The following is a 72089-nucleotide window of genomic DNA, read 5'->3' as shown; positions in this document are numbered from 1 at the left end:
CACCGCTGATGTCGCCTCGAGCTTGAGCGGCACCCACGTCTATGGCCACCCCCGCCCACACTTTTCACCAACCGCGCCGGGCGGTGTGGTCAAATAACCCCCCGACGAGGCCACATCCAGCAGTGGGGTTGACAACGAGGCGATTACTACGGCACGTTTATTCGTTTGGTACTAAAATGTTTTATTTCCTGGCCAAATGAAACGACGGGGGGGGGGGGGGGGGAAACCCCTCTCGCTCGCTCGCTCGCTGCTAACTACGTGCAGTCGTTGACCCAACTTTAAACGTGTGATGCTAAGTTGGGTCCTGTGATCGACAACCGGACCCCTTATTATCGGTCACGCGCGCCCAAAGGTCAGCAACAGGAAACCTGCTTTCCTGCCGAATGCAGATAATCGAATGAGGCAATCGCCGATGTGCAAACGGCACAGCGCGTGCGATTCTGATCGGCCAGCGACGTGCGATTCTGATCGGCCAGCGACGTGCGATTCTGATCGGCCAGCGACGTGCGATTCTGATCGGCCAGCGACGTGCGATTCTGATTGGCAGCAGCAGCAGCCCTGATGACAATAAAAGTGTATAAGGTAAGGGAGCGCGTAAAGGCGCAGCCCTGCAATATCTTGCTCGCTGGTGGAAGGGCCCTCCACTAGAGCGAACTCTCGTGGGTACACTGTTCAAACTATTCAAGATGTCCTCGAACCGATCGGCGTACCCACACTTTACCCCACCACACACACAAAACCTGCCAATGCACTAAGTCTGGCGAACCCATTCATACTGCTGGATGGACAGAGACAAGGAGGATATTCGGGTAGCTTTCTCCATTGGCTTAACGGATTATCTGGTAGGTTAGTTTGAACAATTCTGGATTTGCAGGCCCAATGTACTGCTCGCCATCACTCCGCATATGAGATGGCAGATGATGATGATGATGATATTCACAATATTTCACGGACATACGCGGACGGTGACTCTGAGGCACGGAGATCGTGACCGATTCTGTAAACGTGTTCAGACTTTGCGTTCGTCCGCAGAAGAAGAGAGTGTACTCCGGCGAAACTCCAGTCATCCGTCCTCCACAAATCAGTGCATCCTAGAAAAACAAGCGTTGCCCCTGCGGTTCCTGGGGAAAAAAAATCGCGTAATCCTGTGCCACTAATTCTACTCTCGTGTATGGCAGCAGTTAAAATATGTTCAGGAGCTTGATGCCAGTGTCTGCTGCTGGCCACGACGAGAGGGTTTCCGCATAGGGAGAGAGATGGTCCGTGTTAGATTTGCATTTCCTCCTCCGTTGAAGGAGCGCAGACCACGTGGTTTACTGCACGGTCCGTAGTCCGGGCCGCATGGCCACAGTGGCACCTCACTCTGGCTCGTGTCTTTCATTTTCCATTCGTGAACGAAGTGCGCCCATTGCTCTGTGTTGTATCTATGTAGTCTAACACGTAGTAGTAGTAGTAGGCGTAGGGCTTTCGCGACCAATATTATCGACAATAGAGGTTTTTTGGGGGGTAACATCGCGTAAATATGAAAGTGTTGTTAAACCGGCCACCACCCGACACAGCCAATTAGTAAAGTTTGTCACGTAAACAACGCGTTCAGATTCGTTACCAGTTCAGCACACCGGTGTGTGGGAGAGTAAGCCGCCAACATTTATAATCCGAGTACAATATTTCGCCGGTAATTGCAACAAGCATCATCAGGCGGCAGCCAGAGTTGTGGAGGAATCCTCCTCCTGTTTCCGTCTTAAAGTGGCTGTCCTTGATGGCCTCGGTCAGGGATTTGAACCCCACGGCCCTTCCCGCGACGCCGCCCAACATTAAAATCCTCATGAGTGAGACAGCGCATTTTGGAGCCAGACTCGAAAGTGGTCAAAATGTTGAAGATCTTTCACCTGTGTCCATCAGAGTGTGTGGCGACGTCTCGCCCCTCCGTGAAGCCCGCGGTGCAACCAGGTGTTTTTGTGGTTCACGGGGTTTATGGCGCCTTGTGCTGAATTGCACTTTGAGACTCTGCGGCATACCACGACATTCTTTCAGGTGAAGAGAGCCGCGTGTGTGGTATTGCAAGGGAGTGGCGGCACAGTGGGTGCGCGCACTGAGTTTTGACGAAGGCGACCCGAGTTAAGGGTCTCGGTTTACTTTGTAAGCTGGGTCCTGAGTTCCGCCTTTCACCAACCCGTACTGACCAGCGTGGTGAAGTATGGTCAAACGTCCCCCACCGTGCAGGGAAGCCTTCATCAAGGACAAATGGGGCTGTGGTTTTAAGCGTGCGGCATACAGTGCAAGGGCGATACATCCCAGATGGAGCGATTATATTTAATTAAACAATTATATTTATTAGCTTATCTTATCTACATTTATATTTTACCAGGTAAGGCCCACTGAGATATATAGCTATTTTTATAAGCTAACCTGGCTATCACAAATTACAGCTCAACGAATTGGATTGTAGCGTGGACATTCGTAGCAACCAAATACTCGAAACGCAAGTTGATTCTCAATGTGGAGGGAAAATCCAGAGGACCCGGAGAAAAATCCACGCGACCACGGGGAGAGAGAGACACGCGCACTCCAAATATACAGCAGGCGTCAGGGTCGGAATCGAACCCACGACCTCCTGTATATCCGTCAAGGTAGTTAACATCTCCTAGCCACCACGGCAAGGCGAAGGGAGAGCGGCGATTCGGACGCCAGTCAGCGTATCGGACCAACGCGGTGAACGGACAGCAACCACCGCTCACATGGCCACGCGAGCGAACAGGCGCGCTGCCGACTTGGCGATTCATCTCGGAACAACGCGATTCGTAAGCGTCGCGCGGCGGGCCTAAACAGCGGCGACTCGTGCTCGCTCCACCCGTTGCCCAGGAGTGATCGTCCATGGGTTGGACACCCGGTGCCAGTGTGCGGACTTCTACCGTAAACCGCTGCGGCTGAAGTCCATCAGGGGGTTGGTGGACCACCGCTTCACCAGCAGCTGCCACCGCGATGTCATGTAAGGCACCACGCCGCGTGACACACCACCAACACGTCACGTAGGCACCAGGCCACGTGATACACCACCACCACGACGTCATAGAGGCACCACGCCACGCGCTACACCACCAACGCAACGTCACGTAGGCACCAGGCCACGTGATACACCACCACCGCGACGTCACGTGAGGCCCACGCCGCGTGACACACCGCCATTACCGGCGGCCATCGCTCGGGATTCAGTACACTGCACAGCAACGATGTTTTTGACACACACCCACACACCGCTTCCCGCCATCGAAGTTCGAATTTTTTGGTTTGCTCAAATGAGCCAGGGGGCGGTTGCTCGTCTTCTGGTTCACCGCTCCCGAGCTATTGGTGGAATTTCCTCGTTCCTCTGTCGGGATCGAGCCTCTCCAATGAACAGACACTTGTCATGTCCCGCCCAAACCTGACACCTTTATTAATTTATTTATAGTAATTTTTTTAAGATTTAATTTTTTTAAATTATATGCACCCGCGATTGTTAATGTGAGCGGCAAAGCGAACCCAAATCTAGAAGTCAAACTCCGCCGATGAGAGCGGTGCTCATTTGATCGACCCCCTGATGGCTGATGGGCTGAGTTGAACCCCCACAACGTGGATTTGAACTCGCGACCTGCCGACTGCGAGCAGCTGTGACTCGAGCGCTGAGCCATGTGGCGTAGAGGCATCCCTCACAGGGGAACACCACAGGGGAACACCCCAGCGGAACACCACAGGGGAACAGCACAGGGGAACACAACAGGGGAACACCACAGGGGAACAGCACAGGGGAACACAACAGGGGAACATCACAGGGGAACAGCACAAGGGAACATCACAGGTGAACAGCACAAGGGAACAGCACAGAGGAACACCACAAGGGAACAGCACAGGGGAACACAACAGGGGAACACCACAGGGGAACAGCACAGGGGAACACAACAGGGGAACACCACAGGGGAACAGCACAGGGGAACACAACAGGGGAACATCACAGGGGAACAGCACAAGGGAACATCACAGGTGAACAGCACAAGGGAACAGCACAGAGGAACACCACAAGGGAACAGCACAGGGGAACACAACAGGGGAACACCACAGGGGAACAGCACAGGGGAACACAACAGGGGAACATCACAGGGGAACAGCACAAGGGAACATCACAGGGGAACAGCACAAGGGAACAGCACAGGGGAACACAACAGGGGAACACCACAGGGGAACACCACAAGGGAACACCACAGGGGAACACCACAGGGGAACACCACAAGGGAACACCACAGGGGAACATCACAAGAGAACAGCACAAGGGAACACCACAGGGGAACATCACAAGGGAACAGCACAGGGAAACACCACAGGGGAACATCACAGGGGAACAGCACAAGGGAACACCACAGGGGAACACCACAGGGAGACACCACAGGGGAACAGCACAGGGGAACACCACAGGGGAACACCACAGGGGAACATCACAGGGGAACATCACAGGGGAACAGCACAGGGAGACACCACAGGGGAACACCACAGGGGAACACCACAGGGGAACAGCACAGGGGAACATCACAGGGGAACAGCACAGGGGAACACCACAGGGGAACAGCACAGGGAGACACCACAAGGGAACACCACAGGGGAACATCACAGAGGAACACCACAAGGGAACAGCACAGGGGAACACCACAGGGGAACACCACAGGGGAACACCACAAGGGAACACCACAGGGGAACATCACAGGGGAACAGCACAGGGAGACACCACAGGGGAACACCACAGGGGAACACCACAGGGGAACAGCACAGGGAGACACCACAGGGGAACACCACAAGGGAACAGCACAGGGGAACACCACAGGGGAACACCACAGGGGAACACCACAGGGGAACACCACAAGGGAACACCACAGGGGAACACCACAGGGGAACACCACAGGGGAACACCACAAGGGAACAGCACAGGGGAACATCACAGGGGAACAGCACAGGGAGACACCACAGGGGAACACCACAAGGGAACAGCACAGGGGAACACCACAGGGGAACACCACAGGGAAACACCACAGGGGAACATCACAAGGGAACATCACAGGGGAACACCACAGGTGAACACCACAGGGAAACATCACAAGGGAACACCACAAGGGAACAGCACAGGGGAACACCACAGGGGAACAGCACAGGGGAACACCACAGGGGAACAGCACAGGGCACGGCCCGAGGGCATCACCACAGGGCGTCGTCACCACGGGGAGCGACGCGAGGGCGCGTCCGTGCCGTTGCAGCGCGTCTCTGCCCAACGGGAGGAAGGTTTGCCTGGACCCCGACAAGGCCTGGGTGAAGCACATCCTGCGGCGCTTCAAGAAAGAGGTAAAATGAGGAGGTGCGGCTCTGGCGGTGGCGCGTTCGCCGCTTCTTGCAGAGGTTTCACGGCGCCGAATCAGCGAGGCTGCCGCCCACCCCCCGGCCGCTAGCGCGGGCGTCACAACACTACGTCACAACACTACGTCACAATACTACGTCACAATACTACGCGCGGCTTGCTTCACAGTGAACGTCAAAGACCCCCCCCCCCCCCCCCCCCCCATGATGCCATTCACAAGAGTTGCCCAATTCTGTGCTGGCGTCACTTTCAATATAAAACAAAAATACCAACAAATTACTTAATTGTGATGATACACACAGCAGCAGCAATAACCATCGCACCCCCCCCCCCTACTCACATACTCATGCCCCAGGTCATTCATGCACGCGAGACTATCCCGGATTTCTTAGCGTTCTCACCCGGTTCAACAAACATCAGCCGAAAACCGAACCACGGGAGGCGATTGTGAGACCTCTAATCCCCTGTGCCGTTGCAGTTTGGCCTCAACAGGAGCGGGTGACTCCCGCGGATCGCGAGCGACAAGACGGGGCAGCGGGGAGCGCAGCTTCAGCAGACACCCGCAGGCACGCACAGACAAGGCACAGTCAACTCACCCGGGCAGCAGGGCGCGACACGGGCAACACGTGGCACACACACACAACACGTGGCACACACACACAACACGTGGCACACACACACAACACGTGGCACACACACACAACACGTGGCACACACACACAACACGTGGCACACACACACAACACGTGGCACACACACACAACACGTGGCACACACACACAACACGTGGCACACACACACAACACGTGGCACACACACACAACACGTGGCACACATACACAACACGTGGCACACACACACAACGCGTGGCACACATACACAACACGTGGCACACATACACAACACGTGGCACACACACACAACGCGTGCACCCGGCACGGTGGTGCACGTGCCTCGCGGTGCACGTGCCCTGGCTCCGTGCGTGCGCGTGCCATGGACCAAGGCACACACGCACGGACCGCGGTATGGTGTATGTGTGTGCATGTGTGCGTATGTGTGCGCCGTGGTGTATACATACGTCACGTCCTGCATTGTGTAACTGCATAGGGCTTGGCACGTAGGTTAGGTGTGACGAAAAGGCAGCTAAATAGTGCATATCTTTACGTCAATAGACTTGCGTAACCTCGAAAGAGATCAGGGACTGGTCCCGCAAGGATGTCCAGCGTGGAGATGGAGCCATGAGATCGGCTCACGTCCAAGGAGTCAGAATTTGGCTTCGTGGGATGATGAGGAGTTGGCGACAGCCGGGGGGAGGATTTCATCCAGCAGTGGATAGACCACGGCTGAGAATGATAACGATGGCGATGAAACAAAATCTGTAGTCACGTAGGTAAGTAAAAAAATAAAATAAATCGCGACGTTTCGATCGCAACACAAGCGGTCGTCCTCAGGCGGAACAAATATAATCCATCAGTTCCACTGCTGGATTACATTTTGTGTTGTGATCGACACGTCGTGATTTATTTTACTTTCTACCCACGTGACTTTACCGAAAGAACCAAAGAGTATGGATTCCTGCAGTAACGAAAGCTTCAAATCAAGATTAGAATTTGTAGTCTTTACGTAGAATACTGCGCTCCCAGTCTATTTCAATCTGACAAGTTACTCCGCGGTGAATGGGATTCGCAATGGAACATTGGAACATTCGCGGAGTGATTTAGAACCTGAAGAACAATGGGCTTGCTCGCAATAGCAATGGGCTGCTTAATGGTTGTCGCTTTGTCTCTGTGGTGTTCTTAAGCTGCCGCGATCTGGCAACTTCAAGTGGCTGTCAGTTTAACACGTAGTAGGGAGTAGTACGCTTTCGCGACCAATATTATCCACAATAGAGGGTTTTTTGTGGGTTAGATCGCGTTAATATCAACGTGTCGCTAAATCTGTTGGGAGGTTTAAAGGGTTCCGAGTCAAAATATGACTTTCCACAATCGCATTGTGTTTGGGAATCTTATTTTTTTTTTAAAGGGGCAGCCGTACATTTTGAGACGCAATCACATCTGGACATTTGTGGAAGGGGGGGGGGGGAAGAGCTTCATAGCTCATCGGATTCCTCCCAGTCTAAAATAAAGATTTTGATCAAGATTCTGACGCCGCTGGCAAACCAAGAAAATCGACTCCTGTTGAGTAGCGACACGACTCCTTGCTCACCGAGGGATTTTCTTCCGGGTCCGGGTTGATAGATGATGGTTTAAAAAAATAAAATACATGTCCGAGAAGCGATCTGTTGACAATGAATAAAAATGGACGGCTCGCTTCCTCTTGCATCGCGTTTGCTGTCTCTCTCTCTCTCTCTCACTCTCTCCCACTCACTCACTCACTCGAGTGCAAATCCATTCCCCTCTCAAGCGCCCGTTCTGAGAATCGCCCTTCTGCAGGAGCGATTCTTGGAGGCGCCTTGGGCCGAACCCACTGCGAACTGCTGCCGCCTCTCGCTCGTCGACTCACTGCGCGCCCCAGCCTGGTCCCGGGAGCTCGGCGCAATGGAACTGCGAGATGCGCCGGAGACAGCGCGCGATGGCGCGCGGCGTAAACCGGGGGACCCTGAGACAGACACCGCATCCGACGTGGCTCTCTGTTCCGGCGAACATTTCGCCACCAAATATCTGCGCATTCGGCGACACGCACGCTGCAAAGGGTTGTTTACGCGCTAGCCAGTCAACGTCGCTATTGTGTACAACCGTTGGTATTACATCATAAATCATGCTCTTTGGTTATATTCGGTAAAGTCACTGTCGGTAGAAATAACATTAAAAAAAAATCACGATGTTTCGATCGCAACACAAGCAATCATCATCAGGTGGAACAACCACAGCAAGAACAAACTGCCGAAGTGGGCGAGAGAGCTGCCGTGGCACGAGGTTATATAGGTGAGAGAAAGGGGGGAGGGGCAAGGGGGGAGAGAGAGAGGGGGGGGGTAGGGGAAGGGGTGGGGCTACGTGAGCGCTAGGGGGAGAGAGGACGTGAGGCTGGGGGGGTGGCTAGAAGTGGGAAGCTGAGTGTGGGACACGGGGGGGGGGTTAAATGTACTCGTAAACGGCAGATATGAACCACAACCAGTTAAGACATTACCTGGTTTATAACGTCCTTACAATGATTGTTCAATTTGTATCCATCTTGTCGGTTTAAGCTATGTCTATGTTTATATATCTGGATGGCTTCATGAACAATCCTTTGATAGTTGCCCGAAGGTTTGCAGAGTACCTTTGTCTCGGAAAAAAAAAAACAATATCAAGCGAGCCCACAGCGTTATAAGAATAAGAATTAATCTTTGGATTAGGCCACGTTATGTGTTCGAGATCTGTTTCGTAAGACCCTCCACACTTGCCAAACAAAACAAAAAATATAAAAAATCGTCACTCGTCCAAGCGTTTAACGCGACAGTCCTCGCTGTTCCAGATCGCAGCGGCGAATCGAAGACCGCAACTCAGGGCCAAGAGTCATGGGCAGCGAGATGGACGACGTTTCGGCAGGCACACCGCTGGCTGCGAGCCTCGGGCTCTCACACAAACATTAAACTAATTTTCAATGGTATAGTATATTTTTCAAGTAGTGGTACCCCAAACTTTCGCAGCTCTCAAATTCCCTTTTCACACCATCAATAGGGAAACTCCCCCTACCCCCCGCGCCAACCGGCATGTTCACCCGCATGTACACCACCTCTACACCGTTCATCATGCTAATTCGGCCAATCAAATGCAAATTTTTATGCTAATTCCTTTGTCAAGGCACCTTGTTTCCTCGCACACAGCTTAAAGGTCGCGGTCTGAGCGTGGCTGTGTTCCACTCCAGCGCTGTCCTCGAGACAGCCTGGTCCCTTCACCTGATGAAGGCCGCTTGTGTTGTGGCCGAAACGTCGTGATTTTTGTTGTTTTATTTTTTTACCTACGTGACTTTACCGAGTAGAACCAAAGAGTATGGATCCTTGCAGTCACGAAAGCTTTAAATCTAGAATTCTCACACACAACACAGACGACGATAGCCCCGCCTCTCCCCGTGTCGCCTGAGTAGATTCTCGGAACAAGTTCTGTTAGCGAGCGCCCTTAAAGACCGGCACGGCACACGGGAGGTTGGGTGGCCAAGACAAACACACACAATCTCTAAACACACACACACACACCCCACAGCTAAATGTACGGAGTAGATATTAATAGACGCCTCCTGGCACAGCAGAAGTGAAACTCTGCTGGTACGGAAATCCCCAGATTTAGCTCCACGCCCGGTTACAGTTTCACGCACACATTGTTTGCATTGGGTTAACATCGTTTAGTGGTGGTTAACAACCACCACATTGGGTTAGCATTGTTTAGTGGTGATTAACAACCACCACTAAACGATAAATAACTATCGGGGCAAGTGCTGTAAACGAGTAACATCTTTGAAGCCCAGCACGGCACACGTGGGTGGCGGCCTTTGTCTCTCTTGTGGCGATATTTACACATCGCACCGGGTACGCTTCTTGAGGCTGAGTCCACCCGGAAGAGGCCCAGGACGGGTTCAAATATTCGCCACTAATGTTGGCCGTGAGCCAGACTCGAACCCAGGTTGCCGGGTTCGTAGCGCAGTGCGCTGACCACTTCGCCACTGCTCAGCCGCCGCCAGCACAAACATCACCACCGCAACCACCAGGGTCAACACCACCATCACCACCAACCACCGCCACTGGCACCATCATCGCGGCCACCACCACCACCGCCGCCGCTACAGTAGCAGCACCGCCACCACCAGCACGAGCAGCAGTAACACAGCCACCACTGTCGCTTCAAAACATCGCCCCGCAAGCTCCTCACGAGGCTAATGGACCTCAATCTGTTTGATGATTTACGCGGCTGTAACCGATCAACGTTTTATTTTAAAGACTTCGCGCGTTGGGGATGTTTCGCCCTGGAGGCGACGATGAGAGATAATGGATACATCTGAGATCACGAGAGGTATGGAATGCGCCTCTCTGACACACGTGCCCAGGGGCACTGCGGCGAAGTGGCTTTGAAAGCGCACCTGTCCATGGCACGGGTGCGTGCGGCCGCGACCACAATACAACCCTATAATTTTAAGGAAATCACAAAAGAGAAAATAACACCCTCCGCTAAAAAAATATAGAAGTCAGGTCATTGTAAGGGTGTGAGCTGTGGGCGTCGACGGAGACATGGTGATGATGATGGTGATGATGATGGTGGTGATGGCGGTGGTGGTGATTATGTTGGTGATGATGATTATGATGGCGGTGACTATGATAGGGGTGGTGGTGATTATGATAGCGGTGATGATGATGGCGGTGGTGGTGATTATGATGGCGGTGATGATGATGGCGGTGGCGATGATGGTGATTATGTTGGTGCTGATTATGATAGCGGTGATGATGCTTATGATGGCGGTGGTGATGATTATGTTGGCGGTGATGATGATTATGATGCCGATGATGGTTATCATGGTGGCGGTGATGATGATGGTGATGATGGCGGTGATAATGGTTATGATGGCGATGATGGTGATGATGGCGGTGATAATGAGCAGCGTGTCGAGCATAATAACCACAGTCAAACCGGCACAGATGCCATCGCTTTGCGCGGCACTGGCAATGACTTTGCGCCAGCTGCCTCAACGAAAGTGCCAAAACATCGTCAATAAAATAGCGCGCAAAACCCAGAAGTGAAGACGAAAACCCCGCGGTGTCGTCTCACCAAGCGTCTCGCTGCTCTCCTCTACTCAGGGAGGGGGGGGGGGTTTGGTTTCACCGCTTGAGCCCCATGAACCTGCAACGCGACGCGTCGGAGCCCAGAACTCGTGAGCTGCACGACACCGATTGGACCCCACACACTCACCCCACCCCACCCCACCATGTTGTCGTTCAGGAGATCCGGGCAAAAGCGAAAAACGTCGGACTTCGCGCTGAACTTCGCGCGACACCACCCCAACGACTAAAGAGAAACACAGCGCGCGGCGCGGACCCGGGCAGCAGCGGTGATTGCGCGCTACGAGGATGGAGCCGGTCACCACCCCCCTCCCCCTCCCCCCACCCCGTGCGCTCTTCACACGCCAGGGCGCACCGGAGTGATGGAGGCGGCTCTCCGCGCGCGTGTCGGGGGGGGGGGGCACGCGCTCCCCTTCATGAACAGAACTGCCCCCCTCCCCCCCCCCACACACACATTGATAATGATGATGACATTGATAACGCGCCAGATGTCGCAGACCAGTCAACGACTCGGAGGCGCGGGGTCAAGTTCAGGGCTGCCCGCAAGCGCTGACGCCGACAGCGAGGCCTCTCGCTCGTTATTAAAAGCCGGAGGGCGTTTGACGGTGCGGATGTGCAATGGGGACGAAGAGTTCCACACCGAGGGGGCGACAGCAGAGAAACCGACGTGAGGCTGTAGCAGTGTAGTGTATAGTGTATAGTAGTGCAGCGTATAGTGTAGTGTATAGTATATAGTAGTGCAGTGTATAGTGTAGTGTATAGTAGTGCAGTGTATAGTGTAGTGTATAGTGTAGTGTATAGTAGTGCAGCGTATAGTGTAGTGTATAGTATATAGTAGTGCAGTGTATAGTGTAGTGTATAGTAGTGCAGTGTATAGTGTAGTGTATAGTGTAGTGTATAGTAGTGCAGCGTATAGTGTAGTGTATAGTATATAGTAGTGCAGTGTATAGTGTAGTGTATAGTAGTGCAGTGTATAGTGTAGTGTATAGTAGTGCAGCGTATAGTGTAGTGTATAGTAGTGCAGCGTATAGTGTAGTGTATAGTAGTGCAGTGTATAGTGTAGTGTATAGTAGTGCAGTGTATAGTGTAGTGTATAGTGTAGTGTATAGTGTAGTGTATAGTAGTGCAGCGTATAGTGTAGTGTATAGTGTATAGTAGTGCAGTGTATAGTGTAGTGTATAGTAGTGCAGCGTATAGTGTAGTGTATAGTAGTGCAGCGTATAGTGTAGTGTATAGTAGTGCAGCGTATAGTGTAGTGTATAGTAGTGCAGTGTATAGTGTAGTATATAGTAGTGCAGCGTATAGTGTAGTGTATAGTATAGTGTATAGTGTAGTGTATAGTAGTGCAGCGCATAGTGTAGTGTATAGTGTAGTGTATAGTGTAGTGTATAGTAGTGCAGCGTATAGTGTAGTGTATAGTGTAGTGTATAGTAGTGCAGTGTATAGTGTAGTGTATAGTAGTGCAGTGTATAGTGTAGTGTATAGTAGTGCAGCGTATAGTGTAGTGTATAGTAGTGCAGCGTATAGTGTAGTGTATAGTAGTGCAGTGTATAGTGTAGTGTATAGTAGTGCAGCGTATAGTGTAGTGTATAGTGTAGTGTATAGTGTAGTGTATAGTAGTGCAGCGTATAGTGTAGTGTATAGTGTAGTGTATAGTGTAGTGTATAGTGTAGTGTATAGTAGTGCAGCGTATAGTGTAGTGTATAGTGTAGTGTATAGTAGTGCAGTGTATATTGTAGTGTATAGTAGTGCAGTGTATAGTGTAGTGTATGGTGACGTGAGACTGTAACAGAGTAGTGTATAGTGTAGTGTATAGTAGTGCAGCGTATAGTGTAGTGTATAGTGTAGTGTATAGTGTAGTGTATAGTAGTGCAGTGTATAGTGTAGTGTATAGTGTAGTGTATAGTGTAGTGTATAGTAGTGCAGTGTATAGTGTAGTGTATGGTGACGCGAGACTGTAACAGTGTAGTGTATAGTGTAGTGTATAGTGTAGTGTATAGTAGTGCAGTGTATAGTGTAGTGTATAGTGTAGTGTATAGTGTAGTGTATAGTAGTGCAGTGTATAGTGTAGTGTATGGTGACGCGAGACTGTAACAGTGTAGTGTATAGTGTAGTGTATAGTGTAGTGTATAGTAGTGCAGTGTACAGTGTAGTGTATGGTGACGCGAGGCTGTAGCAGTGTAGTGTATAGTGTAGTGTATAGTAGTGCAGCGTATAGTGTAGTGTATGGTGACGCGAGGCTGTAACAGTGTAGTGTATAGTGTATCGTAGTGCAGTGTAAAGTGTAGTGTATTGTGACGCGAGGCTGTCACAGTGTAGTGTATAGTGTAGTGTATCGTAGTGCAGTGTATAGTGTAGTGTATGGTGACGCGACGCTGTAACAGTCCGAGACATTCGGTGACCGAAGCAGATTTTGAGTGACGCTGCTGCGCAGGGCTCTGCCGTGAGCCTCAGTGCAAGGCGAGAATCACGGGCCGAGGTGTGGCGCAGAACGGGTGGTGAAGATCAAAGGCGGCTCCTCCTCGCGGTGACTAGGGAGGTGCTCAAGTTCAAGGTCAAGAGGTCATCGCGGCCAATGCCACCGTGAGCCCAACGGGATGAGGTTTTATTTATTTACTTCCACCACGTCTCGTCAGCTCGGCGTGGCCCACTACAACCGGTGCCTGCAGGGGGTTGTCTGACGCCACGGGGGCAAGGGGGGGCAAGGGGGGGCAAGGGGGGCAAGGGGGGCAAGGGGGGGGACAAGGGCTGTCCACCTAAAGGCGTCCGCTGTGAGCGCCGATGGCGAACCACGCCTCGTGCCCTCTGAGCGACTCCATTTCGCCAGCGCCGCGGACATCCCAGATCCACTAGGACGCAGATGTTCCTTGCTGTTTACATAATGTAGGTTTCCTTTTTGGGTTAGATGGCGGAGCTAGAAATTCGTCGTGAAACCCGCCACGGCCAATTAGTAAAGTTCGTCACGTAAACAGAACCATGCCAACTAGCATAATCAGGCGACAGCCAGTTTAACGACACATTTATATTAACGCGATCTACCCCCCCCCCCCAAAAAAATAATAATCAGTTTTATAGATATTATTGGTTGCGACAGCCAACGTGCTAAACTTAAAATGTTGTCATTTATTTGATGACATTGCCAGTGAGCTCTATCGATGTTCTAAACGGAACGTCTCATCGTTCTTATATACCACGTGTTTGGGCATTCACGTGTCACGGATGTGCGGTGTGCCGCGTCTCCAGAGATGCTCACGAGCGGCACTCGCCCCAACACTCTGTTCATGCCATACGGGGGGACATTTGCGTTTGCAAACGCATATTGCTTTGTGAAAGCACACGCACAGCGCACGAGAGGAGACGCTCTAAATTCAACATCGGCCCACGCAGACAATTGAAACGGGCAATAAAGCATCGCAGGGTCATTAACATTGCTGCGGGCACGCAATGTAGAATCATAATCAACATTTGAGGCCAAGTCAAACTCCAGCAGACTGCGTCACGTGGAGTGTGGTAGGGAGAGGTCAAGGTGCAGCCCCTGCAAGTGCTCGCTCTCCCGCCGCTGCTGGCAAGTCGCATCGTGGAAGAGCTCACCACACGCAAGTTGTTCCAATTGAATAACCTGGGGGTGTGGCGGGGGGATTGGAGTTGACTTGCGCAATTGTTTCAACACGCACGCGCATTTCTCTCACACAGACACACACCCCCAACACACACACACACCCCTCTGTCTCACACAGACACACACACACCCAACACACACACACACCCCTCTGTCTCACACAGACACACACACACCCCCTCTGTCTCACACAGACACACACACCCAACACACACAAACACCCCTTTGTCTCACACATACACACACCCAACACACACACACACACCCCTCTGTCTCACACAGACACACACACCCAACACACACACACCCGTCTGTCTCACACAGACACACACACCCCCTCTGTCTCACACAGACACACACACACACCCAACACACACACACACCCCTCTGTCTCACACAGACACACACACACACCCTCTGTCTCACACAGACACACACACACCCAACACACACACACACCCCTCTGTCTCACACAGACACACACACACACACCCTCTGTCTCACACAGACACACACACACCCAACACACACACACACACCCCTCTGTCTCACACAGACACACACACACCCCCTCTGTCTCACACAGACACACACACCCAACACACACAAACACCCCTTTGTCTCACACATACACACACCCACCACACACACACACACCCCTCTGTCTCACACAGACACACACACCCAACACACACACACACCCGTCTGTCTCACACAGACACACACACCCCCTCTGTCTCACACAGACACACACACACACCCAACACACACACACACACCCCTCTGTCTCACACAGACACACACACACACCCTCTGTCTCACACAGACACACACACACCCAACACACACACACACCCCTCTGTCTCACACAGACACACACACACACACACCCTCTGTCTCACACAGACACACATACCCAACACACACACACCCCCTCTGTCTCACACAGACACACACATACCTCTCTCAGACACAGACACCCCCCTCTGTCTCACACAACAACAACAACCGCCATTAACCACTAAGTGGCGGTGACATCACCACGACGCTTGTGCCAGGCCATGTGCACATTGAGGCCACGTGGAGCGTCGAACGGCCGCTGGCAGGAGGTCACGGGACAGACCCAGGTGCCACGGGTCGACTGACTGAGATGACTGGCTGATGCACCACTTGTGCCCCCTACTGTGCCAATCTGCTGTGCTTTAGCCACCCGGCGCTCCGCTCGTTGTTGTGAGCGTCGCTCCTCCGCCCTCCGTTGTTGTTGGAGGGCGACTGCCTCCAACTGCCCAGTAGCGTCCTTCACGAGCCTCCTCCACAGAGGCCGATCTTGACACCGCTGGTACCAGTCATCGGCAAGTCCACTCAGCTCCACGTCCCCCTGTACCACATCACCCCATCTCTTCTCTAGCCCGTGCCGCGCCCGCTTGGCCCCCTCGATCCGGCCGAACAAAAGCTGTTTCAGCATGCGGAGGCTGAGCATGCGGGCTACATGACCCAGCCAACGCAGCCTTGCCTGCCGGAGGAGCTCACCGATGGGACCGTGCCCAGCTCTTTCAAGGATTTGTGAGCTCCTCACACAATCCAGCCTGGTTAAACCCACGTTTCGCAAGCGTAGAGAAGGGAGGAAATGACCGTGGCCGAGAAGACCTGAAGCTTAGTGCGGAGCGACAGACCAGGTAGCTTCCACACAGCATTACGCAACCGATGAAAAGATATTGCCGCTCGACTGATTCGGAGTGAGACCTCTGCTGTTAAACTGGAGCCGGTCATAAGCACACTGCCCAGGTATGGGAAACTCTCCACCCTCTCCACAACTGCCCCATCACCGATTGGGAGTTGTGGGGGTGGAGTGTCCGATGGTACAAAATACCCAGGCAGGTGCTTAGTTTTGGTGGCGCTGATGGTAAGGCCCAGCCGCTGGCCACGTCGCCTGCAAAGCAGCGGTCACGGCGGCTGCGTCCGTCCGTTCGTTCTGCACACGACGCTGAAGTCACCCGACGTGATGCTTGCGCGCAGGGCGCGGACAAAAGTGAGCGACGAAGCCCCTTCGTGCGCGCGGTGCCACGTCTCGACGCGCCTACAGCCTTGCTTCGGACACCAACTCAATACTAGTGGAGGCATCTCTGCTGCTGGCTAGACAGAGGCGTGTGGAGTGGGGAGGGGGGGGTGGGTTAAGATGCTGGCACCGTCATTGCAACTGCCGCGCCGCAAGTCGTGCGCGACAACCACCGCACCAAAGTAAAAAAAAAACATCAACAACGAACAAAATAATCCTAATTAAAATCCCCAAATTGTGCTGGAAGATCTGAAAGTCTCATCTGCGAACGAATCGCATGTGCAACTCGTTACGAAAATGACTTTCCTGCGGGACTGTGCAGACTTTGTGTCGGCGGCGAGCAGGAGGTGGCGCTCGATCCACAAAAATACAAAAAAATTGCGTCGCTTGAAAGCCACCACCCCTCAACCACGCAACCCATCCCACGCAACTCATCCCACGCAATTTAACCCAAGCAACGGGTGCTCAGTGAGCGATGTGGTGGGGGGGGTGACTCTGTGAAGGAGAGGGGGGGGGCTCAGTGAGTGAGCAGGTTACGGTGACGGGAGGGTAGGTTTGGTCACAATGGCATCGTGTGGTTGTGGTGTTGTGGCCGTGATGGCGTTGTGGTTGTTTTGTGTTGCGGTGGTGTTGTCGTTGTGTCGGATTGTAGTTGTGTCAGGCTGTGGTTGTGTTGTGGTCGTGTCAGGCTGTCACTTTGTGGCCGTGCCGGGTTGCGGTGGTCACGTGACACCGCTGGGTGGTTCCCGGACGGCCGCGTGGATTCTGGTAAATCGCTCGTGGGGAATTCCATAGAATCCGCGCCTCCCTCCCTCCCACCGCCCGCTCAGAGCAAGCAAAGCAGCGGAGAGAGAGAGGGGACCGCGTGCTCAGCGGAGAGACGGGACCGAGTGCTCAGCAGAGAGAGGGGACCGCGTGCTCAGCAGAGAGAGAGAGGGGACCGCGTGCTCAGCGCAGCCTCCTGGGTGCCTTGGGTGAGTGCAGCACAGCACGTGGCTCGACATCGATCAGCGTCGCCAGCGGTGTCCGCGTCTAACGGCGGGCCCTGTTGCCGGTGGTTGTGCAAATTCCACATTTCTATGGCCGGGGGGTTTGTGTCCGCCCCCCCCCCCTCCAAATGCAACTGAGAAGGGGTTCCTTAGACGGAGTTCCGCGGGCCTCGGCAGTGGGGCTCTCGAGCTGCTTTTGATCGCTCCGCGAAGAGACGACGGTAGGAGGCGCGGCGAGTGAAGAAGAGCAGAGAGAGAGAGAGCGAGACGCGAGACGGAGATGTGGCGATCATCAGGCGTAGACAGAGATGAGTGAGATGTAGACGAGATGAGAATGATAAAGACAAGTTAGGGACGAAATAGATCATCCCACGCGTCACGTTTATTAGGATTCGAATTTCAGCCGATATTTTGTTTCTCCCTGCTAGTTTTTTTTCTTCTCGAAATGAATCCGAGGCCACTTGAGCCGCTTGGGGTCTCTGTCCCCTTCGCTCGCCGTCCCCTCCGTTCGCCCGTTCCCCTTGGAGCGAGAGTCGCGAGCACAACGGCGCTCATCATCACCGCACTGCCCGCAGGACACCACGACGGGACACGGAGCAGGGCGCCATGCGCGCCTCGCTGTTCGTCGCTCTGCTCGCCTCGCTGGGCGCCGTCGCTGCCTTCTCGCCGAGTAAGGAGGCGCTCGCGGAATCGGAAGCAAACCTCGACAGCTCCGCAGGGCGATAGATCAACGCTGGAGATGAAAATGCAGCGTCAATAAAGCGATATCTCAACATGTCATGAGATTAACATCTGCATATTAAACTTGTTATGAGATGCTGCATGCCCCACGTGCTGTACTCATTATGAGACTCCTGCATGCCACGTGTTGTACTCATCATGAGACTCCTACATGCCACGTGCTGTACTCATTATGAGACTCCTGCATGCCACGTGCTGTACTCATCATGAGACTCCTACATGCCACGTGTTGTACTCATTATGAGACTCCTACATGCCACGTGTTGTACTCATTATGAGACTCCTGCATGCCACGTGCTGTACTCATTATGAGACTCCTGCATGCCACGTGCTGTACTCATCATGAGACTCCTGCATGCCACGTGCTGTACTCATCATGAGACTCCTGCATGCCACGTGCTGTACTCATTATGAGACTCCTGCATGCCACGTGCTGTACTCATTATGAGACTCCTGCATGCCACGTGCTGTACTCATCATGAGACTCCTGCATGCCACGTGCTGTACTCATCATGAGACTCCTGCACGCCGCGTGTTGTACTCATTATGATACTCCTACATGCCACGTGTTGTACTCATCATGATACTCCTACATGCCACGTGTTGTACTCATCACGAGATTCCTAGTCTTAACAGTCACACCGGCTCATCGAGTTCATTTATGATTGCGGATACGCCACCTGTGAGCATCGCCCAATTTATTGTACAAATCAGTGTCAGAGGTTCGTAGTTTGATGCCAGCGGCCGCTCTGGTTAATACCGTGGTTGTTTTAGACACTAACTGAATTGTAGTGCTCGCAGTATTACCATCAAGGAGCACCAGCCGGCGAATACATCGCTTAACCCGAGCTCCCCCGCGCGCCCGTCTTTGTCTCCCTCTACCTGGCCGCCAGGTAACTACACAAGGTGCGAGTGTGTGAACGGCCTCTTCAAGGGCAGAGTCAAGCCCAGATCGGTGCGCAGGGCGAGGCTGGTGGAGAGGAGCTTCAGCTGCAGCCAGGAGGAGGTCGTGTGAGTGGCCACGTGCACCCGTGACGTTGTGTACCGTTGTGTGACGGGTCCCCATATCGCCACCTGTTCCATCTGTGTGGGATAGAGTGTTTCCTCCTCGCGTGCTAGAGGGCTTTTTTCTCTTTTTGGGTGCTCCAGTATCCTTCCACCTGCAAACGCTCATTAATTTGCCGAAGGCAGAGCTTGGGCAATTGTTAGCGCTGGCTCCTTGCGTGTTCCAAGTGGAAATTATCATCATCATCATCATCCACCAGTAGATTTGACAGGGGACTGTAGAACGATACAGTGAGGGAAAAAATAATTTGATCCCCTTCTGATTTTGTACGTTTGCCCACTGACAAAGAAATGATCAGTCTATAATTTTAATGGTAGGTTTATTTGAACAGTGAGAGACAGAATAACAACAAAAAAATCCAGAAAAACGCATGTCAAAAATTTTATGAATTGATTTGCATTTTAATGAGGGAAATAAGTATTTGACTCCTCTGCAAAACATGACTTAGTACTTGGTGGCAAAACCCTTGTGGACAATCACAGAGGTCAGACGTTTCTTGTAGTTCGCCACCAGGTTTGCACACATCTCAGGAGGGATTTTGTCCCACTCCTCTTTGCAGATCTTCTCCAAGTCATTAAGGTTTCGAGGCTGACGTTTGGCAACTCAAACCTTCAGCTCCCTCCACAGATTCTCTATGGGATTAAGGTCTGGAGACTGGCTCGGCCACTCCAGGACCTTAATGTGCTTCTTCCTGAGCCACTCCTTTGTTGCCTTGGTCGTGTGTTTTGGGTCATTGTCATGCTGGAATACCCATCCACGACCCATTTTCAATGCCCTGGCTGAGGGAAGGAGGTTCTCACCCAAGAATTGACGGTACATGGCCCCGTCCATCGCCCCTTTGATGCGGTGAAGTTGTCCTGTCTCCTTAGCAGAAAAACACCCCCAAAGCATAATGTTTCCACCTCCATGTTTGACGGTGGGGATGGTGTTCTTGGGGTCATAGGCAACATTCCTTCTCCTCCAAACGCGGCGAGTTGAGTTGATGCCAAAGAGCTCCAATTTGGTCTCATATGACCACAACACTTTCACCCAGTTGTCCTCTGAATCATTCAGATGTTCATTGGCAAACTTCAGACGGGCATGTATATGTGCTTTCTTGATCAGGGGGACCTTGCGGGCGCTGCAGGATTTCAGTCCCTCACAGCATAGTGTGTTACCAATTGTTTTCTTGGTGACTATGGTCCCAGCTGCCTTGAGATCATTGACAAGATCCTCCCGTGTAGTTCTGGGCTGATTCCTTACCGTTCTCATGATCATTGCAACTCCACGAGGTGAGATCCTGCATGGAACCCCAGGCCAAGGGAGATTGACAGTTCTTTTGTGTTTCTTCCATTTGCGAATAGTCGCACCATCTGCTTGGCAATGGTCTTGTAGCCCATTCCAGCCTTGTGTAGGTCTACAATCTTGTCCCTGACATCCTTGTATAGCTCTTTGGTCTTGGCCATGGTGGAGAGATTGGAATCTGATTGATTGATTGCTTCTGTGGACAGGTGTCTTTTATACAGGTAACAAGCTGAGATTAGGAGCATTCCCTTTAAGAGTGTGCTCCTAATCTCAGCTCGTTACCTGCATAAAAGACACCTGAGAGCCAGAAATCTTTCTGATTGAGAGGGGGTCAAATACTTATTTCCCTCATTAAAATGCAAATAAATGTATAACATTTTTGACATGCGTTTTTCTGGATTTTTTTGTCGTTATTCTGTCTCTTCACTGTTCAAATAAACCTACCATTACAATTATAGACTGATCATTTATTTGTCAGTGGGCAAACGTACAAAACCAGCAGGGGATCAAATACTTTTTTCCCTCACTGTACGCATTGCTGCAATATGAACACAGTTCATATTCTTAGCTCTTTCGGTAAAGTCACGTTGAAGGGAAACAATAAAATAATAAAATATATATAAAACAATAAAAATTCTCATAATTTATGCAAACCGACACACCTGATGACGACCGTTTGTGTTATGGTCAAAATGTTGTGAGAATTTTTATTGTTTTATATATATTTTATTATTTTATTGTTTCCCTTCAACGTGACTTTACCGAAAGAGCTAAGAATATGAATTACTGCAGTCACGAAAGCTTTAAATCAAAAAATGAACACAGTTGTTTTGTTGTGTTTGCTCTGCCCTGCAGAGTTGGCATACGACGGGAGAAGAGAGTCGTCGACCTGTGCCTCGACACGAGCGTGGCTTGGGTGGGCAGTGCTGTGGACTGCATGCGGGCAAGGTGCGAGAGAGGGTGGCCCGATCCACCACACCGCGCCGCGTGCACACCACTCGTAAACAGAGACAAAGGTCCCCCCGTATATCATTAACAGGCCGTCGGGGCAGGTGCTGTTATCGAGCACCTACGAAGGCCGCCACGTCACACGATGGGGCGCCGCCTTTGGCTCCCCAGTGCGGGCGTTCACACGCCGCAACTGGGTACTCATTCAAGGCTGAGTCGACCTAGGGGCATCCACTCGACGTGCGGCGTTTGACATTGGCGTCGGTGCGCTGCGCGATTCTCAGCGGCTCTGCAGGCCACGTGGCGTGCGTGCGGAGGGCGCTGCGACGCCGCAAGCTGGGCCCTGCGCAGGGAAGACGGCGCGGAAGGAAGCCCGGGGCAGGGGATCAGCGACGAAAACCACGAAGGAACGAAGACCGTTAAACCGGATGTGGGTCACCGGTTTTTCACCGGCTACATTGAATTTCGCATCCGATGTTATTCTCTCGTGCCCTGACGGGACAGGGTCGGCCTTAGCCTGGCCACCGAAACCTTAATCGCTGGAGCAAAAATTCTGACCACATAACCGTGATGGGGAGGTGTAACTTCCCGGTCCCATCCTCTCCATAGTGGGCGTCAAAGCTCCCGTGATGCCATTCAACGTGAGTAGGTCACTGTAAGACATGAAAGCGAGTAGGTCACTGTAAGACGTAAAAGCGAGTAGGTCACTGTAAGACGTAAAAGCGAGTAGGTCACTGTAAGACATGAAAGCGAGTAGGCCACTGTAAGACATAAAAGCGAGTAGGCCACTGTAAGACATAATAGCGAGTAGGTCACTGTAAGACATAACAGCGAGTAGGTCACTGTAAGACATAAAAGCGAGTAGGCCACTGTAAGACATGAAAGCGAGTAGGTCACTGTAAGACATAAAAGCGAGTAAGCCACTGTAAGACATAAAAGCGAGTAGGTCACTGTAAGACATGAAAGCGAGTAGGCCACTGTAAGACATGAAAGCGAGTAGGTCACTGTAAGACATGAAAGCGAGTAGGCCACTGTAAGACATAAAAGCGAGTAGGCCACTGTAAGGCATAAAAGCGAGTAGGCCACTGTAAGACATAAAAGCGAGTAGGTCACTGTAAGACATGAAAGCGAGTAGGTCACTGTAAGACATGAAAGCGAGTAGGTCACTGTAAGACGTAAAAGCGAGTAGGTCACTGTAAGACATGAAAGCGAGTAGGCCACTGTAAGACATAAAAGCGAGTAGGCCACTGTAAGACATAATAGCGAGTAGGTCACTGTAAGACATAACAGCGAGTAGGTCACTGTAAGACATAAAAGCGAGTAGGCCACTGTAAGACATGAAAGCGAGTAGGTCACTGTAAGACATAAAAGCGAGTAAGCCACTGTAAGACATAAAAGCGAGTAGGTCACTGTAAGACATGAAAGCGAGTAGGCCACTGTAAGACATGAAAGCGAGTAGGTCACTGTAAGACATGAAAGCGAGTAGGCCACTGTAAGACATAAAAGCGAGTAGGCCACTGTAAGGCATAAAAGCGAGTAGGCCACTGTAAGACATAAAAGCGAGTAGGTCACTGTAAGACATGAAAGCGAGTAGGTCACTGTAAGACATGAAAGCGAGTAGGCCACTGTAAGGCATAAAAGCGAGTAGGCCACTGTAAGACATAAAGGCGAGTAGGTCACTGTAAGACATAACAGCGAGTAGGTCACTGTAAGACATGAAAGCGAGTAGGTCACTGTAAGACATGAAAGCAAGTAGGCCACTGTAAGACATAACAGCGAGTAGGTAACTGTAAGACATCAAAGCGAGTAGGCCACTGTAAGGCATAACAGCGAGTAGGCCACTGTAAGGCATAACAGCGAGTAGGCCACTGTAAGACATCAAAGCGAGTAGGCCACTGTAAGGCATAACAAAAAAATTGACCCAGCTGGGATTAGCCCCGGCAGTCGAAATCCTCACCCCCGCCTGGCAGACTGGTTCCAGTGGGCAGGCACTGATGCACCCTGTATCCACAGGGACAGCTACCACTGGGGGTCCCCTTGTGACGAGAATGCTTTGCGCTCTGAGACGCCTCATCGTGAAGGGCGCTTGTAAGATAAAAAAAAATACAAACGTCAATGGCCATCGTTTATAATTGAGGGTTTGTCACTTCATTTGGCAAGAATGAAAAGATTTCAGTTCGACAGCGTGCGGGACATCGGATGCGGTCGCGTCGAGGGCCCTGTGACATCGAAGCACACACACACACACGGTTCTCCCACGCCGGGGGAATGCACCGCTCACACGTGAGAGTTCCGAGGTGAACACGCATTCGTCACGTCAACGTGACGCCGACGATTGTCAGACCACAGCCACTCAGAGCGGGAGCTTGCGAATGAGGCGTGGAGGCCACGAATATCAGTGGCTCTCACATTTTGATGCTAAGGGGCCGTCCATAAATGACGTCACGCGATTTTGGACGATTTTGACCCCACCACCCCTCGTCACACGGCGTCACAAAAAGTCAGACCCCCCTCTCAAATATGACGTCACAAAGCTCTGCCCCCCCCCCCAAAACCATATTTCCATTTTGAAAATAAAACGTGCTTCAAATCGCTTTAAACTATCGTCATTGTAGTGCGTATTTAATGTGGCGCTGCACTCTGATGTTGTAGGAGTGTTGTTATAATAATTAGTGTTGTTATAACAATTCTATATTTATTTAAAGTTGAGCATTTTGATGTGACGTCACATTTCTCAACCCCACCCCGCCCCCTCTCGTCACACATCGTCACAAATGTCTGACCCCCCCCCCCCCCCCAGGTGCGTGACGTCATTTATGGACGGCCCCTGACTGGGGTGTACACTCCCGGTGCTTTGTGGGTAAAATCAAACATAAGCAGAACTCCGTTCCGTGTCCCCCCACAGTAGTGGTTCCAGGCAGATGTTGTCCCGAGTCTCATCAGCAGAGGTGATTGGAAGACGTGTTCACCACGAAGCAACGATTACGCTCACAATACGTGTGTAGAGTAGTAGTTAGTGACGTCAGGTCACGCTCGCCCTCTGGTACGATGACGTCACGGATGGTGACGTCATGCACAGGGGGCGGGACGGTGACGTGGGGCCCCCCTGGGGGATTTAAGCTGGAACCCGTCACGTGTTTGGGGGCTCGTGGGGAGAGTCCGGAAACGTGAAGGGTGAAAGTCGGGACCCAGGGTAGGGGGGAATTGGCACCAGGCTAGGATAGCATGTGGGGGCGCTAGGGAATCCCCAGTACCCTTCCCCTGGGGTGTGGAGTGTAGCATGTGGGTGTGCTAGGGATCTCCCCAGTACCCTTCCCCTGGGGTGTGGAGTGTCGGCAGTGGGTGTGCTAGGGATCTCCCCAGTACCCTTCCCCTGGGGTGTGGAGTGTCGGCAGTGGGTGTGCTAGGGATCTCCCCAGTACCCTTCCCCTGGGGTGTGGAGTGTAGCATGTGGGTGTGCTAGGGAATCCCCAATACCCTACCCCTGGGGTGTGGAGTGTCGGCAGTGGGTGTGCTAGGGATCTCCCCAGTACCCTTCCCCTGGGGTGTGGAGTGTAGCATGTGGGTGTGCTAGGGATCTCCCCAGTACCCTTCCCCTGGGGTGTGGAGTGTAGCCTGTGGGTGTGCTTGGGATCTCCCCAGTACCCTTCCCCTGGGGTGTGGAGTGTAGCCTGTGGGTGTGCTAGGGATCTCCCCAGTACCCTTCCCCTGGGGTGTGGAGTGTAGCATGTGGGTGTGCTAGGGAATCCCCAATACCCTACCCCTGGGGTGTGGAGTGTCGGCAGTGGGTGTGCTAGGGATCTCCCCAGTACCCTTCCCCTGGGGTGTGGAGTGTAGGCAGTGGGTGGGCAGTACACGGAGTCGTGTGCGGAGAGGTCTTTAAGGGAACAACTGGCGTAAGCCCCTAATAAACGTGTCGCAATCCCCTAATAAACCTGGCGCAAGCCCCTACACGAAGACCCGCCTTCGAGTCTTCATTAACGCCGCAACAAGCGCATCTGAACACGGTCCGGGGCATAAGTTATGCTAATGAGATGCGCTGTTACATTTAAGCAGACGGAGAAACATTGGCAAACTCTTTGGTTCTTTGATCGCAGTTCCACTGCTGAATTATTTTTCTCCGCCTAAGGACGGCCGCTTGTGTTGCGATCGAGACGTCACGATATATTTTTATTTTTTGTCAATTTTTTCTACCTACGTGACTTCTTTACCGAATGAACCAAAGAGTATGGATTCCTGCAGTCACGAAAGCTTCAAATCAAGATCTGCAAACCTGTCAACCCCTTATCAGTGCCATACCTTATTACAGACCAATTCAGACCTCATCGGTCACCGCCGCGTGCCCCTTATAAATCTCGACGTTCATCCTACAAAGCCCGTATTGAAACGGCTGTACACCGTATGGACCTGAAAACACTATTTCCCTGGACAATGATGCGGTTGAAACGTATGCGTTGACAGGTGCGTATTGATTTAAAGCTTTCGTGACTGCAGGGATTCATATTCTTGGTTCTTTCGGTAAAGTCACGTAGATGGGAAATAATAAAATAGAAGAGAAATAATAAAATAATATTATTTCATCATTTCTTTTATTATTTCCCTTCTACGTGACTTTACCGAAAGAACCAAGAATATGTGTGTATTGGTTAATGTACTCCATGTATATTTTTTCGATGTTTTCCAACCAATGCTAAAAACGAAAATTAATCAGCGACGTCTCCCAATCTGTGACCGCGGCGCGACGAGACCATTTGAGAAGACGATCCGATATGTAACAAACAAAACAACTGCCACGGTCAGTCACGCAGCCTTTCTTAATTGTGGACTTTGTCTCGTTTGACAAGAGGCCACATAGCCCAAGAGCTTCGCCCCAAAAGTTGGAGGTGCGTCTTGCGCGGTACAGCCGGCCCGTCGACCTCTGCAGCCGTGAGTGCGACACTTCGGAAGAAAAAAAAAGACGTGTGTTGGAAAACGAAACGTAAGCCAACGGTCACGTGGGGGGATTTTTTCCTTCCCCCCCTTCCAGACTTCTGTTACCCATCAGCGCGTGTTGAATAAATTACAAATTCTGGGCTGTTTTCCCCCCGTCGTGTTTGTTTGTGAACTTCGTACCGCTGTTAAGTCTCTGCGTGTGTTTTATTATTACACTTCCCACGTTTCTTGCCACCTCTCGTGTCGGGCGCGATGGTTAGCGCGCACTGCCCTCTGAAGCCCAGTCACCCATGAGGTTCAATGTCCGTAACGGTGGCGAGTGACATGCGAACGGCGCTTGGGCTCCCCCTTGTTTCGTGGCGATGTATGCTCAGACAACCCCCGATGACTGACACCGTGTGTGGTAGCCTTCATCTCGCAGTGGATTGACACAGGAGGCTATTCACAGTGAATACAGTCCGGCGTTTAATCTTCACTCTTCTTCTGTCGAGCGTATTGAAAGCGCGTGCGAGCCACGCGTCAGACTCGGGAGTTGCATTTATTTTGGTAGAGCCCTGTGAGCAATTCGGCTCTTGAATCGGGTGCAACCGCAGCAAACAAAAAAACTAAAACACGAACAAGAAAAACATCTTAAAGTGACTATGCGCAAACAGACAAAATCCAGGAAAAACAGCAAAAATCTTCCAGAAAATGCACCGTACACCAACGCTGTGTGCAAAAATCCCAGTGGGATGCAAGTCAAGCAACAACAACAACAACAACCACAAGACAACTTAGATTAAAGCCATCAATCCAACTCCGTACAAACATGGCCAAACCACCGCTGACACCGCTCAGTCCGCCGGAGAAAGCGGGCGCGAACGATGATGCAGTTGATCGCGCTAACGGTGGTGCCATTGTCTGGTCCGCCGTCACACCGTGGGCTGTCCGTAATTCTCCACTTGTGGGGGAGGTGAGGCGCAAGCGACCGGTCGCTGTTCTTACGTGGATGATGGAGCCGCCGTAGTTTGTTGCGTGCCAGATCTTCGCCCTGCATGCACGCGACGGCGTGTTCGGTGAAAGCTCCGGGGAGCGTTCGCGCAGCGGCTAACGCGCTGCACCACGAACCCCGGGGCCCCAATCCCGCTCACGGCCAACACGAGTGACGATTATCTGAACTGGTTGTGGGCTTCGCCTAGGTCGACTCAGCCTCAAATGAGTACCTGGTGCGGTGTGTGAACATCGCCACTGGGGAGCCAAAGGCGACGACGGGACGTGGTGTTGGCCACCCACCCCCTCGTGCGCCGTACCGCCCGTTGCAGGTGCTCGCTAACAGCACCTGCCCCAACAGTCTGTTACAGGCTGTAGGGAGATCTTTGTGTTTTTGGTGAATCCCTGCGGTTCACACCGCGATCTTCTCTGAGTTGTCTGTCCCGAGGGCGTAACATAAAAGGTTGTTCCGTGGTGTTGTAGTGGCATGCACGGACGGGTTGCTGAGCGGACGTTGGTGGATGGATGTTAGTGATGGAAATAAAACAGGAGGTGCTAAGATGTTCAACCACCAAATCGAAACCTTTTGCAGGGAATCAAGTGTGCATTAACCACGCGCAGTCCTTGTGGCGCACATGAAAACAGAAGCACGTGTGGTCAATGCAGACTTGATTCCTTGCAACAGTTTCTATTTGGTGTTTGAACATCTTAACACCTCCTGTTTTAGTGCCAGAGAGGGTAAAACCTATTTTTTGTTATATACATGTAGTGCAATAGCACCGGCTGGTGGACAGCAGCGGCACCTGTGATGAACAGACAGCACACGCGCCGGTGAGCAGCGTGCACGGTGCGTGTCGGCAGGGCGGAGGAACCGGGGCAAGGGTCACGGAGGACCCCGTCTGGAGGCCCCTGGAACCTGCTGGCGGGTTCGAGAAGGGAGGCGCGGTCAGGGCGGAACCAGGCCACGCTGGGAGCATGAAAGGAGGCGAGAGCGGGGAGCTCGAGGCTGCCGGTCCTGGGATTGGACCCGTCTCGTCGTTGCTGCCGTCTCCGCTAGATGTTGCGCTACAAGATAGTAGTTGGCTGTCTCGGTGCTGTCAGTGTCAGACGGCCAGTGTGGTGTACAGGCCAGGCTAAGCTACTGTGGAGACTGTGTGGACGAGACGGTGGAAGTTGTGGTTAATAAAGAAGGTGCCTCCTATAAACTATGTCTCTGAATCGTTGACAATACATATATATGTACTTTGATATTTAAGACCGGGAGCAAGCGAGGGCTTTACCATTCTGGCGAATTGCCCGATGAAGCTGGATGTAATTACCAGCGAAACGTCGTACTCAAATTTTAAATTATGTTGATTCACTCTTCAACACACCGGTGGGCTAAAGTAGTGAACTATTTGTCCTTTGTAAACGTGACACATTTTTTACTGTTTGGCCGTGTCGGGTGGTGGAGGGTTACGACACATTTATAAATAACGCGATCTAACCCAAAAACCTTTATTATGAATAATATTGGTCGCGAAAGCCTACGTGTTAAACTTTGATACTGGCAAAAATGTCCCATTTCGGATGTCGGTTGTTGCAATGGGTGTTATCAAATGCGCGCTGTTGCTGACCGAGTAAGTGGCTGTTTACCGGGCATTGTTTTTAGTAGGCCGGCGTTGTTGTGTCCGTGAGTAGGTGTCACGTGGTTGTTGTTGTTGTTGAATGTGCGGCCGTGGGCTGTCCCAGGACACGCGTTGCAACAAGGGCACTGCATGCCACAGCCAAGCGAGTCTGGCTTCAGGAAGCAAGCACAGTCGCTCTCCAAACCATCGCGCCCGTCCCCCACGGGTTACACAGTGGCAGCCTTTTTGAAAGAGCCGCTACGAACCAAAAGACACGCCACTGCATACCTGTTCAACCCCTTATCAGTGCCTACCTTATTACGAACCAATTCACACCTTATTGATCACCCCGTACCAATATACATCACAACTACAAAGTCCCAATCACAAGGGAGAGACACAAACCAACAGACCATTGCTTTTTGTTTCCTGTATTGAAACTGCTGTACGCCGTATGAAGCTGAGAACTAAATTTTCCCTGTACAGGAATACGGGGTAAACCCTACGGGTTGACAGCTGTGCGACACAGCACTTCCACACCCAACCTCCCACCCACGAAGAGTGCGCAACGTTTGTTTTGTTCTGTGTCAACATTTCAGGTGCTCGAGTCGTGTGAGTAGAACATACCATGTGAGCAGAATAAAAACAACGGCCTGCGTTGCTCTATTGCCACTCAGAAGCAACACGTGTACATTGTGAGGACACCCCAATGGCCTTACGCGCTTGTGGTAGCCAACAGCGTCTCTGTTCACAGCTTCACCCCTCCGCGGTCTCAACAGGGCTCCTTTGCGCAGACGCTGCTCCCCTGCACGACGATTCGTGAAGCGCCTCTATAGAAGGATAGGGATTGAAGTAGGCTACTTCAGCAGTTTGTTCTTGCTGTGGTTGTCCCACCTGATGACGATTGCTCGTGTTGCGATCGAAACGTCACGTGATCTCTTATTTTACTACCGCCGTCACTTTGCCGAAAGAACCAACGAGTATCTCTCCCGAAGCCCTGTCCCCGTGGCGAGCGCATTGGCATCTCGCTCCGAAGCATATCGCCACGGGCAAGAATAGAATAGAATCGCCCCGCCACCATGGAGTGGCGCGCTAGTCTTAATAGGTGCTCGCTAACAACACTTGCTGGGCGGTGTGCACTATGGCTAGGGGGGGGGGGGGGGCGGTTGTTGGTCTTTATCTGGAGACAGGCAGCTCTGATGCCGCCGGCTCGGCTCCTGACGCTGAAATTCTTCCCTCGCTCGCCTTGATCTTATCGGCGGCGCCTCGCCTATCAGAGTTGTCGCAATGGAGGGACCTTGACGTTCAATGGAATGAGAGGACAAATCCGTGGCATTGAATATGGGCACACTCTCCCCTCCCCTCTACACCCTCCCCACCCACCCATCCTTTCTACCAAAACCCACTCACCTCCATTATGACTGAAACATTGGGGGAAGAGTCCCAGCGGTGTAATTGGGTAAACACCGCGGTGAAGCAAAGTGTGGCTTACTCCCGCCTCTTCCAACGCGTCTGGCCAAATGCTCTCTCGAGGGGCTACCCAGAGAGGTCTCTTCAACGGAGGCCCCTTGCACCGGCAGTGGCGAGAGCGAGCACTTGCAGGACTGCGCCTTTGCCTTGCGCGTGAAGGAGGGCAGCAGTGGAATACCGTCCAATTCCCCCCCCCCACCCCCCCCCCCCCCCCACCTTTGGTCATTCGCTGCTGGATGAGGCCTCTCTGTGATAGAGGTTTTTGGGCTAGATCGCGTCAACATAAATGCGTCGTTAAACACAGGCAATTAGTAAGGGTTGTCACGTAAACAAAACGTGCCGATTCGTAACTAGTGCAGCACTCCGGTGTGGTGGAGAGTAAACACACAACATCTACAATTTGTAAACCCACAGTGGGGTTACTCTCCAACGCACCGGTGTGCTTAACTAGTAACGAATTTACATCATTAGACCTCCTTTGCCAGTACCAAAATGTAATAATAGGGTTTTTCCCCTTTTTTCTGGCAACAAAACTGAAACCTTTTTACAAGGATTCATGTCTGCATTAACAACAATACCTGCAGTCAAAATGCAAACAAAAAACATACTATGATAATATATGCATTTTTCGATTTAAACTTTTCGTGACTGCAAGGATTCATCTTCTTTGGTTCTTTCGGTAAAGTCACGTAGAATGAGAATAAAATAATAAATGAATAAAATGAAATAACACAATAAAATTCTCACGACGTTTCGGCCATAACACAAGCAGCCTTCGTCCCGACAGTTCTGTTCTTGTCGTCCCGACAGTTCTGTTCTTTCACCTGAAGAAGGCCACTTGTGTTGTGGCCGAAACGTCGTGAGAATTTTATTGTCTTATTTTATTTTATTATTTTATTCTCATTCTACGTGACTTTACCGAAAGAACCAAAGAAGATGAATATATGCATTGTCCTTGAAACTGATTGGTCCACACCAAGGGACGGCTTTCTTTGGAGCCTCGACCCAATTGGTGCTCGACCAGATGACGCCAAAAGGCGTCACACAGCTCAAAGACAATGCACTATCAAAGTAATGAGGGCTCGGGGTGAGCATCTACATCATTAGACCTCCTTTGGGTCGAGGCTCAAAAGAAAGCCGTCCCTTGGTGTGGACGGCTTTCAAGGACAATGCATATATTATCATAGTATGTTTTTTGTTTGCATTTTGACTGCAGGTATTGTGGTTAATGCAGACATGAATCCTTGTAAAAAGGTTTCAGTTTTGTTGCCAGAAAAAAATGGGAAAACCCCAATTATTAGTCACGAATTGCCATGTTTTGTTTCCGTGAAAAACCTCACTAATTGGGTGGTGGCGGGTTTAACGACGCCTTCCTATTCACGCGACCTAACCCAAAAACCTCTGTTATGGAGAATATTGGTCGCGAAAGTCTACCACGTGCTGAAACTGAGGCCTCTCCTTGTTGGCCATGGGGGTTGTTTGGCCATACGTCACCACGCGTGTCAACGAGGGGGTACATGGCTCTAGGGTGGCCCAGGATCCGTTCAGTTGTCACGCGCCGCCGATTTTAGCCGCGGCCGGGAGTCAAACTCAGATGGCTGAGGTTGTAGTCGCATTGCGCGACTAATTTTGCTGGAATCCCAGTTCTGAGATTTGAGATTTCTCTGCGCTATCTTCCCAGTACAGTTGGGGGGGGGGGGGGTCGCCTTTCAAGGTATAAACAAAAGTGACGGACGCTTGACGAATCATGGATGTTTTGGTTAATTTATTTATTGTTGAATAGAGGCAGTCATATTTTTTTGCTCGAACGTAAATAAAAACACGCCCTGAACTTAATTTTGAAACAAAACATCAAACATATGAGCGCATCAAATATCAGCTGAAAATTAAAATCCACGTAAATCGTAAATTTAAAACAAACGTCCGATTCAAGTCTGTCGTCTCCGTGTCTCTCTGTGTCGTTCACAGTTCTCTTCTTTCACGGCATCTGCATCTCTTGCCTCGATGTTTTCCATCGTCGCACAAGGATTGTGTCCACTGAAAGTGGGCCGAAGCTGTATATCCTGTCTCGGGCCACCAATGACTCCTTGAGCTGGTGTTAGAAATTCCACATTCACGTGGCGAGCAGTGTTCAATTGTGCTCTTCCGTGCTCAATGCGCTGCTGTACCACGTGTGCACATCGTGTGTCGTTGTCCAGAGGAGCGGGGAACCAGCGTACCATTTGTTTAATTTGCGCAATTCTTTAAAATAACTTCTTATATATCATATTTTTAGATGTAATATATTATTCAGAATAGAGGGGGTTTTTTGCGTTAGATCGCGTAAATGTATAAATGTGTCGTTAAAACCCGCCACCACCCGACACAGCCAACTAGTAAGGGTCGTCATGTAAACAGAACGTGGCCAATTCGTCACTAGTACAGCACTAACCGCTGTGTTGGAGAGCCAAGCCACAACATTTACAATCTGAGTACGACGTTTCGCCAGTAATTACAACCAGCTTCATCAGGCGACAGCCACATTTGTTGAGTAGTCCACCTGTTTCGTTCCTTATATTTATAATAATTATTACGTGATATATTATTATATATTAATATTATAATATTTATTCTATATCATTATACACAACATAACATGTAATATTAACAAATCATATTTCTACGTATTATTTTATTTGTGAAATATTTTTAGTTAGGTTTTTGTTGTACGCAAGAACGTAAGCCCGCAGCAAAACGCCGGGTGACAACAAACAAATAACAAACATAACAACAAACATAACAAACATAACAAACAAAACAATAAACATAACAAACACAACAAACAAAACAATAAACATAACAAACATAACAAACAAAACAACAAACACAACAACAAACATAACAAACAAAACAATAAACATAACAACAAACATAACAACAAACATAACAAACAAAACAACAAACATAACAAAAATAACAAACATAACAAACAAAACAACAAACATAACAACAAACATAATAAACATAACAACAAACATAACAAACATAATAAACATAACAACAAACATAACAAACAAAACAATAAACATAACAACAAACATAACAAACAAAACAACAAACATAACAACAAACATAACAACAAACATAACAAACAAAACAACAAACATAACAACAAACATAACAACAAACATAACAACAAACATAACAACAAACATAACAAACAAAACAACAAACATAACAACAAACATAACAACAAACATAACAAACAAAACAACAAACATAACAACAAACATAACAACGAACATAACAAACAAAACAACAAACATAACAATAAACATAACAAACATAACAACAAACATAACAAACAAAACAACAAACACAACAACAAACATAACAACAAACATAACAACAAACATAACAAACATAACAACAAACATAACAACAAACATAACAAACATAACAACAAACATAACAACAAACACAACAACAAACATAACAAACAAAACAACAAACAAAACAACAAACAAAACAACAAACATAACAACAAACATAACAACAAACATAACAACAAACATAACAACAAACATAACAACAAACATAACAACGAACATAACAAACAAAAAAACAAACATAACAACAAACATAACAAATATAACAACTAACAAAACAACAAACATAACAAACATAACAACAAACATAACAAACATAACAACAAACATAACAAACATAACAACAAACATAACAACAAACATAACAACAAACATAACAAACAAAACAACAAACATAACAACAAACATAACAACAAACAAAACAACAAACATAACAACAAACATAACAACAAACATAACAACGAACATAACAAACATAACAACAAACATAACAACAAACATAACAACAAACATAACAACGAACATAACAAACATAACAACAAACATAACAAACATAACAACAAACATAACAACAAACACAACAACAAACATAACAAACAAAACAACAAACAAAACAACAAACATAACAACAAACATAACAACGAACATAACAAACAAAACAACAAACATAACAACAAACATAACAACAAACATAACAACAAACAACACACCAAACAAAACAACAAACATAACAACAAACATAACAACAAACATAACAAACAAAACAACAAACATAACAACAAACATAACAACAAACATAACAAACAAAACAACAAACATAACAACAAACATAACAACAAACATAACAAACAAAACAACAAACGTAACAACAAACATAACAACAAACATAACAACAAACATAACAACAAACATAACAACAAACATAACAAACAAAACAACAAACATAACAACAAACATAACAACAAACAAAACAACAAACATAACAACAAACATAACAACAAACATAACAAACGTAACAACAAACGTAACAAACATAACAACAAACATAACAACAAACATAACAAACAAAACAACAAACATAACAAACATAACAACAAACATAACAAACATAACAACAAACATAACAACAAACATAACAAACAAAACAATAAACATAACAACAAACAACTCTACGGGAATATCCGCCAGGCCTATGCACCCGACGTGTTCCGACTGAATAGTGGGGTGGGATAATGGGGGTGGATTTTAAAATAACTTTAAACAAAAGAGCTGTGTCCGAACACAGATTGGATAATCCAAAACTTCCGAACAACAACAACATCAACATCTGTGTCCCGACATCTGTGTCCGTGTCCGGGACACAGCAAGCAGCCCTTCTGACCCTGCGTCGTGCCTCCGACTTTTGTAGGCATCGCTTTTGATCAATGTGGCCGGTGTCTCTGGGGGTGTCTCTGGGGGTGAGTCTCTGGGGGTGAGTCTCTGGGGGTGTCTCTGGGGGTGTCTCTGGGGGTGAGTCTCTGGGGGTGTCTCTGGGGGTGTCTCTGGGGGTGAGTGTCTGGGGGTGAGTGTCTGGGGGTGAGTGTCTGGGGGTGTCTCTGGGGGTGAGTGTCTGGGGGTGTCTCTGGGGGTGTCTCTGGGTGAGTGTCTGGGGGTGAGTGTCTGGGGGTGTCTCTGGGGGTGAGTGTCTGGGGGTGTCTCTGGGGGTGAGTGTCTGGGGGTGTCTCTGGGGGTGTCTCTGGGGGTGTCTCTGGGGGTGAGTCTCTGGGGGTGAGTCTCTGGGGGTGTCTCTGGGGGTGAGTGTCTGGGGGTGTCTCTGGGGGTGTCTCTGGGGGTGTCTCTGGGGGTGAGTGTCTGGGGGTGTCTCTGGGGGTGAGTGTCTGGGGGTGAGTGTCTGGGGGTGAGTGTCTGGGAGTGTCTCTGGGGGTGAGTGTCTGGGGGTGAGTGTCTGGGGGTGAGTGTCTGGGGGTGTCTCTGGGGGTGAGTGTCTGGGGGTGTCTCTGGGGGTGAGTGTCTGGGGGTGAGTGTCTGGGGGTGTCTCTGGGGGTGAGTGTCTGGGGGTGAGTGTCTGGGGGTGTCTCTGGGGGTGAGTGTCTGGGGGTGTCTCTGGGGGTGTCTCTGGGGGTGTCTCTGGGGGTGTCTCTGGGGGTGAGTGTCTGGGGGTGAGTGTCTGGGGGTGTCTCTGGGGGTGTCTCTGGGGGTGTCTCTGGGGGTGTCTCTGGGGGTGAGTGTCTGGGGGTGAGTGTCTGGGGGTGAGTGTCTGGGGGTGTCTCTGGGGGTGAGTGTCTGGGGGTGTCTCTAGGGGTGTCTCTGGGTGAGTGTCTGGGGGTGAGTGTCTGGGGGTGTCTCTGGGGGTGAGTGTCTGGGGGTGTATCTGGGGGTGAGTGTCTGGGGGTGTCTCTGGGGGTGTCTCTGGGGGTGTCTCTGGGTGAGTGTCTGGGGGTGAGTGTCTGGGGGTGTCTCTGGGGGTGTCTCTGGGTGTGTCTCTGGGGGTGAGTGTCTGGGGGTGAGTGTCTGGGGGTGTCTCTGGGGGTGAGTGTCTGGGGGTGAGTGTCTGGGGGTGTCTCTGGGGGTGTCTCTGGGGGTGTCTCTGGGGGTGAGTGTCTGGGGGTGTCTCTGGGGGTGAGTGTCTGGGGGTGAGTGTCTGGGGGTATCTCTGGGGGTGAGTGTCTGGGGTGTTTCTGGGGGTGTCTCTGGGTGAGTGTCTGGGGGTGAGTGTCTGGGGGTGTCTCTGGGGGTGAGTGTCTGGGGGTGTCTCTGGGTGAGTGTCTGGGGGTGAGTGTCTGGGGGTGAGTGTCTGGGGGTGTCTCTGGAGGTGAGTGTCTGGGGGTGAGTGTCTGGGGGTGTCCCTGGGGGTGTCTCTGGGGGTGTCTCTGGGGGTGAGTGTCTGGGGGTGAGTGTCTGGGGGTGTCTCTGGGGGTGAGTGTCTGGGGGTGTCTCTGGGGGTGTCTCTGGGGGTGTCTCTGGGGGTGAGTGTCTGGGGGTGAGTGTCTGGGGGTGTCTCTGGGGGTGTCTCTGGGGGTGTCTCTGGGGGTGAGTGTCTGGGGGTGAGTGTCTGGGGGTGAGTGTCTGGGGGTGTCTCTGGGGGTGAGTGTCTGGGGGTGTCTCTAGGGGTGTCTCTGGGTGAGTGTCTGGGGGTGAGTGTATGGGGGTGTCTCTGGGGGTGAGTGTCTGGGGGTGTATCTGGGGGTGAGTGTCTGGGGGTGTCTCTGGGGGTGTCTCTGGGGGTGTCTCTGGGTGAGTGTCTGCGGGTGAGTGTCTGGGGGTGTCTCTGGGGGTGTCTCTGGGGGTGTCTCTGGGGGTGTCTCTGGGGGTGAGTGTCTGGGGGTGAGTGTCTGGGGGTGTCTCTGGGGGTGTCTCTGGGGGTGTCTCTGGGGGTGAGTGTCTGGGGGTGTCTCTGGGGGTGAGTGTCTGGGGGTGAGTGTCTGGGGGTATCTCTGGGGGTGAGTGTCTGGGGTGTCTCTGGGGGTGTCTCTGGGTGAGTGTCTGGGGGTGAGTGTCTGGGGGTGTCTCTGGGGGTGAGTGTCTGGGGGTGTCTCTGGGTGAGTGTCTGGGGGTGAGTGTCTGGGGGTGAGTGTCTGGGGGTGTCTCTGGGGGTGTCTCTGGGGGTGTCTCTGGGTGTGTCTCTGGGGGTGAGTGTCTGGGGGTGAGTGTCTGGGGGTGTCTCTGGAGGTGAGTGTCTGGGGGTGAGTGTCTGGGGGTGTCCCTGGGGGTGTCTCTGGGGGTGTCTCTGGGGGTGTCTCTGGGGGTGAGTGTCTGGGGGTGTCTCTGGGGGTGTCTCTGGGGGTGTCTCTGGGGGTGAGTGTCTGGGGGTGTCTCTGGGGGTGTCTCTGGGGGTGAGTGTCTGGGGGTGAGTGTCTGGGGGTGTCTCTGGGGGTGTCTCTGGGGGTGAGTGTCTGGGGGTGTCTCTGGGGGTGTCTCTGGGGGTGAGTGTCTGGGGGTGAGTGTCTGGGGGTGTCTCTGGGGGTGTCTCTGGGGGTGTCTCTGGGGGTGTCTCTGGGGGTGAGTGTCTGGGGGTGAGTGTCTGGGGGTGAGTGTCTGGGGGTGTCTCTGGGGGTGAGTGTCTGGGGGTGTCTCTAGGGGTGTCTCTGGGTGAATGTCTGGGGGTGAGTGTCTGGGGGTGTCTCTGGGGGTGAGTGTCTGGGGGTGTATCTGGGGGTGAGTGTCTGGGGGTGTCTCTGGGGGTGTCTCTGGGGGTGTCTCTGGGTGAGTGTCTGGGGGTGAGTGTCTGGGGGTGTCTCTGGGGGTGTCTCTGGGTGTGTCTCTGGGGGTGAGTGTCTGGGGGTGAGTATCAGGGGGTGTCTCTGGGGGTGAGTGTCTGGGGGTGAGTGTCTGGGGGTGTCTCTGGGGGTGTCTCTGGGGGTGTCTCTGGGGGTGAGTGTCTGGGGGTGTCTCTGGGGTGAGTGTCTGGGGGTGAGTGTCTGGGGGTATCTCTGGGGGTGAGTGTCTGGGGTGTCTCTGGGGGTGTCTCTGGGTGAGTGTCTGGGGGTGAGTGTCTGGGGGTGTCTCTGGGGGTGAGTGTCTGGGGGTGTCTCTGTGTGAGTGTCTGGGGGTGAGTGTCTGGGGGTGAGTGTCTGGGGGTGTCTCTGGGGGTGTCTCTGGGGGTGTCTCTGGGTGTGTCTCTGGGGGTGAGTGTCTGGGGGTGAGTGTCTGGGGGTGTCTCTGGAGGTGAGTGTCTGGGGGTGAGTGTCTGGGGGTGTCCCTGGGGGTGTCTCTGGGGGTGTCTCTGGGGGTGAGTGTCTGGGGGTGAGTGTCTGGGGGTGTCTCTGGGGGTGAGTGTCTGGGGGTGTCTCTGGGGGTGTCTCTGGGGGTGTCTCTGGGGGTGAGTGTCTGGGGGTGAGTGTCTGGGGGTGTCTCTGGGGGTGTCTCTGGGGGTGTCTCTGGGGGTGAGTGTCTGGGGGTGAGTGTCTGGGGGTGAGTGTCTGGGGGTGTCTCTGGGGATGAGTGTCTGGGGGTGTCTCTAGGGGTGTCTCTGGGTGAGTGTCTGGGGGTGAGTGTCTGGGGGTGTCTCTGGGGGTGAGTGTCTGGGGGTGTATCTGGGGGTGAGTGTCTGGGGGTGTCTCTGGGGGTATCTCTGGGGGTGTCTCTGGGTGAGTGTCTGCGGGTGAGTGTCTGGGGGTGTCTCTGGGGGTGTCTCTGGGGGTGTCTCTGGGGGTGTCTCTGGGGGTGAGTGTCTGGGGGTGAGTGTCTGGGGGTGTCTCTGGGGGTGTCTCTGGGGGTGTCTCTGGGGGTGAGTGTCTGGGGGTGTCTCTGGGGGTGAGTGTCTGGGGGTGAGTGTCTGGGGGTATCTCTGGGGGTGAGTGTCTGGGGTGTCTCTGGGGGTGTCTCTGGGTGAGTGTCTGGGGGTGAGTGTCTGGGGGTGTCTCTGGGGGTGAGTGTCTGGGGGTTTCTCTGGGTGAGTGTCTGGGGGTGAGTGTCTGGGGGTGAGTGTCTGGGGGTGTCTCTGGGGGTGTCTCTGGGGGTGTCTCTGGGTGTGTCTCTGGGGGTGAGTGTCTGGGTGTGAGTGTCTGGGGGTGTCTCTGGAGGTGAGTGTCTGGGGGTGAGTGTCTGGGGGTGTCCCTGGGGGTGTCTCTGGGGGTGTCTCTGGGGGTGTCTCTGGGGGTGAGTGTCTGGGGGTGAGTGTCTGGGGGTGTCTCTGGGGGTGTCTCTGGGGGTGTCTCTGGGGGTGAGTGTCTGGGGGTGTCTCTGGGGGTGTCTCTGGGGGTGAGTGTCTGGGGGTGAGTGTCTGGGGGTGTCTCTGGGGGTGTCTCTGGGGGTGAGTGTCTGGGGGTGTCTCTGGGGGTGTCTCTGGGGGTGAGTGTCTGGGGGTGAATGTCTGGGGGTGTCTCTGGGGGTGAGCGTCTGGGGGTGAGTGTCTGGGGGTGTCTCTGGGGGTGAGTGTCTGGGGGTGTCTCTGGGGGTGTCTCTGGGGGTGTCTCTGGGGGTGTCTCTGGGGGTGAGTGTCTGGGGTGTCTCTGGGGGTGAGTGTCTGGGGGTGAGTGTCTGGGGGTGTCTCTGGGGGTGTCTCTGGGGGTGAGTGTCTGGGGGTGTCTCTGGGGGTGTCTCTGGGTGAGTGTCTGGGGGTGAGTGTCTGGGGGTGTCTCTGGAGGTGAGTGTCTGGGGGTGAGTGTCTGGGGGTGTCCCTGGGGGTGTCTCTGGGGGTGTCTCTGGGGGTGTCTCTGGGGGTGAGTGTCTGGGGGTGAGTGTCTGGGGGTGTCTCTGGGGGTGTCTCTGGGGGTGTCTCTGGGGGTGAGTGTCTGGGGGTGTCTCTGGGGGTGTCTCTGGGGGTGAGTGTCTGGGGGTGAGTGTCTGGGGGTGTCTCTGGGGGTGTCTCTGGGGGTGAGTGTCTGGGGGTGTCTCTGGGTGAGTGTCTGGGGGTGAGTGTCTGGGGGTGAGTGTCTGGGGGTGTCTCTGGGGGTGTCTCTGGGGGTGTTTCTGGGTGTGTCTCTGGGGGTGAGTGTCTGGGGGTGAGTGTCTGGGGGTGTCTCTGGAGGTGAGTGTCTGGGGGTGAGTGTCTGGGGGTGTCCCTGGGGGTGTCTCTGGGGGTGTCTCTGGGGGTGTCTCTGGGGGTGAGTGTCTGGGGGTGAGTGTCTGGGGGTGTCTCTGGGGGTGTCTCTGGGGGTGTCTCTGGGGGTGAGTGTCTGGGGGTGTCTCTGGGGGTGTCTCTGGGGGTGAGTGTCTGGGGGTGAGTGTCTGGGGGTGTCTCTGGGGGTGTCTCTGGGGGTGAGTGTCTGGGGGTGTCTCTGGGGGTGTCTCTGGGGGTGTCTCTGGGGGTGAGTGTCTGGGGGTGAGTGTCTGGGGGTGTCTCTGGGGGTGTCTCTGGGGGTGTCTCTGGGGGTGAGTGTCTGGGGGTGAGTGTCTGGGGGTGAGTGTCTGGGGGTGTCTCTGGGGGTGAGTGTCTGGGGGTGTCTCTAGGGGTGTCTCTGGGTGAATGTCTGGGGGTGAGTGTCTGGGGGTGTCTCTGGGGGTGAGTGTCTGGGGGTGTATCTGGGGGTGAGTGTCTGGGGGTGTCTCTGGGGGTGTCTCTGGGGGTGTCTCTGGGTGAGTATCTGGGGGTGAGTGTCTGGGGGTGTCTCTGGGGGTGTCTCTGGGTGTGTCTCTGGGGGTGAGTGTCTGGGGGTGAGTGTCTGGGGGTGTCTCTGGGGGTGAGTGTCTGGGGGTGAGTGTCTGGGGGTGTCTCTGGGGGTGTCTCTGGGGGTGTCTCTGGGGGTGAGTGTCTGGGGGTGTCTCTGGGTGAGTGTCTGGGGGTGAGTGTCTGGGGGTGAGTGTCTGGGGGTGTCTCTGGGGGTGTCTCTGGGGGTGAGTGTCTGGGGGTGAGTGTCTGGGGGTGAGTGTCTGGGGGTGTCTCTGGGGGTGAGTGTCTGGGGGTGTCTCTAGGGGTGTCTCTGGGTGAGTGTCTGGGGGTGAGTGTCTGGGGGTGTCTCTGGGGGTGAGTGTCTGGGGGTGTATCTGGGGGTGAGTGTCTGGGGGTGTCTCTGGGGGTGTCTCTGGGGGTGTCTCTGGGTGAGTGTCTGCGGGTGAGTGTCTGGGGGTGTCTCTGGGGGTGTCTCTGGGGGTGTCTCTGGGGGTGTCTCTGGGGGTGAGTGTCTGGGGGTGAGTGTCTGGGGGTGTCTCTGGGGGTGTCTCTGGGGGTGTCTCTGGGGGTGAGTGTCTGGGGGTGTCTCTGGGGGTGAGTGTCTGGGGGTGAGTGTCTGGGGGTATCTCTGGGGGTGAGTGTCTGGGGTGTCTCTGGGGGTGTCTCTGGGTGAGTGTCTGGGGGTGAGTGTCTGGGGGTGTCTCTGGGGGTGAGTGTCTGGGGGTGTCTCTGGGTGAGTGTCTGGGGGTGAGTGTCTGGGGGTGAGTGTCTGGGGGTGTCTCTGGGGGTGTCTCTGGGGGTGTCTCTGGGTGTGTCTCTGGGGGTGAGTGTCTGGGGGTGAGTGTCTGGGGGTGTCTCTGGAGGTGAGTGTCTGGGGGTGAGTGTCTGGGGGTGTCCCTGGGGGTGTCTCTGGGGGTGTCTCTGGGGGTGTCTCTGGGGGTGAGTGTCTGGGGGTGAGTGTCTGGGGGTGTCTCTGGGGGTGTCTCTGGGGGTGTCTCTGGGGATGAGTGTCTGGGGGTGTCTCTGGGGGTGTCTCTGGGGGTGAGTGTCTGGGGGTGAGTGTCTGGGGGTGTCTCTGGGGGTGTCTCTGGGGGTGAGTGTCTGGGGGTGTCTCTGGGGGTGTCTCTGGGGGTGAGTGTCTGGGGGTGAATGTCTGGGGGTGTCTCTGGGGGTGAGCGTCTGGGGGTGAGTGTCTGGGGGTGTCTCTGGGGGTGAGTGTCTGGGGGTGTCTCTGGGGGTGTCTCTGGGGGTGTCTCTGGGGGTGTCTCTGGGGGTGAGTGTCTGGGGTGTCTCTGGGGGTGAGTGTCTGGGGGTGAGTGTCTGGGGGTGTCTCTGGGGGTGTCTCTGGGGGTGAGTGTCTGGGGGTGTCTCTGGGGGTGTCTCTGGGGGTGTCTCTGGGGGTGAGTGTCTGGGGTGAGTGTCTGGGGGTGAGTGTCTGGGGGTGTCTCTGGGGGTGAGTGTCTGGGGGTGTCTCTGGGGGTGTCTCTGGGGGTGTCTCTGGGGGTGTCTCTGGGGGTGTCTCTGGGGGTGTCTCTGGGGGTGAGTGTCTGCCAGGGACACAACTCGTCTCCTCTGGACGTTGCCAGCCACCATTGCCCCTCCCCGCCGACCCCCTTACAGATGAACACAGCCGCGTGCGCGCACGCACGAAACGCTTTTTAACCTTAGGTGGAAAGATGTGAAATACAAATATATTCACTTTTTTATGGGTCTAATCGGCCTTGTGTGTGCGATGCCGTTTCAAGGCTTCGCGTTTCGCGGGCTCACGCAAAGACTGACGGGCGGAGTGATGGCTCTGACCGTGAGATGTTCCACGTGGCCTTGCGCTCATCTTCTCCTGCCGACCAATAACCTCCCCCACTCCCTCCGCATGCCGTGCCAATAAAGTGAACGTACGTACGCGCGAATCGACAAAATAAATAAAATAATAAGGGCAATCGTCTGCCGAGGCGTCTCTATAAAGGACGAGACCTTAGAAGGGACGCGCAGAGGCGCTGCGAGCGGCATAGGGAGGCAGTAAGAGACCACGTGTGGGTACCATGCTCCCTGCTACATTCAAGCTGTGCTGCGGAACCTCCTACCAGCACTGCCGCACGCTCACAGGTAACTGTGGTCAGCGCCTGTGCGTGTGTGAGAGAGACAAAGGCGGCCGGGCATAGAGCTTGTCACCCACCCCCTTGTGTAACGCGCCGGCCTTCGTGGTTGTGTGCTACTCGCTCACAGCAATTGCCCTGACAGTCTGTTGGACGCTACACTGGGGGGATTTTTGTCTTGTGTATATTCCTGTGTGTGTGTACATGTGTTTGTGTATCCAGGGATGGCTCCCTATTGGTCAACCGCGTTGTGTATACTGATGATCTGGTAATGGCTGCTCATTGTAAGTTAGAGACTCTAAGGACTGAACCTGGAGCGTGCCACCGAAACAAAGCACCTGTCTGGGTCATCAAATTCTGCACCCCTTCAGCTCTTTACGAGTGATGGGGCAATTGTGGCCAGCTCTGGTTTAGCAGCAGAGGTCTCACTTCAAATCAGTGGACCGGTAATGGTGTGTGGAAAATACCTGCCCTATCGCTCCATACAAAGTTCCAAGTCTTCTCGGCCACAGTTATGCCCACCCTTCTCTATGCTTTAGAAGCAGACACCCCTCTAATGGAACATCTGCGCCGGTTACAAACGTTCAGGCTGGCCTGCCTACGATTCATCCTGGGTTTCACCAGACTGGATTGTGTGAGAAGCTCACAAACCATTGAAAGATATGGACACAGTCCTATCATGTGAGCTAGCTGCTCCAGCAGACGAGACTGCGTTGGATTGTACCACGTAGCCTTCATACGCAGCCATCGCATGACCAAGCAGCTTATGTTTGACCGGATAGACTGGGCTAAACGGGCGCGGCACGGGCTAGAGAAGGGATAGGCTGATGTGACACAGGATGTGGAGCTGATCGGACTTGCTGATGATTGGTGGCAGCAGTGTCAAGGTCGGCGGGAGGGAGTTTGTGCTATTGGGGCAGTCGGAGGCAGTCGCCATCCAACAACAGCGGCGGGTAAGAGGAGCGGGGCTAGTGGGCGAGTGGGCGTGGTTATGCGAGAGTGGCGCGGGGCTAGTGGACGAGTGGGCGTGGTTATGCGAGAGTGGCGCGGGGCTAGTGGGCGTGGTTATGCGAGAGTGGCGCGGGGCTAGTGGGCGAGTGGGCGTGGTTATGCAAGGGTGGGCGGGGCTGATGGAGGTGAGGGAAAAACCGGCTCACTTTGAGTCGCCAGTTGAGCCTCTTGGAAATGCTGTCGCTCTCTCGCGCCTGTCCGTCTCACGCCCTTCCGTTGGGTCGTGTGGCAGCCGAATACGTTTTTAACTCTTCGGAATTAAACATTGGTGTTTAGGAGCATGCAATAGCATTTACCTCAAATAGCCAATCAATGAATTGGTGAATATTTTAACGCAATGTGTTGAGGGTCAATGATCTTGTTGAGTCTTCGTCAGTGATTTGAAGTTTCTGATATTGTGACGCAATTATCTCAATCTGCATCTTCATACAAACTCGTTCAGTTGCTTCGGTCTTCGGTGGCCGCTGCGTTCACCGTCAAACTTCGACGAATTTCGTCTCCCCGCATTGTTTTGGTGATGCTTCCGCATTGAACGGCGGCGCACAGCCACGAGCAACAAAGACTCGCGGTGGGCGACGTTTTGGACGATGACCCCCCCCCCCTCTCTCCCCCCGCACCCTTCTTCGTGGCTACGAAGGCGCGCCACCGCCAGATGTTGTCGCCCGTCATCCGTGTTCACTCGATGAAGCCACCTCCCCTCCCCCCCTCTCTCTCTGTGCGCGTGGGCCGCAGGCGTGAGCACGCGACGCCTCGTGCGCACCGCCATCCAGCACGACGCGCTGGGCTCGCTGGCTCGGCACGCATCCTCCGCCTTCGGCTCCCTGCGCGCGCCCGGCTGCGGTCTGCAGCGCTTCCTGCCGGGTGAGGGCGTTGGTGCGGGGCCCTGGGGGCAGGGGGTGCAGTGGGCCCCATCCCCGTCCAGGTTCTCCCCCTTGGGGCCTCCTGATCCATGCCGCACCGTTTGCACGAGGCAATTACCCACGGACCAGCGCCAAAATAATCCCAGTAGCACAAGGAGCTACTACATATGTAGTAGCTATTACATATGTAGTAGCTACTACACATGTGTAGTAGCTACTACACATGTGTAGTAGCTACGGGCCCCGCACTTTCAAGGGCCCCGCGCTAAACGCTTTCAAGTTGTCAATTCCGGTTCATTGATCCAGCACTTGCTCTATTACTATAGTACTATACTGCCTTCAACTTTTATGAACGACTGTGTGTTTAAAGTTAGCGATTTGTCGTATTATCTGGCCGTATAGCAAATTTAAAAAAGTACAATTGCTTTACTATGCAAGTAAAAAAATGTACGTGTTTTAATATTTGCGTGTTGTCTTTTAATTTAGGGCTCCATGATAACATATGCTACGGGCCCCGCACTATCTTAATCGGCACTGCCACGGACCATATGAATTTTGAATGTCCACGGCCAACGGGAGATGAGTGTAGTTCCCATTGCTCACTCTCCTCCCCTTGATGGGCCCTGTGCCCGGCCAAAGATGATCGCAAACTGTGATGAACATCTCAGACGGGTGACGACGGTTACCATCTCCTCGCTCGGCTCCCAAGACGTCTTAGACGCCCATGAAATCTCGTGCAGAAGCTTGAGCTGTCGAGCAGCAAGGGTAATTTTCGAGGAGCATTTGAGGATCGGTTAGTCCACTCCAATGTCCTCTGAAGCCAGGAGCTGGACCGACAACTTCTACGACATCGATATATCGTGTGCCACTCAACCCATATCCATACGGCGCAAGTAATAAATCGGACCGATAATGATCATCATAATGATTGAATATTCCAGATATCCCTGCTTTGTCATGATTGTCATCACGTGACCCCCCCCCCCCTCCGTCCTCCTGCCCCGCCGAGCAGCACTGGGGGAGAGCGCGAGCCGCGGAGGCGCTGACGCCGCGGTGTCCGACGCCGAGCTGCACTACCTCCGGCAGGGCCGCGAGGCGCTGCAGCGCGTGCTCTCCATCCTGGATGAGGGAGACAGCGGCCCGTGGCACAGCGAGGGTGGAGAGGTGAGGAGCCCCCCACCCACCGGACACTGGAGCACCCCCCCCCCACACTCATCACCCCCCTCCCCCCAACTTTCACCTCATAACGAAGAGATGACTTGATAATCACGCGAGAGAAACTGGACACGCAAGTGTTGATTGTGGTTGTCTCTTTGTCCCTCTGTCTGTGTCCGTGTCATCCGTTATCCGTCTCACCTTTGTCTCTCTGCATCTCTCTCTCTATCATTGTGTTTGTCTCTGCGTCTTTGTCTCTGTGCTTCTATTTGCGTAGAGATCGCAGGCTGTAAACAAACAAACAATAAAGTCTCATCACCTCTCCTGCCTTTAAAATTAGTTCGTTCCGCCGTCTGTGATCAACGTCGCGTTACATCAGGATGCTCCAGCACGTGGTTATGTTACTGAAATGCTCTAAAGACAGCATGCACAGTGCCCGTAAAAGTATCGGTTTCTCACGATGTAAAACTGTAATCCTCTCGTGGGATAGCCCACGACACGGCCTGTGTGTACAGGTGGGGAATAGGAATCTCTACAGGGGATAGACGGGCAGCCACACATGAGCGCACACATGAGCACACGACAAAGATCCCCCGTATAGCTTTAACAGACTATTGGGGCAAGTGCTGTTAGCGAGCACCTATGAAGGCCGGCACGGCACACGAGGGGGTGGGTGGCCAACACCACGCCCGGCCGCCTTTGTCTCCCCAGTGGCGATGTTTACACATCGCACCAAGTACTCGTTTGAGGCTGAGTCGACCTAGGGAAGGCCCAGGGGCCGGTTCAGATAATGGTCACTGGGTGTTGGCCGTTAGCGGAAATCGAACCCGGGTCGCCAGGTTCGCAGCGCTACACCACCGCTCCCCACACACGAGCACACACAACCTTCGCGCTGTTCAATATTCACGAGAAAAACGGTGCGCGGGTCCACCAGCAAAAAAAGAGGCCCTCGCCGTGACAGAAGTGTCTGAGCGTGCGACAATTAGAAACAGTGGTTAGTGGCCGATAAATAAGTGGTCGGCCTCGTGTGACCCGTAGTGCCTGGCTTCCGTACTCCTGAGCCACAATAACGGTCCTTATTTATCCAGGAAAGCCACAATGAGGGTCCTGCTTTGGGGTTTATTTTTTTATTTTAAGATGCGTTCAGTCAATCAACGGCGTTTATTGCACCACGTGAGAGGAAACCGGAACACCCGGAGAAAAACCCATTCGTGCGAGGGGACAACACTCTATCCCCCTACAGATGGAAACAGACGACAATTAGTCCTCCAACTGTACTGATTACCAACATTTGTGTGATTCTCCAACCCTGCGAGACAAGCGCCACTTGTGTGGTCGCCTGACGTCTTTTGCTGCGCTCGCTGAGACGCCTGGCGGATGCCGCTGTCTCTTTCAGGGACAAGGAGACAGCGTGTCCAGCAAGGTGCTGCCGGACATTGGCAAGGTCTTCAAACTCGAGGTTTGTCTACGTGTGCTCGTTGAACCACTTTCGCACCGCACATAGCCAACCGTGCTCATCGGAGGTGCGGTGGAAGGACAACACAAAAAAGCAGTTGCTGTAAATAAAAGTGCGTTTTAAAAGTTCACAGCTCCAGTGGCGTCCTAATATTAGAAGGAAGCGCGTTTCAAGACGGCCACGGAAGCTCATCTGAAAGCGCGCGATGCCGTGACCCTATTAGTTCGATGGCCATAGCCAAAAGCCGCTGCTGCTGCTGCTGCTGCTGCGAGGATGGCCGGAGGTCGCGTGATGGTTTATGCCGCTTGACGAGATCACCAAGGTATTTGTGGTTCATTAGTGGCAAGCACTTTGAGTGTGTAATGAGTGCGGCCTCATCATTTATTCGTTCGGCAACTGGAAGCCAACGTGGCTCAGCGTGGCACTGAATGCGCATGGTCCGATCTTGCAGTACCCGTGACGACACGTGCAAAAAAATTGTACACGTTGCAGCTTCATAATGTTTTTGCCAGACGTCCCGTAGAGTAGTGAGTTGCAATGGTCGAGCCTTGTCGATGCGCTTCACGCCACCGTGTTGTCTGTCTACCCTGCTGGGGACACAGGGACATAGAGACACATGGACAGGATTCTGTAAGAGAGAACAATCTCAGCGATTCCGGCGCAGACTTCAGAATGAGGAGCGAGGGACAGACAAGTCGAGACATGCACGGAGGAATGGAGAGACACAGAGAGAGAGACATGGAGAGATGCAGCGATATGGAGAGAGACAGGGTGAAACAGACAGATGGGAGAGACACAGAGAGAGACATGGAGAGGTACAGCGATATGGAGAGAGACAGAGTGAAACAGACAGATGGGAGAGACGCAGAGAGCCACAGGCTCTTTTACAATTACAGTCACTCACAAAGCGTCAGTGGGATGTGCACTGTGCTTTGAACCCAGCCCCTGAGTTTGAGTCCCAATCTCGACGAAATGGTGGCGAGCGATGTCAGATGTTCACCAACCCACACTCACTGGCGTGGCTAAGTGTGGCAAAAACAATCCCCATGACTTTCCTCCAGCAGTGGGTTCACAGAAGGCTGGACACGTAATTATCGGGACACCACGAGGAGTGTCAGTGTTTGTGTGTGGTCAAACCAGGTCACAATGTGAAAGGGAGTTGTTTGTGCAGTTGGGTAATTCTATATTTGATCTAATTCCCCATGTTATCTCTCTCTTCTGCATTACCACAGTGCAGTCGAAGCTACAACGCAGCTGAGGCTAGCACAGTGCTGTGTTTGTGTCTGTCTGTGTGTGTGCATGCATGTGTGTGATGGGGAGCGGTAGTGTAGTGGTTAGCGCTACGCTATGAACCTGGCGACCTGGGTTCGATTCCCGCTCACGGCCAACACCAGTGACGATTATATGAACCGGTCCTGGGCCTCCCCTAGGTCGACTCAGCCTGAAATGAGTACCAAGTGCGATGTGTAAAACATCGCCTCTGGGGAGACAAAGGCGGTCGGGTGTGGTTGGTGGCCACCCACGCCTTCGTGTACCGTTCCGGCCTTCATAGGTGCTCGCTAACAGCACTTGCCCCTACAGTCTGTTAAAGCTATATGGGGGATCTTTGTATTTGTTTTTTTGTGGTGGGCATCTGTTGTGTAGCGGTTGGCTCGCTGGGCTACGAACTCAGCTAACCGAGTTCAATCCCCGTTCACGGCCAACACCGGTGACGATTATATGAACCGGTCCTGGGCCTCCCCTAGGTCGACTCAGCCTGAAATGAGTACCAAGTGCGATGTGTAAAACATCGCCACTGGGGAGACAAAGGTGGCCGCGCGTGGTGCAGGCCACCCACCCCCCCCTCGTAGTGCCGTGGCGGCCTTAATGAGCGCTCGCAATCCGCACTTGCCCCAACAGTCCACGAGGGTTATACGGGGGGAACTTTGTCATTGTCTTGTTGCTGCTCAGGCCGATGTCCCGGGCAGTGTGGACCAGCTGCACGCTCAGCTGTTCGAGCAGGTGGAGCGCATGTGCGAGTGGAACCCCAACGTGCAGCAGGTAAAGGTGAGTCCCGCAGGAGAGACGCGGGGGGACATTGCGTCAACGGCGTCGCGTCACAAGACGGGGGGGGGGGGAAGTGCCCATTTGGAAAATAACCCGAGGGGTGATCGAAAAGTCCGTGGCCTGACATAGAAAGGGGTTTCCCCTTCGTTTTTAGGCGATGCGAGACACAAACGTGGGCAACGTTATCATCGCCGCCAGGAGCTATTGTATCTTCACCATTGGATGAAGTCTTCTCACCGTCATCGTCACCATCATCAAGCATTTTTCGCAGCGCTCATCTCCACTGGCCGTCATACTCCGATGATGGAAATTGCGCTTTCCAGTTTCTGTAAGAATGATGGCGACAGGATGAACGTCGCTCCGTCCCTTCATCGGAAACTCCATACGATGATTGATGTCGGGGAGACGGGGGGGGGGGGGTAGGGGACCGGCCCACGCGCGAGACAACCACTGTCACAACGTGGCACCAACGGGGCCTTCCTCATGACACGTCATGAAAATAAATTCCACATTTGCACGACCGGCGTTCGCTCCTCGGGTTCCCCGCGCGCAGGTGCTGCAGAGGATCGGGCAGCGCACGCTGGTGACCCACGACGTGGCGGCCGACGCGGCCGGCAACCTGGTGAAGGCGCGCGACTTCGTGAATCTCCGCCACTCGATCCGCCGCGGCTCCACCTGCTACCTGGTGGGGGTGTCCACGCACAGCGACTCAGCGCCGCCACAGGACGCCTACATCCGGTACGGCGAGACGCCGCAGGACTGTTGGGGACGGGGGGGGGGGTTGATGTTCGCGTTTTGAGTCCGGCGGGACTACCGCCACCCCCGGTTTGCGGTGCGCACGCCACCACCACCACCACCACCGTCACCACCACCATCACCACCACCACCACCGTCACCACCACCACCACCGTCACCACCACCACCACCGTCACCACCACCACCACCGTCACCACCACCACCGCCACCACCACCACCGCCACCATCACCACCACCACCACCGCCACCGCCACCACCGCCACCACCACCACCACCGCCACCACCATCACCACCACCACCACCACCGCCACCACCATCACCACCACCACCACCACCGCCACCACCACCGCCACCGCCACCACCGCCACCACCACCGCCACCGCCACCACCACCACCACCACCGCCACCACCACCACCACCGCCACCACCACCACCACCACCAGCCACGCAGTGGAATCCTCCTAACGAGCACCCCCTGTTAGCGAGCAATCCGTAGAGCCCAATGCGTAGTGTATAGTGTAATGTATAATGTAGTGTATAGTGTAGTGTATAGTAGTGTATAGTGTAATGTATAATGTAGTGTATAGTGTAGTGTATAGTGTAGTGTATAGTAGTGTAGTGTATAGTAGTGTAGTGTATAGTGTCGTGTATAGTGTTTAGTAGTGTAGTGTATGGTAGTGTATAGTGTAGTGTACAGTAGTGTATAGTGTAGTGTATAGTAGTGTAGTGTACGGTAGTGTATAGTGTAGTGTATAGTAGTGTAGTGTACGGTAGTGTATAGTAGTGTAGTGTATAGTGTAGTGTATAGTGTAGTGTATGGTAGTGTATATTAGTGTAGTGTACAGTAGTGTATAGTGTAGTGTAGAGTAGAACCCCTCTTAACGACCACCCCTGTTAACGACTAATCACTTAACGATGGGTCTCCATAGAGTCCAATGTGTAGTGTATAGTAGTGTAAAGTGTAGTGCCTCCATAGAGTCCAATGTGTTCGCTTACCGACCATTTCCCTCTTGACGACAGGCTGTTGTAGGTACAGTAAATTTTAATGAATGCTTTGATTAACCACGCTCCTTTTAATAGTATTTGTTTATGATGTTGTCAGTATCTTTACGTGCTAATATCCATTGGTTAATATTATGAAGTACGTTTTTTGTGGTGAAAATAGGTAACTTTCGATACTATCGGAACGAACGAAACACTTTATCCACTATTTCCTATTCCCGCTTAACGACCAAATCCACATCTGTCAACCCAAACGATTTACTCCGTATTGTTGTACAGAGAAATTTAGTTTTCAGGTCCATACGATGTACAGCCGTTTCAATACGGGCAAAAAAAGTGTCTATTTGTTTCCATTTCTCCCTTGTGATGGGACCTGTCAACCCATACGGTTTATCCGTATTCTTGTACAGGGAAATTGAGCAAAATGTGTTGTATCTATTTGTCTGTGTTTCTCCCTTGTGATGGGACTTTGTAGAACGAACGTTGAGATTTTATAAGGGGCACGGGGTGAGACCAATAAGGCCTGAATTGGTCTGTAATAAGGTAGGACACTGATAAGGGGTTGACAGGTATTCTAATCACGACCGGTTTCGTGGGACCAATCACCGTCGTTTAGAGGAGGAGGAGGAGGATGTTCCACTGTATGCCGAGTGCCACCTGCTCCACGGTCAAAGTTCATGATCCCGTGGGGCGATGAGGCCGCTGCCCGCTGCCGTCACGGTGCAGCGGGTAAATTGCTCGCAAATCGCTCGAATGGGGAAAATCCATGAAACAAAAAAAGCAACATCCCGCCCATTTTGATAAGACGAAGGCCCACTTGCAGACGAGTGCTGCATTAATCATCGTGCTGCACAGGGACAGCTGCCACTGGGCAGTTGGCCACAGTAGGGAACTGGAATGGCTGAGACGCGATGACTTCATCTTGAACTCCAACGGGCACACTGGTAAACTCTGCAAGACGTTCGAAGCACACGGTCAGTGTTGTAATTCGATAGCTGTCTGTTGGGTTGGGTCTGTGTGCGTGGTAGGGGCGAGACAGGGCCTTCACTCATCATGCTGAGACCCTCAGCCAAGGACCCCAGCAAGACACACATCATTTGGCTTCTCAACATCGACCTGAAGGTGAGTGCACGTACACGTGCAGCACCTTGTGTCAAGTTTCATTTATTAGGTATAGCCCTGTGAGCCATGCGGCTCTTAAGTCGGGTGCAACCGCAACAAACAAAATTTGAACACAGAACATCTTAAAGCGGCGACGCGCAACAGAAACATCCTGGAATATACCAGCAAATATTCCACACACAAAAAAACTTATTAAAACGCTGTGTGCAAAAATCACAATGTGGTGCAAGCCAACAACAACCATGAGACAATTTAGATTAACCATATGTTTTCGAATCACCAAAATAAAGCTACAAAAACAATGTAACAACAGTAATCATAGGAACTGTGATTTTAAATTTAACAATAAACAATATACATAACACGTACGACAAAACCTGCAGCCATAGCTAGCAGGACGACACTCCCAGTGTATGATGTGTGAGTGCGTCAGCAGCAGCGTGAGTCAGTGTATGATGTGTGAGTCAGCGCACGATGTATTAGCGCATGATGAGTGAGTCAGTGTATGATGTGTGAGCGAGTCAGCGGCAGTGTGAGTGAGTGTATGATGTGCGAGTGAGCCAGCACACGATGAGTGAACCTGTGTATGATGAGTGAATGGGTCAGTGGTTGTGCGAGTGTATGATGTGTGAGTGAGTAAGCGCATGATGTGAGTCAGTGCATGATGTGTGAGTGAGTAAGCGCATGATGAGCGAGTCAGTGCATGATGTGTGAGTGAGTAAGCGCATGATGAGCGAGTCAGTGCATGATGTGTGAGCAAGTCAGTGTCGGCTCCCTCTGCTCCTGCCGTCAATCCACGTGTGGAAGAAGGTAGATTACCATGCCGTGCAACTCATGGGAGCTATTTGACCGTACTTCACCACGCCGGTCAGGGTGGGATGAAGGCAGAGAGCATAGACGTTGGAGCCGAGTACAGTACAACAATAGATTTTCCAGTTTACCACGTAGGCTTTCGCGACCAATATTATTCACAATGAAGGTTTTTGGGTCAGATCGCGTAAGTATAAATGTGTCGTAACCCTCCACCACCCAACACAGCCAACTATTTCACGTGACAAATCCCTTACTGATTGGCTGTGTTGGGTGGTGGAGGGTTACGACACAACATTTATACTTACGCGATCTAACACAAAAAACCTTCATTATTAATACATTTGCCGCCACTGCCCTCTGCTGTACACCGCATAGCGCTGCAGGCCTGTAGCACCTGTTATGCACGGCTTAGCTTCTGAGAAGTCATCCCCACCCTCCTTTCTAAAAAAACCGCACAAACCACATTACTGATTGCGAATGCCTATCAAGGCCAGCCAACTCCTACGGCGGGTGTGGAAGCAGCTTTCACGCGTGCCCCGATATCCCTGTCTCTCCGTCGTCAATATGACTCCGTGGTGACCACACGACATCGCACGAAAGTGCACATTTTGGGCTAAGTCGACCCGGTGAGGTAGTGTGCCCTGCACATTAAGACCCCATTCGCCACAAGTGTTTTGCACCACGGGCAGGACTCAAACTGGGGTGGCCAGGATCACAGCACAATGTGCTGACAGCCAGATGCGTCAATTTCACCGATCGGAATTGACCGTGGAGCTCCAACACGTGGATCAAGTCGCCCGCAAGGCGCTCGCTCAATCTCGTCACATCTTGCAAGCTGAGCATGGAGCTCAGCGTGGACAGTGCTTGGATGGCGAGCGTCATGCATAACAGGTGTTATAGGCACACGGAGGTATGTGGCGGGCAGCAGAGGACAGTGCGGCAAAATTTCATTGACCAGCAGGGTGAAGTATGGTCAAATAACCCCCACGACGCAGTCTGGGGAGGCCCTCGTCCAGCAGTGAATTGACACAGGGCCACTTCATGGGATCTCCCTTGCCAGTATCACAATATAAGAAGAGTGAGAATTTTTTTTTTAATTGTTTCCCTTCTACGTGACTTTACCGAAAGAACCAAGAATATAATATAAGAAGAGGTTTTACCTAAATTTTGATTTCAAGCTTTCGTGACTGCAGTAATTCATATTCTTAGCTCTTTCGGTAAAGTCACGTTGAAGGGAAACAATAAAATAATAAAATATATATAAAACAATTAAAATTCTCACGACGTTTCGACCATAACACAAAGGGTCGTCATCAGGTGTTATGGTCGAAACGTCGTGAGAATTTTTATTGTTTTATATATATTTTATTATTTTATTGTTTCCCTTCAACGTGACTTTACCGAAAGAGCTAAGAATAGGTTTTACCTATTTAATAAAATTCGAAGACAATGCATCGTATTGTACCAGAGCGTGCTTTTTTTTGCATATTCACCACAAGTACTGTGTGTGGTTAATGCAGACATGATTCCTTGAAAAATGTTTCAATTTGGTGTTTTAGCATCTTAACACAACTGTTTTATTGCCAGAAAGGGTAAAAGCTATTCTTCACTTAGGGCCGTACATGTCACTGTGTCACGTGATGCCTCCCCCACCCCCCTTGCAGCCACGAGAGGCCTCTGCATTCACCACAATGTAACGGGTAAAAAAAACGAGAGGGTTGAAAAGCGGAAGGGAGACGAACCATGTCCCGTCTTTAACACGCAGTAGGGGGCTTTCGCGACAAATCGCATCCATAATAGAGGGTTTTTTTTTAGTTAGATCGCGTAAATATATAAATGTGTCGTTAAAACCCGCCAACACACGACACAGCCAACTAGTAAGGGTTGTCACTTAGACAGAACGTGGCCAATTCGTCACTAATACAGCACACCGGTGTGTTGGAGAGCCAAGCCACAACATTGTAAACATTGTAAATGTTATTCATAATAAAGGTTTTTGGGTTAGATCGCGTTTATTTATAAATGTGTCGTTAAAACCCGCCAACACACGACACAGCCAACTAGTAAGGGTTGTCACTTAGACAGAACGTGGCCAATTCGTCACTAATACAGCACACCGGTGTGTTGGAGAGCCAAGCCACAACATTGTAAACATTGTAAATGTTATTCATAATAAAGGTTTTTGGGTTAGATCGCGTTTATTTATAAATGTGTCGTAACCCTCCACCACCCGACACGGCCAATCAGCAAAAAAAGTGTTGAAGAGTTAACTCTTCAACACACCGGTGGGCTAAAGTAGTGAATTGTCTTTTGTCAACGTGACACTTTTTTTGCTGATTGGCCGTGTCGGGTGGTGGAGGGTTACGACACATTTATAAATAAACGCGATCTAACCCAAAAACCTTTATTATGAATAATATTGGTCGCGAAAGCCTACGTGTTAAACTGATTGTAAATGTTGTGGCTTGTAAATGTAAACATGGCTCTCCAACACACCGGTGTGCTGTACTCGTGACGAATTGGCGTGTTCCGTTTACGTGACGAGCCTTACTAGTTGGCTGTGTCGGGTGGTGGCGGGTTTAACGACACATCCAAATATGTACGCGATCTAACCCAAAAAAAAAACCTGTATTGTGCATGTTCCCCTCTTGCTCGCAGTTTCACGGTGCCACTCCACCCCAGCTGTGGCGTGCTGCCCCCTCGTGGACTCTGCCGGCATTCCACTACACACAGCCAAACCCTCAGTTGTCTGTGCCCGTCACTTTGACACGAAGTCGCGACGCCTTCGCGACCAACATTACCCATAAGAGATTGTCGGGTTAGAGCGCGTAAATGTGGGTTTACTCTCCAACACGCGGGTGTGCTGTTTTGTTTACGTGATAACCCTTACTAATTAGTTGTGTCGGTTGGTGGCGGGTTTGATTTGATTTAGCGTGCTGATCTTAAAGGTGCATTGAAAAATGTTGATACTCGGACTGATGCTCCTGTTGTTGTGGAGTGACTCATGCGGCCAGCTATGGCTCTAGGGTTTGGTGTTACATGTTGTTTATGTCGTTTATTGTGAAAATTCGGTCACAGTTCCTATGATCACTGTTATATTGATTTTATGGTTTTATTTTGGTGATGTCGAAAAGTTTTTTGGTTTCGACATGTTTGTTTGTTGTAGTACGGAGTTAGACTGATGGCCTTAATCTAAGTTGTCTTGTGGTTGTTGTTGTTGTTTGACTTGCATCCCACTGGGATTTTTGCACACAGCGTTGGTGTACGGTGCTTTTTCAGGAATATTTTGCTGGTTTTTTTCATGGATTTTCTGTTTGCACAGTCACACAGTCACTTTAAGATGTTTTTCTTGTTCGTGTTTTTGTTTTTTGTTTGTTGCGGTTGCACCCGATTCAAGAGCCGAATGGCTCACAGGGCTAGACCAAAATAAATGAAACTGAAACTGGTTTAACGATACACAGTTATATTCACGCGATATCACCCAGAAACCTCTATTATGGATTATCCGTGCCCGTGGTGGGTTTTACTCTGGGTTCTTCGATTTCCTCCCACGCAAGTATAAAGACGTTGTTGATGCAATCGCCCAAAACTCCCAATGTAGCAAGAACCTCGCTGGGTAATTTTAATCATTGCTGTTTTTTTTTTCCCGTGCGCGGCATGTCTGGTCACCTGACGGTGTGCGCAGGGCTGGCTGCCCAAGTCGCTCATCAACCGCGCTCTCTCACGAATGCAGCTCGACTTCGCCACCAGCCTGCGCGCTCGCATGCTGCAGCCGTCGCACGTGAGCGTGGCCGCGAACGAGCGCGCGTCCTTCATTCACTAAGCTACGGCGCCCAGCTCCTCCGACCTCCGCCTCACGTGCTCGTCATCCGACCAGACCACCCGGCCCTTTGATATTTCAACTACAAGCGAGCCACTCCACCCAACGTCCATCCCACCCACTCGTAATCCACTGAACCAAGTTCCACCCATTGTCCATCCTACCCAACAATCACGTCACTGACACTGTCCTACCCCCATCACCTGAACATCACCCATCCCATCCCAAACCATCCTCCATCACCCCTATTGCACCCAACACTAACCACAGCCAAATATTACACTTACATCATCACACAATCAATCACCCAAGTATCACCCACCTCACCCCACCGATTACGAACACCGCCCACCTATTAACCACTGCACTTGCCATTCACCGACTACTCGCCCATCATTCATCCACCTATCCACACTCATCACCGAACCAACCTACTATCACGCACCTACAACACAGCCAATCCACCCGTCAGCAACCCCCGCCATGGCCCACATATAAATCGTCCAAAATACCCCTGGCATGTCAGTCCCTCTGAAGTGTAGAGAATCTACAGAGTCTGAAGGATCGTAACGAGTGGCGTGCCTGTTGAGTGTGCAGGTGGTGCAGTTGCACCGGGGACAACGATCCAGAGGGGCCCAAGTTCTGGGTTACAAAGGGGAGGGGCATTTCATTTTTTTTTGCAGCAGGGTCCATGCCAGCCATACCGCACACACTGTTTCAGACATTCTCCACCCAACTGAAGTGAGATTTCGGAGTGCTTAGAGTTCCAAATGTGTTCCAGAAGTTCATGATATCAATATGCACGTTGTGTCTCTGAGGTGTACCGGCTCTTCAGGATATGAGGAATCCAAAAATGATTCAAATATTTAATGAAGCAAGTTTGTCTCAATGGAGTTTGATGAATCTTCAGAGTGTTTGGGGATGTAAATGCGCTCAGCAGGTTGATTTGGTGCCGGATTAGTTGTGGTATGCAAGGTTTAGAGGACTGTAGTGTAGCTGTGACAGTAGCATGCAGCCGATTGCACGTGCGTGCAACATTAAGAACGGGAGCATTAATGTAGTGAAGGCTTTCATTAAAACAAACATGGGAACCAAATTTTGATTTAAAGCTTTCGTCACTGCAGGGATTCATATTCTTGATTCTTTCGGTAAAGTCACGTAGAAGGGAAACAATAAAATAATAAAAAATATAAAACAATAAAATTCTCACGACGGTTCGACTGCAACACAAGCAATCATCATCAGGTGTGAAAACCACAGCAAGAAAATTTTAAAAAGTGGCGGTTTTTTTCTTAACGTTAGCTGTCCGTGGTGCTAACGTTAAGAAAAAACCGCCACTTTTTTTTTTCAAATTTTCTTGCTGTGGTTTTCACACCTGATGATGATTGCTTGTGTTGCAGTCGAAACGTCTTGATAATTTTATTGTTTTATATTTTTCTTATTTTATTGTTTCCCTTCGACGTGACCTTACCGAAAGAATCAAGAATATGGGAACCAAAGTTATGATTCGCATCATCTGAGGAAGAAGTGAAGAGGCCAACTGATCTGTAACATTAATCAGTTTCTTTACTGGTGACTTTGTGACGTCGTTGATAAACATGATAATCTTCATTAGAGTTTCTTCAAAAGTACGCTAACAAGTCAGAGCAGCATGAGACAATATTCTTCGAAATTTGAACATCCAGATCGCAAATAGAAGATATTTACGACTTGTGAACACAACACATGGCCAGTGATCTCCGGGCTGAAATCGTCCCAGAGTGTGAAGCTGACTCTAATTGTCTGGAGTCACCCGTGCATTGCATCGTCTCGTACATGTCGTGAGTCGCATGGGAAAGTGAGATTGAGGGCTTGCGACCGATGCGGTTGCGGGTTTAGTGAGTTGTTCTGTGACCACCTACACTGAAAACTTTAAAAAGGAATGGTACAATGTGCCAGAGATGGGACACGGGTTGGGTTAGGTGGAGAACCAGAGTCTGGTTGGATAGTGTGATTAGGTTTAGGGTCTGGTTGGATAGTGTGATTAGGGTTAGGGTCTGGTTGGATAGTGTGATTAGGGTTAGGGTCTGGTTGGATAGTGTGATTAGGGTTAGGGTCTGGTTGGATAGTGTGATTAGGGTTAGGGTCTGGTTGGATAGTGTGATTAGGTTTAAGGTCTGGTTGGATAGTGTGGTTATGGTTAGGGTCTGGTTGGATAGTGTGGTTATGGTTAGGGTCTGGTTGGATAGTGTGATTAGGTTTAGGGTCTGGTTGGATAGTGTGATTAGGGTTAGGGTCTGGTTGGATAGTGTGATTAGGTTTAGGGTCTGGTTGGATAGTGTGGTTATGGTTAGGGTCTGGTTGGATAGTGTGATTAGGGTTATGGTCTGGTTGGATAGTGTGGTTATGGTTAGGGTCTGGTTGGATAGTGTGATTAGGGTTATGGTCTGGTTGGATAGTGTAGTTATGGTTATGGTCTGGTTGGATATTGCGGTTATGGTTAGCGTCTGGTTGGATAGTGAGGTTATGGTTAGAGTCTGGTTGGATAGTGTGGTTATGGTTAGAGTCTGGTTGGATAGTGTGGTTATGGTTAGAGTCTGGTTGGATAGTGAGGTTATGGTTAGAGTCTGGTTGGATAGTGTGGTTATGGTTAGAGTCTGGTTGGATAGTGAGGTTATGTTTAGGGTTTAGTTGGATTGTGTGGTTATGCCAGTGTCTGATTGGCCAAGGTGTTCCATGCCTCAGTTTTCTGCTCCCACCATTTCCACAGAAGGCCTTGGGCCCAAACAAATTGCATTCCCTGTTTTATTTGCCAATGGTGCATTTCCACCTAAAATCCAAACAAAACGTGAAGCAGGTCCCCGGTGTTTATACCACTGTGAACCTCCGTGTTCAAATCTGACCTATAACCTTTAGATAATGTAAATATTCATTAAAAAAATATATAAACAAACGACTTATAACGCATTTTTCAACGAAGGAAACGTGTCAGGCCAAGAACTACGTTTTAAAACATGTGCAGGGATATACTAAGTATTTAAATGAAACATGGCCAATGGTTTGCTATTGTGTGCAAGTCACTGCATTTTCTGAAGCATGGTTTGCGTGTCTTAAGTTATTAACTGAAGTATGCATGTGATGTAATATTATATGTGTAACCCATTATTTATGCGGTGATGTGTCGTGTGGGCTGTCGGCCGGTATTGTTTGTTACACTGGACTTTCTCTGGAAGGAAACCGCCGTTAAGAATCACAACAGGGATGACACACGCTACGACGAGTGGAACATAAAGTGATGTTAACGTCACCATTCACGTATTATCTACTAGAGAAGAGCTGTTTAGGGTTGCAATCTGATTAAATAGGAATGCATTAAACTCGTAAACCTTACAGCTTTTAGGATAAATATATATACAACCTTAGAAAGCTACCTAATATGTCCTTGTCTGGTAGGAATTGGTGAAACGTTGTTGGTGAGTCACTACGGACTTGGCTAAAGCCACAGTTGGGAAGAGGCCATAAGTTACAGTCCACTCAGAGGATTGACACATCCTCTTATAGTGCATCCAGCTTCAGGTAACAAACTCAGATTGATTAAATCCAGGAAATCTCCACCGAGTCTCAAGGCTCCATTTTTTCAGGACGACCGTGCATTTGGAGGTTTAGAGTTTGGCTTCACGTGGAAACGCGAGTTCCCGGAGAGAACTCGCGAGTTCCCGGAGAGAACTCGCGAGTTCCCGGAGAGAACTCGCGAGTTCCCGGAGAGAACTCGCGAGTTCCCGGAGAGAACTCGCGAGTTCCCGGAGAGAACTCGCGAGTTCCCGGAGAGAACTCGCGAGTTCCCGGAGAGAACTCGCGAGTTCCCGGAGAGAACTCGCGAGTTCCCGGAGAGAACTCGCGAGTTCCCGGAGAGAACTCGCGAGTTCCCGGAGAGAACTCGCATTGCGCTATGAGGGAACAACAACCAGCGTGCCATGGATACACGGGGGTCACAAACAGACTTGCTGTGCTGCCATATCATGGATATTTTTTGTTTGTTTTGTTACAAATCTCTGCACGTTATTTCGAGAACAGTCTGTATAAAAACGTTGTCTCCGTATTCTCACAATCATCAGGAGCTACCAAGAGCTGGCCGGATCGTTTGAGGGTGGGACATTTGACTTCTGTTTTCATGTCCGAGGTGGGATGACGTTTTGAATGATGGCTCTTGAGGAAAGAAATAATTAAATTGGTGCAAAAATATTTTTCAAAAATAAGATTAAAAGTTACCAGTAAAATATATATATAAATATATAAGTATACAAATGTATTTAAGGAGTAGAACGTCACAAGTTATCCGTTGGTATGACAGGTGGTCACAAAGCAATGATAACCGAATGTTAAACAAATTGACATTCGCTATACTTGTAATTATTGCAAGGAGTGGCAATGGCGTGGGGAAACCTTCATCCAGCAGTGGATACAAATTGGCTGACGATGACGATGGCAAAGCATTCAGCAATTCATATCCAATCACTGCTGCTGATGATGATGAACATTAGAAAATGTAATAAACACTTTTGTGGCCCACATTCCATCGGGACGGGGACGCAAACAATTCCTTCCGCTTCAGGCCACGGACTATTCGATCAGCCCTCATGCCGCTGCTGCGCGAATGTCCACGCCGCAATTTACTTGTGGCAGCCGCTGGTATGCGCCGAAGCTAAACGCGACGTGAGCGGTGCAAACCTGGGCAGTGGGCATTGCGCAGCGGGAGTGCATTCGCCACTATTTGCAAAGGTTCGCATCTAGCGGCCGCCCTGTTTATGATTGCAGGTATAGTCACCATAATATATATATACATGTATGCGCGTGCCGTTCTGCTTCACGGTAGGCTTTATAAAGATCTCACGATGGCATTCGCAATGAGTTCGGCCATTGTGTACCAATGTCATGGTCCAAATTTGCCCAATTTGAAAATAGATTACAAAGCGACGAGCAATCGTCGCCACTGTCCTGCCGAAAGTTTGCTAGGACCCTCCTGCAAAGGAAATCGGGAGACTCAATGGGGCTGTCCTTGGTTAGACAAGTGACATAATAACTCCAAGTTGTACGCTGCCCAAACTAGGCGTCAAGTAAGCATGTGTAATGAATGCGTCTGTGCTTAATTAGTGCTGTTATTAGTAACGAATTAGCAAATTGGCTGGCTGAAGCCATAGAGCGCGCACATGGGTTACAGAGATATCTCTCTCTTACATTATTCATATATCCGACATTGTGTTGAGCATTACCATAAAACATGGAACGTGAGAGTGCTTTGGCCTAGCATTGAGAAATCTAACGACATCTTTGTGAACTGTGGCTTTTGTGGTATATTTACACGCTGCCGCATTGAGATGGTTGCCGCTTAGGGCAAGGGGGGGGGGGGGGGTGCCCTTGTATTAAGCGTAGTAAGCTAGGTGTAATGTGTACCGAGATGTGTGGGAGACGTGTAGAGAGAGCGGCTTTAAAATACAATGCTCTTTCCTGATTTATATTCTTTTAGTGGGGTAGTTAAACAGTCCACGTATCACGCGATATATTGATGTTTAGAGGAATGTCTTCTCGGGGCGCATTCACGGCTCCACTTCATCCAACAAACCACGAAGATCAACGGTCGCACTCGAAGTCAGAAACGCCCGGTCCGTTCAGCGAGTTCAAGCGCTTCGTTCTCCGATTGCTCCGTGGCATCGCGCTGCTCCAATAAACGAGGCCCTATCGCTGCCCGTGACTCGAGTCCGCTTTCTTTCGCAGCGTGGCACGCGCGCGCGCGCTTGCGCGTGCCACGCTGCGCTGTGCTGACGACGGCGCGGGCGAGCAAAGTCGACTCCCATCGGGACTTTGCTGGGCCGGGAAAACGAGCGCGGTTGAGCCGGCTGGCCAGGCAGACCCGTGCAGGGGGGCTCTGCCTAGGCTGTGCCCTGCCGAGTGATAATAACTGAACTAGCTCGAGCTAAGGGTAAGGATTGTTTGTGGGGGGGGGTGCGCGGCAGAGTAGTATAGAGCGTACCAACCCGGCAGACCTGGCACGGCCGGGAAACGAGCGAGGTTGGTCGGCTAACTCGGCGGGCCGCGAGGGGTTAGGGCGTTGTTGGGGGTTTCCCCCATCCATAATAGAGATGTTTTTTTTGGCGAAACGTCATGGTACTCAGATTGTAAATGCTGTGGCTTGGCTCTCCAACACACCGTTGTGCTGTACTAGTGACGAATTGGCCACGTTCTGTTTACGTGACAACCCTTACTAGTTGTCTGTGGAGGGTGTTGGCGGGTTTAACGACACAACATTTATATATTTAGACGATCTAACCCCTAAAAAAAACTCTATTAGGGGGTTGAGGCAGGATTATTGGTGGGTATGTTAACGGGCGTGGACACAGAGGATAACCCTACCCGACGTACCGCCAAAGCACGCGCAAGGTGGAAGAGGCCCCCGGAATGGTGCCGATAAACCAGTGACGAGTTAGACGACTCCAAATCAATCACCGACTTTCAATGACCCAGACCGCTCTGCCCTGGTGCTACCATTTCGGAAGTCACCTCTCATTGAACGGTGTGTTAGGAGAGCGGTTTTTGTTTTTTAATGGCAGAAACAATTGTACAAAGGAGTTTTTATTTATTGAAAATGTTTGTTAAAGGACGCAGCGGTCAAAGACGCGCACGCTTAGTAGGTAGGCTCTGTCCCGAGCATGGATCGGTGATCCTCAACGACCGCATCCAGTGCTCTATCGCTCTCGCTGTGGCTCCTCGTCACGTGCCACGTACAGCTCTGAAGTTTCCCAGCGACGAAGATACATCTTCAATGAGAAATTAGTTCTGGCCCCGGCTGAGATTTGTGTTTGATTTCATGCGTAAAACACCTTAAGTTACAACAAGTAACAGCGTTAGTGATGTCACCGGATTGTCGCGTAATTAAAAAAAGAAGCATAAGGATACGCTCATGATTACGTGCGTATATTGGCGCATTTTCTATGTACAATGTGTGCCAGTGATATGTATCGTGCTCATGGTGCATTTTGGCTAATGGAGCAAACAAAACATCGAATTAGGAAAAACAAGATTAATAACAGAATGGATTCTTGATATTAAATCGTAACCATGAAATCGACGACGATAGCAGGTGAATCATTGCACGTGGACTTAAACAATGTTGAGTGAACCCACTATAGCTGTCATAACATAGCCGACTGAACTTCAGTGTTTGCACTCATCACTGATGCTTCAAGCTTGTGTCAGATTCGGCAGCACACTGCTACGGTATATGTAATAAGTAATATTAAAAAAAAATATTTTTTAAACACGCTTTACTTAAATGTACCGTACGAGTAATGGCAGAACCCCACGACTCTAGGAAGTGGCCCCGAAGCTTGCCACAACGTAAGGGGACCGTGGTGATTTACAGCCAACGTGAGTTGAGCGTGGGCAATTAGACACAAGGCGAAACATAACATATAAAAAAGATCGTTTTAAAATATATGCTTTTTATTTTTTATGATAGAATATAGTATTGTCATCAGTATGACATACCTATACCAAGTTTGCAGCCGATACTACATTGGAAAGTGGGTTAAAATTGAGTTACAAGATTTGAGGATACAACAGTGAGTTTATAAAAAGCGTGTAAAAGAATATTTTAAAATATATGTTTAAATTTTTTTATGATAGAATATAGTATTGTCATCAGTATGACATAAGTATACCAGGTTTGCAGTCAAAAGCACATTGGGAAGTTGGTAAAAATGTTGTTACAAGATTTGAAGATACAACAGACATAGATAAATAATATAATAATATAATAAAAGCGTTTAAAAAAAGAGCTGCTTGCGTCTTTGATGAAAACTTTTTGGTTAACATCTGAAAACTGAACCCAACGAAAACAATGTCACTTGCGTGCAAATACTTTTACACGTTTAATCATTTTACATAGGTTACTGTTCTGTTCGATGGTTTGTGTATTTGTTTCGACGTAAAACGAAACTAAAACGTTTTATTTTATTTTACCAGCTATATAGCTCTTTTTCAGAAGCGACCTGGCCACAAATGATAACTCAACGAAGTGGATTATCACCAAGTGGAAATTTAAAGCAGCCAAATGCTATAAAGGACAAGTTTCTAAACGTGGTGGAGAAAACCGGAGGACCCAGAAAAAAACTCAAAATATTCAGGGAAAGTGGCCGGGATCAAACTCATCGATCCCACGACCTCCATGGATGCCAGGCGAGGGAGTTAACATCTCACCACCGTGGCCACGTTACTGCCAATACTGCCTGTGATCGTTCTTAGTCGTATGTGGCAACGTCTCGAAACCCTACGTGGGTCACCTGAACGTGACAGGTTGAGAAAAAACGGGAGCGGATTTAGCGAGTGGGGCAATGAGGTCAAGAGGCGTATTTGGTTTCGTAGCCCAGGTTATTGGGGAGCTATGGGATAAAAAAACACACACAATGTATGTACAGTATGTTGACACTTCTTTCGCACCGTACGTAGCCAACCGTCCTCATCGGAGGTGCGGGAGAAGGCCAACAAAGAGACAAGAACGCGAAGTCTGAGCATGCAGTATGAGAACGCGGTAATTGAAGGAGGGCGATCTGTCATACTGCGTGGCTTAGAGGTGGACGCCAGACGGTTCGATAATAAAGTTGGCATTTTGCGCATAACCGTCTGCGACAGATGTGGTCACATTGCGTCATGACAATTGGCGCTCCATGTGGCAGTCAACTGCAGTATCCAGAAAATGATTCTTGTAATGTGTTGTCAACAGGGCTACACACCTGTCAACCCCTTATCAGTGCCTACCTTAGGGGCCGTCCATAAATGACGTCACGCGATTTTGGACGATTTTTAACCCCCCCCCTCGTCACACGGCGTCACAGAAAGTCAGACCCCCCTCAAATATGACGTCACAAAGCTCTGCCCCCCCCCAAAAACCATATTTCCATTTTGAAAATAAAGCATGATTCAAATCGCTTTAAACTATTGTCATTGTAGTGCGTATTTAATGTGGCGCTGCACTCTGATGTTGTAGGAGAAAACGTATTAAAAAGTCTATTTAATTAAGTAGAACGTCTTCTTTGGTTCTTTCGGTAAAGTCACGTAGAATGAGAATAAAATAATAAATTGATAAAATAAAATAACACAATAATATTCTCACGACGTTTCGGCCACAACACAAGCGGCCTTCATCAGGTGAAGGGAGCGAGACTGTCTGGTAGGACAGCGCTGGAGTGAGAGAACCACGTTCAGATCACGGCTTTTAAGCTGTGTGAGAGGAACAAAGAGCCTTGACGAAGGAATTAGCATAAAATTTAGCATTGAAAAGGCTGAATGATTAGCTTGTGACTGGTCACAGAAATAGCTATGTTAAAAGTTAAAGCATACACATCCGCAGAGGCACCCATTGTTAAAAGGAATTAGCATAGAATTTAGCATTGAAATAGCTAAATTAAGGCATTCGCTTGTAACTGCTACAGAAATAGTTACGTTGAAGTCAGAGCATACACATTCACCGAGGCACTTAGTACAAATCAAAACAGGAGAATTTAGCATTGAAATAACTAGGCGAATTTAGCATTGAAATAACTGGGTGATTTGCTAGTGACTGGTCACAGAAATGACTACACATCTAAGCTATTCACAGTACTATATAGTGAACCAATAAAAACTAAAATATAAATTACCTTCATGTTATCAATAAACTCTATATTCTCCAATCAGCTAAGCTACCAACCATAAGTCGTTATATATCACAATGCTATATGGCGAAAAAATGGGTGGATTCTTACCCTCAAATTTCCGTACCACGGATAGCTACGGGCCCCGTTCAGACGGACGAGTTCGTCCATGGTCGGAACAGAGGAGGGGGAGAGAGACAGCTGCGAAGCCCTAGTATACTCCATGTTGTAAAACATACCATTAACCGTGGTGTGAGAGGTATTAAGAGGCAATGCTGGCGAAAGAGCTGCGGTTTGAAGGTCATCGTAAAATTACAATTAATTAAGAACAGAAATGATTTAACACATCTTTCCAGTGGTTACTAAGCCTGAATCCATCTTCTCGGTTGAAATTGTCTCTGTGCTTGTATATGTGAATGGCCTCATGAACGAATCTCTCATGGTAGCCAGTTGGTTTGCAAAGAACCTCCGTCTTGGAGAAGTCAATGTCATGTGAGCCCACTGAATTGTAACAGTGATCTGCCACGGCAGAGGAGTTCGTCTTACCGTGTTTCAAGTCTGCTTTATGTTCGCGGATGCGGTCCGAGATATGTCTTTTGGTTTCTCCAATGTAGCTACTACCACAGAGGCACTTTAGTTTGTAAACGCCCGGGTACTGTATGTCTGGAAGAGCATCTTTTACAGATGGAACTAAATCACGGATTTTGTGTACTGTGTTGAATCGGACCTGGATCTTGTGTTTATTCAGGATTTTGGAGATCTTTTTAGTGACCCCTGCAATGTAGGGTAAGGTGATGGTTTTGAGTGGCTCCACAAGAGGATCCTTCTTCATGACTGGAGTGATGGCTTTGCGGATTGTGTAGTCGGAGTAGCCATTAGCCCTGAGAGCCTGGTGTACGTGCTTGAGTTCACTGGTAATGTGTTCCTGGTCGGAAATGCATTGGGCTCTATGGTATAGAGTCTTGATGAGGCAGTTCTTCTGGGATGGATGGTGGTATCCGGTTTCAAGTAAGCATCTGTATGGGTAGCTTTCCTGTAGACAGAGTGGTTCATTGAACCATCATGTCTCCTTTTAATTAAGACATCCAGAAAGGGTAGTTTGCCATCTTTTTCGACCTCCATGGTAAATCTGATGGCTGGGTGTATGGAATTGATGTGGTCGCGGAATTGGTCTAGAGCAGGCTGGCCATGTGGCCAGATGACAAAGGTGTCATCAACGTACCTCTTCCATAAGGTCGGGCGTAGAGTGGCAGTCTGGATGGCGTCAGTTTCAAATTTTTCCATGAATACGTTGGCTACAACCGGAGATAGGGGGGAGCCCATTGGGGTGCCCTCAGTTTGTTTGTAGAAAGTTCCATTCCAGGTGAAGTATGTGTTGGTTAAGCAATGTCTCACCAGGGGGGTACATCAGTATGCAGTCCTTGATGAACCAGGTCTTCAATGATAGCGATGGTGTCAGGTACCGGGACTTTGGTGAACAAGGACACCACATCAAAACTGACAAGCAGGTCGTTTGGGGACAGGGAAATGTCTTTGATTGTCGATACCAGGTGAGTAGAATTTAGTACCGCAGAGGTGGTTTTTTCCAGTGAAACGACCTGCTTGTCAGTTTTGATGTGGTGTCCTTGTTCACCAAAGTCCCGGTACCTGACACCATCGCTATCATTGAAGACCTGGTTCATCAAGGACTGCATACTGATGTACCCCCCCTGGTGAGACATTGCTTAACCAACACATACTTCACCTGGAATGGAACTTTCTACAAACAAACTGAGGGCACCCCAATGGGCTCCCCCCTATCTCCGGTTGTAGCCAACGTATTCATGGAAAAATTTGAAACTGACGCCATCCAGACTGCCACTCTACGCCCGACCTTATGGAAGAGGTACGTTGATGACACCTTTGTCATCTGGCCACATGGCCAGCCTGCTCTAGACCAATTCCGCGACCACATCAATTCCATACACCCAGCCATCAGATTTACCATGGAGGTCGAAAAAGATGGCAAACTACCCTTTCTGGATGTCTTAATTAAAAGGAGACATGATGGTTCAATGAGCCACTCTGTCTACAGGAAAGCTACCCATACAGATGCTTACTTGAAACCGGATTCCCACCACCATCCATCCCAGAAGAACTGCCTCATCAAGACTCTATACCATAGAGCCCAATGCATTTCCGACCAGGAACACATTACCAGTGAACTCAAGCACGTACACCAGGCTCTCAGGGCTAATGGCTACTCCGACTACACAATCCGCAAAGCCATCACTCCAGTCATGAAGAAGGATCCTCTTGTGGAGCCACTCAAAACCATCACCTTACCCTACATTGCAGGGGTCACTAAAAAGATCTCCAAAATCCTGAATAAACACAAGATCCAGGTCCGATTCAACACAGTACACAAAATCCGTGATTTAGTTCCATCTGTAAAAGATGCTCTTCCAGACATACAGTACCCGGGCGTTTACAAACTAAAGTGCCTCTGTGGTAGTAGCTACATTGGAGAAACCAAAAGACATATCTCGGACCGCATCCGCGAACATAAAGCAGACTTGAAACACGGTAAGACGAACTCCTCTGCCGTGGCAGATCACTGTTACAATTCAGTGGGCTCACATGACATTGACTTCTCCAAGACGGAGGTTCTTTGCAAACCAACTGGCTACCATGAGAGATTCGTTCATGAGGCCATTCACATATACAAGCACAGAGACAATTTCAACCGAGAAGATGGATTCAGGCTTAGTAACCACTGGAAAGATGTGTTAAATCATTTCTGTTCTTAATTAATTGTAATTTTACGATGACCTTCAGACCGCAGCTCTTTCGCCAGCATTGCCTCTTAATACCTCTCACACCACGGTTAATGGTATGGTTTACAACATGGAGTATACTAGGGCTTCGCAGCTGTCTCTCTCCCCCTCCTCTGTTCCGACCATGGACGAACTCGTCCGTCTGAACGGGGCCCGTAGCTATCCGTGGTACGGAAATTTGAGGGTAAGAATCCACCCATTTTTTCGCCATATAGCATTGTGATATATAACGACTTATGGTTGGTAGCTTAGCTGATTGGAGAATATAGAGTTTATTGATAACATGAAGGTAATTTATATTTTAGTTTTTATTGGTTCACTATATAGTACTGTGGATAGCTTAGATGTGTAGTCATTTCTGTGACCAGTCACTAGCAAATCACCCAGTTATTTCAATGCTAAATTCGCCTAGTTATTTCAATGCTAAATTCTCCTGTTTTGATTTGTACTAAGTGCCTCGGTGAATGTGTATGCTCTGACTTCAACGTAACTATTTCTGTAGCAGTTACAAGCGAATGCCTTAATTTAGCTATTTCAATGCTAAATTCTATGCTAATTCCTTTTAACAATGGGTGCCTCTGCGGATGTGTATGCTTTAACTTTTAACATAGCTATTTCTGTGACCAGTCACAAGCGAATCATTCAGCCTTTTCAATGCTAAATTTTATGCTAATTCCTTCGTCAAGGCTCTTTGTTCCTCTCACACAGCTTAAAAGCCGTGATCTGAACGTGGCTCTCTCACTCCAGCGCTGTCCTACCAGAGAGTCTCGCTCCCTTCACCTGATGAAGGCCGCTTGTGTTGTGGCCGAAACGTCGTGAGAATATTATTGTGTTATTTTATTTTATCAATTTATTATTTTATTCTCATTCTACGTGACTTTACCGAAAGAACCAAAGAAGATGAATCATTGCAGTCACGAAAGCTTTAAATCGAAATTTAAGTAGAACGTGTTATCTATATTTATTGAAAGTTGCGCATTTTTATGTGACGTCACATTTCTCAACCCCCCCCCCACCCTCGTCACACATCGTCACAAATGTCTGACCACCCCCCCCCCCCAGGTGCGTGACGTCATTTATGGACCGCTCTTGATTAGACACCAATGCGGAACTTATTGGTCACCCCGTGCCCCCTTTATAAATCTCAACGTTCATCCTATAAAGTCCCAATCGCAAGGGAGAAACACAAATAGGCAAAACTAATTTCGCCCGTATTGAATCGGCTGTGCGCCGTATGGACCTGCAAACGCAATTCCCCTTTGCAAGAAGAGTACGGGGTAAGCCGCATGGGTTTAGACAGCTGTGGGGTGAAGCTGACGCAGTCGTCCATGGAAGAGAACGCGGCAGATGGCGGCCTGCTGTAGAGGTGACGATGCCGCGAAAGCAATCAATCAAGTTTGATTTTAAGCTTTCGTGACTGCAGGAATTACTCTTTGGCTCTTTCGGTAAAGTCACGTAGAAAGAACATTTCATTATAAATTAGATTTATTTAATTTATTTTCTGTCCACGTGACTTTACCGAAAGAACCAAAGAGTAATCAATCAAGTATTTATTTCTACAGCGCTATTTCGTGCAAAAGATGCAATTCAAAGTGCTGTACAGATAAAATCAAAAATTGTTAAAATACTAAATCGCAAGAACAATAAATGCAAGTTCCATACAAAACTAAATTGCATTCTAATAAATTGCTATTGAATGCATATTAAAAAAATAACACTAACAAAAATTTCTTAATTAAAATCAAGTTTAAAAAGGTACTTTTTTTAGATTTAACTTAAAATTGCGTCATGATTGCGAAGCTAAAGGCTGTACAGAATAAAATGCAGACTCACCTGTCTGCATTTTATTCGTCTCTTTCGAACCAGAAATGAACACACGTGCGTGTCTGTGTTCGAGATTGGTGTCGTTTAAACATATGTCTATTCCCGTGTAATCGTGCTATGGGATCTTAGAATAAGAGACTTCGCGTTCCGGTATTCCTTATATGGGCAAAGCAACACCCAATTATTCTACATTTGAGCCTAAATCGTTAACATAATGTGTCATTCATCCAGTCGGCATCCTTAATAGAGCTTTTTGGGTTAGATCGCGTACGTATAAATGCATAAAGAAACACGTGTCGTTAAACCCGCCACCACCCGACACAGCCAACTGTGATCAGGTTTGTCACGTCAACAGAACGTGGCCAATTCGCCTGGGGAGTAAACCCACAGCGGCGGGCTGCACTCGTAACCAACGGGGCGCGTTCCGTGT

At 50.5% G+C, this 72089-nt stretch overlaps 2 protein-coding genes across 3 annotated transcripts in view; both read left to right on the top strand.

The window, feature by feature from the left end:
• The window catches only part of LOC116951061 (interleukin-8-like), an 8839-nt gene extending 1146 nt beyond the window's left edge, over positions 1-7693 (top strand). For both annotated transcript variants that reach the window (XR_012946521.1, XM_032969420.2), the window contains 3 exons: positions 2863-2989; positions 5277-5361; positions 5853-7693. Coding sequence is in view for 1 of the 2 variants with exons in the window: in XM_032969420.2 (XP_032825311.2) it covers positions 2863-2989; positions 5277-5361; positions 5853-5876 (236 nt within the window). In the remaining variant the exon portion in view is untranslated. The remainder of the gene's footprint in view (positions 1-2862; positions 2990-5276; positions 5362-5852) is intronic.
• A 35503-nt stretch (positions 7694-43196) lies between these two features.
• Positions 43197-63075, top strand: STAR (steroidogenic acute regulatory protein). The gene is made up of 8 exons (XM_032969275.2): positions 43197-43323; positions 45057-45185; positions 46197-46348; positions 47736-47798; positions 49746-49841; positions 50395-50579; positions 52628-52721; positions 57220-63075. Exons 1-8 carry the CDS (start codon positions 43260-43262, stop codon positions 57355-57357), a joined length of 921 nt encoding a protein of 306 aa, XP_032825166.1. The 5' UTR covers positions 43197-43259; the 3' UTR covers positions 57358-63075.
• The last annotated feature ends 9014 nt before the right edge of the window (positions 63076-72089 follow it).

Source organism: Petromyzon marinus, chromosome 41 (genome assembly GCF_048934315.1).
Source record: "Petromyzon marinus isolate PM22_M1 ecotype Great Lakes invasive population chromosome 41, UKy_Petmar_22M1.pri1.0, whole genome shotgun sequence".
Lineage (NCBI taxonomy): Eukaryota > Metazoa > Chordata > Hyperoartia > Petromyzontiformes > Petromyzontidae > Petromyzon > Petromyzon marinus.
This window is presented reverse-complemented; position numbering and strand designations above follow the sequence as displayed.

Excerpts from the sequence above, each read along its gene's own strand:
- STAR (XM_032969275.2), top strand. The coding sequence starts at position 43,260 with ATGCTCCCTGCTACATTCAAGCTGTGCTGCGGAACCTCCTACCAGCAC. Across the intron at positions 46,349-47,735 it reads GGCACAGCGAGGGTGGAGAG|GGACAAGGAGACAGCGTGTC; the intron begins GTGAGGAGCCCC and ends TGTCTCTTTCAG. Across the intron at positions 50,580-52,627 it reads CCACAGGACGCCTACATCCG|GGGCGAGACAGGGCCTTCAC; the intron begins GTACGGCGAGAC and ends TGTGCGTGGTAG.